Below are 59,072 nucleotides of genomic sequence, written 5' to 3' on the forward strand. Positions count from 1 at the left end.
CGACATTAGTCACCCTCCCCTTAACTGTAGGACGGCAAGTTGTTTTGTATCGACACCTTTACGACTCTAGATGGGTCATGTGCAAGTTCTCCTCCCCCCAATTTATCAAGTAGTTTTTGAATGCCAAATACCATTTAATAATATTGGTATATTTGATGCATCAAGCGTTGTTTTGACATATATATTATATGTTAAGTGTACTATACCGTACCGTGGCAATGATCCAATTAAGTCCATGAACGGTTTAGTGTCGTATTTTCTACTGCTTACAAGATTAACTGATTGGGTGATGATTATAAGCAACCACCCTTGATCTTATTGGTAGTAGTATATTTACGGATGACGGATATCATGGGAACGTATATTGGTATATCATATGGTACATCAAATGTATTGATGCTTAAGTAATATATTTATCATTTTTTTTAGTTATGTTTTTATGTTATTACTGTTTCTATTATTATTATCATCATCATCAATAGCGTGATTGTTGTATTCATCTGAACTAATGACTTTATGGATTTGGAAGTACATAGATAACATTGTAAAGTAGTAGTGAAGTTTGTACAGTATCGATAATAAAAACCCGGGCTTAGCCTTCGGGTAGCCTTCGGACATCTGTATTAGCCTTCAAGCAGGTTACTCATATCCTTCAAAAGACCATATACATATTCATATCTAGGAATATATAAATAAAAAATATGTATTTATGTTGGTCCTAGATGGTGGTGATGCTATCAGAATTATTATTATGACCTTAGCTATTCAATTTAAAGTATTATTTTAACATGTTTACTTTAGTATAATTTATTTCATTTTAAGGCATCTTAAAATTTATTGTTTCTCAATGATACAAACTCATATCTATATATTTCCTAAATGCTGAGATGTGGGTTGTATGGTTTAAAGTTTGTGATTTAGGATGTCCTTATTTATTATCATCATTATTATTTATTATCTTTTTATTTATATTTAGGTGATGGTATATTTATGAATTGTTGTAAAATTGTGGAACTGTAGTAAGTGAGAGATGTCGGTGGCTATGAGTTTATAGAAGTATGTTTCTTGTGTTGAGCTAAAACTTAGGGAAAAGTCGAGGCCATCTGGAGGTTCACGTAAAAAACTTTGGGGGGTGTCTTGACAAATAAAAAAAAGTACTTATGATTTATTATGTATTATTTATATTTATATTTTTACACTATTATAGAAGTCCTATAAATTTGTGGAAACTTGTAGTAAGGAGGGAGGAATAAGGGAGGTATATACTTTTAGAGTCACTTTTCTATGCAGGGAATACTTGGGAAAGTCCAATTTACAAAGAGATGTTGTTGGATTTTTTATAGAATTTTTGGTGGGGTTTCTAGTAGTTAGGGCTATCCAAGGATTTTGATAGGTAACTTTGAGAGGGTCCTGACACAAACTTAATGTTATTATTCAACCATTACACATGCTCATAACCAAAAACAATTTTGAAATTAAAAATTTACTTACTGAGATGGTTCAAACTTGATCAGCAGCCATCAAGTTACCTTCGGTCTCACTTTAGGTGCCTAAAGTAATACCAAAATATATTATTAAATCAAGGAAAAACACATTAATTGTTGTGTGCATGCTCAGGACCCAAGTACTTCTCTTATAACTTCTAAATTCTAAATTTACATACTAATTTCTCCAAAATCTTACACAAACCCATTTTTCTCATTGGTTTAAATTAGGAATTTTTTGTATCTCCACAATTACTTGAAATTGAGCTATGGTTTTTTTCCATACATCACTAAGAACTTAAGTTATAGATAAAGTTTGAAAGAGTCAAATTTTTGATGATTCTATCATACATTATTAAGTTGTGAAAACTTCTAGATAGGTATCCTACATCTGAACTAAATTCTTTATAGTTAAAGAATCTCTTTTTAATTGCTTTGGAACACACGAGCCTCAAAATCTCATTCTAAAGAGCATGGAGGTTCGAATCCTCTTCAAGGCATAATATTGAATATTTAGAATGCTCAGTGAATTGGAATAAGTTCGAAAGTGGATCATCAACTATTGCTATAACATCATCTCATAGCCATCTAATTGTCCCAAAAATCAAAACATTATAACTCATAATTGGGTCTTCTATAAAACTCAACTAAAATCCACAAATCATTTATAAAAAGAAAGCCCAAGAAATTTAAAACACAAATTTACCTTTTTGTTGATACCAAATATGTTCATGATTACTAGGAAAATCAAAGAAAATTTCATCCCAAAACTAAATATTAGAATTTGGTAAAAATTGAGAGGCTTTTAGGCTTAAATAACATAGTGGAAAGGATCTTCCTTTGTCATCAAAACTTATCAGATTCTGATGATCAAAAAATGGGTCCTTCCTTGACATTTTGACTAGATTCCAACCAATTCAGGTCACTATCTAGTGAAAGCTTGGTGCCAATATGTTCCTTGCTTCATAAACTTTCCAACGATATCGATGGTGAAGTGAACATAGGTCTGCAACTTAAGATATGAAGGTTTGAAAATGATGAGTTGGAAAGAGAAAGAGTGGATGTCAGGAAAAAAAGATAAGGTAGACAAAACATAAAAAAATGGCATTTCGGACCAAAAATGTTTAAATTCGAAAGGCTCCTATAAAAATCTTGAAACTGGTTGTAAAATCCTGAAATAAGTTATGTTGGGTTAAGTTGGATCGAGTTTCATAGAGATGTCTCAAGTTATTCTTGAGATGCCTCAAGTTCCATATTTGTGAAAATGCCACCACTATTTTTGCTAGGCCTAGAAAAAAAGTCAACTTCTTACCCACTCATATGGATCCTACTTAGTGAAACTTGGTCAAACAACTCAAAAACTCAAATTTTAGGTTTCTACTTGGGACGGGTCATTATAAAAGTATCATCCTTATAATTTTCATACCTGAGTCAAAGGAAGAGATACAAATACTAAGCTTACATTTGCTTCATAGGTGCTTAGTTAACCTCTTTAATCACATGATTTCTCCACAATACCTTCACTAGTGGGGTTGTGTCATTACAAAGCACTTGATCTCTCTGGTCTAGTATCTTAAATAGTTGCTTTTTATATGTCAAGTCTTCTTTCAACTTAAAGGGTTAAGTTTCCAACACATGCAAAGGATTAAATGAGTACTTGTGAAGCATAGATGCATGGAAAACATCATGGATCCACAAAAGGTTTATAGACAAAGCAAGTTTATAATCCACTAGTCCAATCCTCTCGTAATATTATGAAGTCTAATATACCTAGGACTTAACTTCCCATGTTTTCTGAAATGTACCACACTTTTTCATAGTGACAACTTCAATAACACTTTTTCTCCATTTTCAAACTCAAGATCCTTTCTCCTCACATATACATAACTTGTCTATCTATCTTAAGCTGCCTTCAACTTCTGATAAATGATTTTGACCTCGTACATTGTCATCTAGACATAATCAGGGCCTATAAGTTTCCTTTACCAACTTCATTCCAATAAAAATGTGTTCGATACTATTTTCCATACAATGCTTCAAAAGGTGCCATTCGAATACATGAATGGTATCTATATAGTAGATGAACTCTACTAATGGTAACTTATAATAGGGGTTTAGGAGCAAGACAACCCTCATGTCCATTTGCTCACCATTCCCCGTAGCTCGGGAATTACCATTAAATCCTACGGACCCCTCTTAATTAATTCTCAAAGGTGGATATCCTTTGCTCACCCTTGAATCTACCATGTTAGTATGCATAACACAAAAAATAAAATAGGACCTCGCCAAATTCACTCCTTTATGTGTTTCACTAAATCAAGGTCTCAACACTCGTGTTTGCACACTAGTTTCGGCTTTGACCCTATTTTAAGCTCACACTCTCTTACCTTTTTCCTATCAAAGAATTATCTCAAAGTTCTAATTAGAACACCCACAAAATAGAAATTAGATTACAAGTATATTTTAATTAAACTTATCAACAAAACAATAGTAAAAAGCAAGCAATACCGAATGAATTTTTAAACACCTAATCTTCGGCTTGTCTAGACAAAATAAAGCAAATTGACAAGGAAAATTTTGGAATTAATAAGAACTGGACCAGATGGTATGAGATTAAGAATTCAAGAATAAAATTTGGAAAAAGAAATTCAAACACGAACAAGAATCAAATTGAACAAAAATTAGGAATAGTTGTTGGTTGTTCTTTGTAATTCAAGTTTTTGTATCAAATTCTTTAAATAATTTTAATCCAAATAATTTTAGCACTCACAAATACAAATTTCCAGCAGCAAATAAAGTTCCAGTAACTCCAAATAATAAATAAAAATGCAACAATTCAGCAACTCCAACAATTTCAGCAAATAAATCAAACTCCAAATTCAAATTGTATTTTTTTTTCTTATATGTTCGGCTTTTTTTCTTCTTTTTTATTTTTTTGGTTTACTCACAGAATGTAAAACAAATCTATTAGCAAAGATCAACACCAAAAATAGCAATTCCAACACCAAAAACTACCAAACCCATGACCTCCAACAACAAAAATACAAATTTGCAATTTGTTTTTTTTGGTAAATCTATATATGTTGCCGCAAACACACTTTTTTTTTTTTTGAATATATGAATGCAAATATTTAAGATCAAAATAGCAAATAAAAATCAAATATAAACTAAATTACTAAGAACAAAGATGAAAAACAATCAACAAACTTGGAAACAAAAAATATGGTAAAACAAGGAAATCCTAATTTAACTAGGTATGAATTTTTTTTTTTAAAGATGCTGAATGTCTATGAGATGGATGCAACCTTAACCTAATGTTAAAATTGCAGATTAACATAAAAACAAATAAAGCAAATAAAGATAGATCAAACTTGAACAAAATTTGGGTCTGATATCAAATGATACGTACCTAAGTCGACACGCGTCTAAACCCGTATTATATTAGGCCGGATCTAATTATGTTAAAGTTCTAATGGTCACCTTAACCCCTAAACAACCTATGATTAAAAATCTTGGTATAATGAAGGCACCACAATAGGTGATGGATATTCTATTGATAAGTCAAACTAAAACACCCATTCATTAATGGTGTTTTAAGTGTTCAAAGAGAACAAAGAGAATTCAATCTCACAAATAATTTTCTATATGAATAATATAACAAATATTATTGAGAAAACAAGCCCTTAAATAGGTTAAAAATTTACAAAATAAAATCATAATTATCTAGGTAAAACCAGCCACTGAAAGAAAAGGAAACCTAGTTTGGCTAAAACTCACCTCCTTTTATAATCTAATTTGGATTAATTAATTCCTTTGTTTTAAATTAGGAATTAATTAATTTACAAAGAAAATAATAAAATAATAACTTTACTAAGTTGATTTTTTCAGCAAATAATTAAATAGAAACAAAATAAAAGACTAATTTCCTAAAATAAAAAGTTAAAATCAAATTAGGAAACTAGTAGACTAGTTTGAATACTAAGGTATCTTTGACCAATCTCTAGGTTGTTTGGGCTCCAATCAGCTTCTATATGCCATGTAGGATTCCAAATATGATTAATAATTATTTCAACATGTTGCCTTTTGATTGGAATAAGTCAAACAAGAAGAAAAATCAAAGTCAGCGGCTAAACAGCACATTTTCGGCCAAATTGAGGTGTTGTCCATACAAGTCCTTTTTAGGTGCTTTTGGTTCTACCTTGGGTGGATTCCATGTCCTCTTAATGATATTCATTGAGTTCATGAAGTGTTAGAACCATTCCTTGTTGCTCGAAGTCCATATTTGCACAAAAACAGCTATCCAGGTCTGTATCGGCCTCCACCACTTGGATGCTTAAAATGGGTCTTGTATCTTTAAGTATTGACAAGCCCCTTTGAGAATTAATTAATCCCTGGATAAAAGCAGCAAGGTTGTCCTTAAATCTCTTAGCTTGAGTCCTAGTGATCGGCTCAATCTTCATCCGTATCGGGTCAGCACCCTAGCGGCTTCTCAGTTGTGCAGGCTCGGGCTGATTCTCATCATAAAGTATTGATGAGAATCTGTCCGAGCTAGCACAACCGATAACTCATTGGGGTACCGACCCGATACGGATGAAGACCGGGCCGATCACTAGAGCTCAAGCCAAGAGGTTTAGGGACAACCTTGCTGCCTTTATCCAGGGAGTAATTCATTCTCAAGAAGGCTTGTCCATACTCGAAAATCCAAGATCTGTTTTGAGCTTACAAGTGGTGGAAGCTGATATGGGCCCGGATAGCTATTTTTGTGCAAATATGGACTTCGAGTAGTAAGGAATGGTTTCAACACTTCATGAACTCAATGAATATCATTAAGAGGACATGGAATCCATCCAAGGAAGAAGCAAAACCAACTTGTACGGACTTGTATGGAAAACCTCAAAATTTGGCCGAAAATTGCTGTATTGCTTGATGACTTTACTATATTTAGCTGAGTTGGCTTTTTCTCTTTCCTCCAAGCAAGGGAACATGTGGGACTCCATAATAAGCTTATTTGGCATCCTATAAAGCATATTGAAGCTGATTTGGAGCTCAAATGGGTCAAAGATTGGTCAAATTCAAGTTAGTCAAAAAGTTAGTATTTTAGTTTCCTAATTTGATTCTACTTTTTGTTTTAAAACTATCATTACTTTTTTATTTTTATTTATTTATTTTCTGGAAAAATAAGTTTAGGAAAGTTATTATTTTATTATTTTCATTGTAAATTAATTAATTCCTAATTCAAAATAAAAAAATTAATTAATCCAAATTAGATTAGGAAAGGAGGAGACTTTAGGCCATATTAGGATTCTTCATTGCATGGCCGGTTTTTCCTTTTTGTTTTAGGGTTTTATTTTGTTTTTTCTTAGTCTATAAAAAGGGCTTGTTTTTTAGGAAGAACACATCATTAATAATATTCAGAATTTATTTTTTGAGATTGAATTTTTCTTTGTTCTTTTGAACACCTAAAACACCATTAGAGAATGAGTGTTTTAGTTTGACTTAGCAATATGACTTTCATCACCTATTGTGGCATCTTTATTATATACCAAGGTTTCTAATCATAGGTTGGTTATGGGTCAAGGTGACCATTAGAACTTGAACATAATTAGATCCGGGCTAATATAATACGGGTTTAGGAACAGGTCGTCCTAGGTTCGTATCAAGTATGATACATTTTAGTATGACCGAGAAGTATAGCATAGACCAAACTGTATTCTTCATTAAGAATCTCTTTCTGAGTTCTTTATTGGCAGGAACACAATGTCTAATCTCTATAACCAAAGCTCCATCGTCTCTAATTTTGTAGTTTGTCCTTAATCCTTTTTTAACCCTATCTTTCAACCTTAGCATTTAAGAATCATGCAATTAAGCATCACAAATCTTATCGATAAGTACTAGTTGAACATGAAACTAGCTAGGAGAAATCTTGTTGAATCCATACTCAACTCAACTCCTAATTTCCTCAACTCCACCATTAAAGGTAGCTATATTGATTGTATGTTAGGCAAAGAACTTATAGCTTTCTACTAATAGGGTGGGTTATTGCATTATCCTTACTAAGATGGTACTCAAAAGTGCAGTTATAGTCTTTAAGTAACTCCATCTGTCTTCTCTATCTCACGTCCAACTCATTTTGTGTGAAAGGATACTTAAGGCTTTTATGATCAGTGAAAATGTTACAAGTAGCTCAACAAAGATAGTATCTCTATATCTTCATTGTAAACCCCACAACAGTAAGTTCCAAATTGTGTGTAGGGTAGTTCAACTCATGTTTTATAAGCTTTCTAAACCTTATCGTGAGACATCACTATATACTTCAAAATATTCATTACCTTTAGGAAGCGTTGGTAAAAGTGCTGAAGTTTACCTCTTTTAAGCTCCTAGAAACTTTGCTTACATTTATCATTCCATTCATAATTGAATATTTTCCAGGTTAAATAATGAAGAGGTATAGCTATTGTGGAGAAACCTTCCATAAAGCAATAGTAATAACTTGCCAAACTAAGGAAACTTCATGGTTTAGCCACATTAATAGGTCGTTCCCAACTCTACTTCAACCTTTTGTGGGTCCATGTATATGCCTTTTGTTGAAATAATATGTCCAAGGAAACCCCCTTTGTTCAACCAAAATTCATATTTGTTGAACTTGGCAAATAATTGATGTCACCTCAAGGTTTACAAAATCTACCTCAAATGCTTTTCCTTCTTTTCCTTGTTACATGAATATGCCAAAATATCATCAATGAAAAAAATGGCAAATTGATTGAAGAATAGATGAAACATTCTATATATGAGGTCCATAAAAGTTGTGGGTGCATTAATCAAACGAAAGGATACTAGGAACTCATAGTGCCCATATCGACTCCTAAAAGTTAGTTTAGGAATATTCGATTTCCAAATTCTCAACTGATAATATCTTGATCTTAAGTCAATATTGGAAAACACCTTAACACCTTGGAGTTGGTTAAACTAGTTATTAATGAATGATAAAGGATACCGATTCTTTTTGACCTTGTTCAATTGCCGATAATCAAAACATAATCTCATTGAATCATCCTTCTTCTTCACATATAAAACTGGTGCACCCTAAATTGAGATACTAGGTCTAACAAAACCTTTATCTACTAACTTTTATAACTAAACTTTCAACTCTTTCAAATAGTTGAGGCCATTTTAGAGAGCCATAATGAGAAGGACCTATATTAGGGACCAAATCACTAGCAAAATCTATCTTTCCTTTTGGAGACAAACCTGGAAAATTGTTGGGAAACACATATGGAAAGTCTACATAGAAATATCCTTAAGTCTAACCTTATTAGCTAGAGTATCCAAGATATAGGCTTGGTAACCTTTACACCATTTTCGAAGTAATCTTGTGATCAGAGATAGCAAAAATCAACTCAGAAGGAAGAACTCTATGCTTTCCATGGAATACAACCTCAGGTAATCCTATCACCCAAAGGTAACTTCCTTTGTATAGCAGTTCACTAAAACATGATTGGCAACAAGCCAATCCATCTCCAAAATAATGTCCAAATCCTTGTAATTACACATCCTTTCCATGCTTATGTTGGCCACAAAAACTCACTCGTGGGGGTGGAAACCTTTAAAATACCCTATAAAGGCATAAGATTTTTGCCCATTCGTGCTACTAGACTATATGATACATATAAAAAATGTGTATCTCCAAAATCAATAAGAAAACATGCAACAACATCAAGAATAGATACCATACCTGTAACACATCTGGAGTAGCCTGAACATCTTGCTATGTCATGGTAAAAACTCTTCCTCAGCTTGATAATTGTCCTTTCTCAACACTGCATTTGGCCACAATTGTCGACTCCACTCCATTGCTAGATACAATACCATCAGTCTGCCTTATCTGAGTACCTTGTCTTTCAATACCACTAGCTCGCTGAGTTTCAGAACTAAATTCTGAAGTTTTAATACCACCATGTATCAAGTAGGGGCAATCTCTCCTACAATGACCATTCCATCCACAATGGTAGCATCCTTCACTCTTTCAACAAGTCCCAAGGTGGAACTTACCATAAGAGATACAAAGAACATGGAAACTATTCCAAATCATCCATCCTATTCACCATTAAATGTCAAGATTGATGCGAACTACTGCCATTACCCATTGACTGCTAGCTAGTACAATAACTGCTTGTACCTACTTGAACTTTACTACTCCTTACACCACGACTGCCTTTTCAAAAACCATAACTATTAGGTGGTCATAAAATGTAACAGACCTTTTTGAATGACACCTGTTTAGGAGTGCTTGAAGATATAATCTTAAAATGTCGACATCAAGGCCTAAGCATGATAGTCTTTCCCTCGAATTATAAAGTTACCTCTTGAAGGGATTGATAGGTAGAGTGATTAGATCCTAAGATACTCAATGTTATATTCTCATTTAAGCCATTTAAGAATCTATTTTTCTTTATGGAGTCATTAGGAATCATAAAAAGACCAAATTATGATAGTTCTATAAATTTCTTCTCATACTTAGTGATAGACATGCTTCCTTTAGTCAAGTTCTTAAAATATAATTTTTTTGCTTTTCCAAAAGCGAGAGGACAAAACTCTGCATTGAAATCATCCTTAAACTGTTCGTAAGTATGATCTTGTAATGCTCTTTATTAAAACACCAATTTTGAGCATCACCTTCTAGTAAGAACCTGTAATCCTATCCTTGTTCTCATTGGGACATTGCATACCTTCATCTAGACTCTTTTGAATCTCAACCAACCAAGACAAGGCTGATATAGTCAATAGCACCATTAAAAGTTGATGTCCTTAACTCCCTAGCTTGCTTAACAGAAGGGCTAAGATGGATGCCTCTAGCTAAAGCCTTAGCTAGGTGTTCCATTGAACCAACTCTATGTGCAATCTTATTTGTACCCTTATCTGGTACTTTTTGACCTCTAAATCCACCATTTCCATGTGTGAGAAGCATTTTTAGATCTATAAGAAAGATAATAAATTTGAAATATCACATTTAAAAGTATAGGAATTCGGAATAATAATGATCAGCTTCAAAAGAATGACATGACATTAAAGGAAGAGGATAATATGACTAGAATGTGATTCCTCCATCAAAAAAACTTCAAAAACTAGATAATATTAGGAATAACCAATGAGATACCAAATAAAAAGGATGCACTTGAAAGTTCAATCCTATAGGAATGTGGAATCTAGTGCTTTGATACCAAGCTAGCAAGACTACCCATGGGTCCTTTTTGGACATCTAAAATGATCTCAGCTAGAGACAGTTTTACTAGACTTTCAGAAGAAAGTCTAGCAGAAACCCCTTATAATTTAAACATAACTCTGATTGTAATTATAGATAAGAATACTTCTAATATTGTTCAATAAAAACAATAATCGTATTGGCTATTTCAACTCCAAATATATATGTATTTCTTAATGTCATAAGCAATGGGTTTTAAACCAGATCATTATGAAGAGAGAAAAAAAAAAAAAAAGATAAGTAATATAGGGTTATACACATCAAAGTTAGTCCACCAGAATAGTTTTAGAAGTACAAGTATTTGATATAAGAGAGGAGAAGATATGTATATATATATATATATATATATATATGTATATATTTAAGTTTGAGTCTGTCAGCTTAGTAGAAGAAATATGAACATATAAATTAAAAGTGGAAGATGGATGTGATGACGATAACCTCATTGGCCATTACGACTCCAGATATATATATGTACTTTTTAGTGCCATAAGCAATGGGTCTCAGACTTAATCATTATGAAGGAAAAAAAAGATCAATAATATGGGGTTATACACATCAATGCTAGTGCACCAGGGTAGTTTTAGGAGTACAAGTATTTGATATAAGAGAGGAGATTGTATATATTTAAGTTTGAGTCCATCAGAGTAGCAAGAGAAATATGAATATATAAATTGAAAGCGAAAGATTGATGTGATGACGTTGCTTGGACGTGTGGTATGGTACATGTCAGCTATAGCATAGGGGGACAATTGAAAACATATAAAATATAAGACAAGTTTAGTGAGTGAATATTAGTATATAGGTATATATATATATACACAAAAGTCCATTTATCTCAAAGCCTTATTTCCTACATTTTTAAGGCTCCTTTGTTTTAGAAAATACTTTTACAAAACCAATCGAGTATGTCCTCAGAAGTAAAATAGATATTTTGAAACCTAAGGAAAACCATTGAATTCCATAAAAAGTTCTAAATGTCATAATACATTATCAAAATTCGTGAAGACATTTTAGAATAGATAGAATATCATTGAAATCTATAGCATATCAAATTCATAATCATATCAGTCCCATGTATGAAACTGTGATCCATTAGTCTCATATAAATACCTATAATCCATCAATCTCATGTGTATACATATGTTCCATCCATCTTCATTATAAACATATAATCATCTTTCTTATGAAACCTGTATACTATTTATATATCTAGTGCTGTTAAGTGACCTTTGGCCTCCCAAGGTTTCACGTGACAGTAGGAGAGAGGGGAAACATTATCATGCCTTTTAGTATCCTAAACAGAATCATGGCAGGATTCTCACATTACTTGCGGTAGTCAAGGATGACATATATGTATCATAGCCATAATTAATACACAACCTAGCCAAATCCAATGTTATCAGTTAACCGTTATCCATTATATTTTATAAAATCATATATTCATATACATATATAAACTAATGTTTCTGAAAAGATAAACATAATGATGTAAAACATGTTCCTAACCTAAAACATTTTTGAAAGTAAATATTCAGTCATTGAGATAGATTAAACTTGATAAGCTTCATTCCCACTTTGGGTGCCTAAAATAATATCAAAATATTCTATTAATTAAGGAAAAACAGAGTATTTGTTGTGTGCATGCTCCAGACCATTATTGCTCTCACAACCTGTCAATTCTAAATTTACATACTAATTCTTCCAAAATCTTGCCCATACTTATTTTTCTCATAAACCCAAATTAGGAATTTTTTGTATCTTTACAAGTGCTTGAAATTAAGCTACAGGTGTTCTTCTATATATCGCTAGAAATTGAATTAACTGACCATTGTTATAAATACATCCCATAACCAACTAATTGTTCCAAAATATAAGCACTCTAATCTATAATTAGGTCTTCCTCAAAACTCAACTAAAATGCACAAATCATCTATCAAAATAAACTCAAAAAGGTGTAGAATATGAATTTACCTTCTATAGATACCAAAGATATTGATGGGTCATTGGAAAAATTAAAGAAATTTTGACCCAAAAACTAAATCTCGAGATATGGTAAAATATTTTTAGTCTTAAATAGCATAAAATTTAGGTTAAGCATGTTGAAAACTATTGGAAAGGACTTCTTTTATCATTGAAACTTACTGAATTCTGGTGGTTAGAAAATGAGTCCCACCATGAATTTCAAACCAGATTCCAGCAAACTCCAACCACTATCTAGTGAGAGCTTAGTACCAATATGTTCCTTGCTTCACAAGCTTTCCAGTGGTACAAATGATGATGAGAATCCACCCATACCCTTACAACCGACTTCCCTCTAGGATGCTAATCTTTTACAAATGAAGATGGGATTAATCACGAGGGCACAAGCTAAGAGATTCAAGGACAACTTGGTTAGCTTCATACAAGTGTGATTCAAACTCAAGAGGGCATACCAATACCTAAAGATCCAAAGCCCATCTTATGTATCCAAGTTATGTAGGTGGAAATGGACCCTTTTGGTGCATCTATGGATCCCGGGAAGCAAGGAATGGATTTGTTAGCTTATGAACTTGATTGAGCACTCCAAGGGGCCAAAAAATCATGCCAAGATAGACGCAAAGCTAGTCATTCATCACATTTGTACATGAAGCTTCATGTTGGCTGAAGATACTCATTTTGGTGCTAACTTTGACTTCTTATATTGATCAAGCAAGTTTGACTTATTCCAATCAAGGGGAAACGTATGGAAACCAATATTAATCCTATTTGGCATCCTACATGGCATATTGGAGCTGATTTGGAGCCTAAACTAGCCGGTGAATGGATAAAGACAACTTAATTGTCAACTAGTCAACTAGTTTCCTAATTTGAGTTTGACTTTTTATTTTAGGAAACTATCTTTTATTTTGGTTTTTATCAGCTTAATTGTCAACTAGTCAACTAGTTTCCTAATTTGAGTTTGACTTTTTGTTTTAGGAAACTATCTTTATTTTGGTTTCTATTTGATTATTTACTGGGCAAATTAACTTAGAAAAATTGATATTTTATTATTTCAACTATAAATTAATTAATTCCTAATTCAAAATAAAAAAATTAATTAATCCAAATTAAATTAGGAAAGGAAGTTGAAATTCTGCTACACTAGGAATTGTCTATGCTTGGCTGGTTTTGATCTAATTCTTAAGGGGTTTTATTTTGTTTTGGAAACCTATTTAAAGGTTTATTTTCTCAATAAAATTCAGTATATTATTCTTTCAGAAAAATACTTGTGAGAAAGAATTCTCTTTGTTCTCTCTGAACACCTAAAACATTTAATAGAAATCAAGTGTTTTAATTTGACTTATTGATAGGACATCCATCACATATTATGGCATCTTCATCATATACCAAGGTTTCTAATCGCAAGTTGATTAAGGGTTAAGGTTTTCATTAGAATCTAAACATAATTAAGATCCTGGCTAATATAATATAAGTTTAGGAGCAAGTCGACCTAAGTTCGTATCATATTGTATTAGAGCTGAATTTTGCTCAAGTTTGATCTATCTTATTCACTTTATTTTGTTCTGTGTTAATCTGCAATTTTAGCATTAGGTTAAGGTTGCTTCTATCTTCTTCACATTCCGCATAAAAAAAAAAAAACATATTTTTTCTACATAGTCGAATTTGTTTCCTTATTAGACAATTTTTTTGGTTTTTCTAGTTTGTTGGTTGATTTGCATCTAAGTTCCTAGTAATTTGGTTTATTGTTTATTTTTCCTTGTTGTTTTAATCTTAATTAGTTGCATTCATATATTCAAAAAAAAAAAAAAAGGAGTTTGAAAACATATTGCATAAAACCTACAATTTTTGCACATAGACCGATTTGTGGAAGGTTGAAAAATAAAGTTTGTTTTGGCGTGGAATTTCAATTGTGATTATTTAGAGTTGCTATTATTCATTCTATATAGCTGCTGGAGATTTGAATTTTGAGGACTAAAATCGTTTGGATTAAAATTGGTAAAGAATTTGGAACAAAAACTTAAAATTACAAGAAATACAACCAATAACTTTTCCATATTTTGTTCGAATTGTTTCTCATTCGTTGTTTAAATCTCTTTTCTAGATTTTATCCTTGAATTATTGGCCTTTAATATTATTATATCCAATTTACCTTGCTATTTTTAGTGTTTTTTAATAGAACTTTGAAATATTCTTATGAGTGGGAAAAAGCAAGAGAGTGTGAGCTTAAAAGAGGGTTAAAAGCCGAAACTAGTGTGCAAACATGAGTGCCGATACCTTATTTGAGTAAAACACGTGAGGGAGTGATTTTGGTGACAATTTTTGTGTTGTTTATAATAACATGGTAGATTCAAGAATAAGAAGAGGAGATGGCTCATTAAAAATTAATGAAGAGGAATCCGTAGGGTTTAAGGCTGAATCTCGAGCAACGAGAAATGGAGGTGAACCTACCGATATGATGGCAATCTTGGAACAACTCCAAAGGATGAATGTTTGCTTTGATCACCTAAATCAAAGAACGGATAGATTTGAGAACTCATGATGCGAACCCGCCCGAGCTTACACCACCGACAACGCGTTGGGGTACTGATCCGATACAGATGAAGACTGGACCGATCACTAGGGCTCAAGCTAAGAGGTTTAAGGAAAATCTTGCTGTCTTTATCCAGAAAGTAATTCATTCTCAAAAGGGCTTGTCCATACCTGAGGATAAAAGATCTGTTTTAAGTATCCAAGCGGTGGAGGCTGATACATCGGATACCCATACATCGGACATTTTATATCGGACACCCTTGTCTCGGACATCGGAGCCTTGCCTTGGACATTTGATCTCGGACTTCATACATCGGATGTAACTTAGCTCGGCTAGACACAACTTAGCTCGGACAGACATCAGTTAGCTCGGCCAGACACAACTTAGCTCGGACAGACATCAGTTAGCTTGGCCAGACATAACTTAGCTCAGACAGACATCAGTTAGCTGATAAATAACATCCCCATTAAATATAGACATCCCATTCCTAGATTAGATGATATGCTTGATGAGTTGCATGGTGCTTGCATGTTTACAAAAATTGATCTTAGGAGTGGTTATCATCAAATTAAGATAAAAGAAGGTGATGAATGGAAAACTGCATTCAAAACTAAATATGGGCTGTATGAATGGTTAGTTATGCCTTTTGGGTTATGCAATGCACGTAGTACTTTTATGAGGTTTATGAATCATGTAATGCGTCCATTTATTAGTAAATTTGTGGTTGTTTATTTTGATGACATTCTAATATATAGCCGAAACTTGGATGACCATGTGGATCAACTTAGGCAAGTTTTGCAAGTTCTTAGAAAGGAAAGATTGTTTGCTAACATTAAAAAATGTGAATTTTGCAAAGAAAAGCTTGTGTTTCTAGGTTTTGTAGTAAGTGCTGCAAGAATCAAAGTTGACCAAGCTAAGGTGAAAGCAATTCAAGAGTGACCAGTTCCTACTTCTATCACCCAAGTGAGGAGCTTTCATTGGCAAGCTTTTATAGAAGATTTGTCAAGGATTTTAGTACCATAGCAGCACCATTGAATGAAGTTGTCAAGAAGAATGTCGGCTTCAAATGGGGGGAAGTACAAAAAAATCTTTTAATTTGTTGAAAGAAAAATTGTGTAATGCACCTTTGTTAGTTTTGCCAAATTTTTCTAAGACTTTTGAAATTGAGTGTGATGCTTCGGGTGTAGGTATTGGAGCTGTCTTAATGCAAGAAGGAAGACCCATAGCCTACTTTAGTGAAAAATTAAATGGAGCTGCCCTAAACTACCCGACTTATGACAAGGAGATGTATACTTTGGTGAGGGCTTTGGAGACGTGGCAGCATTATCTCATGCCAAAGGATTTTGTGATTCATACGGATCATGAGTCTTTGAAGCATATCAAGGGTCAAGGAAAGCTCAACTGAAGGCATGCCAAGTGGATTGAATTTATTGAAACCTTTCCCTATGTGATCCGCTACAAAAAAAGGTAAAGAAAATGTGGTTGCCGATGCATTATCTTGAAGGTATGTACTCTTTTCTACCTTAGATGCTAGATTGCTTAGATTTGAACAATTGAAAGAACTTTATGAGCATGATAGTGACTTTGGAGAAATTTTTAAAACCTGTTTGAAACATGGATTTAATAAATTTTACATATTTGAGGATATTTATTTAAGGAAAACAAACTTTGTGTGCCTAATTGTAGTATTAGGGAATTATTGGTTTGGGAAGGACATGGGGGTGGTTTAATGGGTCATTTTGGTGTTTTAAAAACTTTATCCTTGCTGCAAGAACATTTTTATTGGCCTAACATGAGGAGAGATGTTGAGAGAATTTGTGAAAGATGTTTAAAGTGTCGAAAAACAAAATCAACATTGAAGCCGCATGGATTGTATAAGCCTTTGCCGATTCCTACCTATCCTTGGGTGGATTTGTCTATGGATTTTATTCTTGGTTTGCCTAGGTCAAGGACAGGTAAGGATTCAATTTTTGTTGTAGTAGATAGGTTTTCTAAGATGGCACATTTTATTGCATGTAACAAAACTGATGATGCATCCAATATTACTAATTTATTTTTCAAGGAAATTGTGAGATTGCATGGAATGCCAAAAACTATTGTTTTGGATAGGGATGCTAAGTTCTTAAGCTATTTTTGGAAAACTTTGTGGGCTAAATTAGGTACTAAGCTTTTATTCTCAACTACTTGTCATTCACAAACTGATGGACAAACCGAAGTAGTAAATAGAACCTTGTCTGCATTGTTGAGAGCATTAATTAATAGAAATTTAAGAACTTAGGAAGAATGTTTGCCACATGTTGAATTTGCATATAATAGGTCTTTACATTCAGCAACTAAATTTACTCCGTTTGAAATTGTTTATGGTTTTAATCCTTTGACTCTATTAGATTTAACACCTTTACCTATAAGTGAGCATGCTAATCTAGATGGACAACAAAAAGCTGAATTTGTAAAGCAGATTCATGAGAAGACACGAGCAAATATTGAGAGGAGGACCGAGCAATATGCAAAGGTGGCTAATCAAGGTCGAAAATCAATGGTGTTTGAACCTGGAGATTGGGTGTGGCTGCATTTAAGGAAAGAAAGGTTTCCTGAACAAAGGAAATCCAAACTCATGCCGAGGGGCGATGGACCTTTTCAAGTTTCGGAGAGGATAAACGACAATGCCTACAAACTTGATTTACCAGGTGAGTATAGTGTTAGTGCCACATTTAATGTTGCTGATCTATCTCCGTTTACTGCAGGTGATGACTTCGATTTGAGAACAAATCCTTTTCAAGAGGAGGGGAATGATGCGAACCCGCCCGAGCTTACACCACCAACAACGAGCTGGGGTACTGATCCGATCACTAGGGCTTAAGCTAAGAGGTTTAAGGAAAATCTTGCTACCTTTATCCAGAAAGTAATTCATTCTCAAAAGGGCTTGTCCATACCTGAAGATAAAAAACCTGTTTTAAGTATCCAAGTGGTGGAGGTTGATACATCGGATACCCATACATTGGACATTTTATATCGGACACCGTTGTCTCGGACATCGGAGCCTTGCCTCGGACATTTGATCTCAGACTTCGGACATCGGATGTAACTTAGCTCGGACAGACATCAGTTAGCTCGGCCAGACACAAGTTAGCTCGGATAGACATCAGTTAGCTTGGATAGGCCATAAGTTAGCTCGGACATCAGGCAGATATAAGTTAGCTTGGTTGAAGACATAATTCAGCCTAGATGTCAAAGTCAACTCGTTACCTAATTTGCGATTGACTTTATTTCTTTTTGGGTTTTTATTTATTTATTGTCTGGACAAATAACTTTAGGAAGGTTTTTATTTTATTGTAAATTAATTAATTCCTAATTTAATATAAAGGAATTAATTAATCAAACTTAGATTAGGAAAGGAAGTATAGTTGTGGCCAACTAGGTTTCTTTATGTGTGTGGCCGGGTTTTACCTAGGGTTTTTTTTTTAGGGTTTATTTTGTTTCTTTCAAAGCCTATTTAAAGGCTTATTTTTCAATAAGAATACAACTTTGATTTGATAAAGAAAATACTTGTGAGATTAATTATCTCTTTGTTCTTTGAGAACACCTAAAACACCATTAGAGAATTGGTTATTTTAGCTTGACTTATCAATAGGTTTTCCATCCCCTATTGTGGCGTCTACATTATACCAAGGTTTCTAACCACCGGTTGGTTAGGGGTTGAGGTCAATTCCATTAGAACCTGAACTTAATTAAGATTCGAGCTAATATAATACGGGTTTAGGAGCAGGTCGTCCTAGGTTCGTATCAACTCACAAGGTGGGCTGAATGCTACGGTGGATTTCAATGGAGGCCGAGGACAAGGTCGAGGAGACAGGGACGTCCTAGGGTAGGATTTGAGGAAGGTAATTTTGGAGACACTCTAGAGGAGAAGTTTGATGATATTTTTGCATTCCAAGGAAGGAAAAACCATGGAAGACAAGTCAGAGATGAGGATGATGACCTTGGGAATGTTAAAGTGAATATCCCACCATTTTTGGGAAAAAATGATCCGGAGCATACTTAGAATGGGAGGAGCGTATGGAGATTCCCATAATTATTGCGAGGCAAAGAAAGTGAAATTGACCTCTTTGGAATTTGGACATTATGCACTCCAATGGTAGACTAATGAGCAAAGTACTTGAAGAAGTATTGGAGATGAACCTGTTACTTCTTGGGAACAAATGAAAGGAGCCATGAGAAAGAGATTTGTACCAAGTCATTACCATAGGTTGCTACATCAAAAGCTTCAATCATTGACACAAGGAAATAGGACCGTGGAGGATTACTATAAAAAGTTGGAGATGCTCATGATGAGGTTGAGCATGAATGAGGATTGTGAGACAACCATGGCATAGTTTTTGGGTGGTTTGAATCGTAAGATAGCCAACCATGTGGGGTTACAACAATATGTAAAGTTGGAGAAGATGCTTCATGTGGCCATCAAGATTGAAAACCAATTCAAGAGGAGGGTGCAATCTCATAGTTTGGGGGTGTTTCAAAGAGCGGAAGGATTAAATCAAGTGTTTGGAGTGGCAATCCCACCTATGAAGCAAGGACAAAACCGAAGCAAGGGGATGAGAGTACCAATCGGCCAAAGAGGGATGTTAAGGCTGAACATGCACAAGCAACAAAGTTTGAAGGTAAATATGATCCTAAACCTTTTTAGAACCTATGACATTGTTTGTCTTAAGTGTTAGGGACAAGGACACATTGCCAATCAATATCCGAATCAAAGAATAATGTACTGAAAGGCAATGGAAAGTTAGAGTCTGAAAGTGAAGAGTCCGAAGGAGTAGTCGAACTTGATGAGGAAGAAATTGATGAGGAAGATCATGGAGAATCAAAGACTCTAAAGGCTTCAAGGGCTAAATTGAGCATAGCAAGGAGGGATCTAACTGTGTATAAAGATGAGAATCAAATCCAAAGAGAAAGCATCTTCCATACCCAATGTGAAATTTAAGGTAAAATTTGTAGTATGATAATTGATAGTGGAAGTTGTGCTAATGTAATTAGTAATGTGGTAGTTGAGAAATTAGGGTTAAACAACCCTTAAACATCCTGAACCATATAGATTACAATGGCTTAATGATAGCGCTAAGATGAAAGTGAACAAACAAGCCAAGGTAAAATTCAGCATTGATAAATATGTGGATATTGTTTTATGCGATGTTGTTTCCATGCATGCTGGTCATATTTTATTGAGTAGGCCATGGCAATTTGACAAAGACACAATACACTATGGAAAAGAGAATGCTATTGTTTTTAAATTTAAGGGAAAGAAGATAAAGCTGGAGCTATTAACTTCAAAGAAGGTGTTTAGAGACCAACTTCAAATACAACAAAGGAGGGAGGTTGAAAAGCTTAAAGAAAGGACTAGTGTAGCACCTATGGCTTCGTCACCTAGCCAAGAAGGCAAGGCTGAACATCTACATCCAGGTAAGTCTGCTAAACTCAATGGTGAGGCGAAAAATAGTGAGAAAGTCGAGAGTGAGAGAAAAATAATGGTGGCCGAGAGTGGTAAGGAAAAAGGGAGGAAAGAAAAGAAATTATTATTTTTATTATTATTTTAGTCTAGGTGATATTAAAAAGGAAATTTTGAATAATAAACCATTGCTGGTCATGATTTATAAACATGATTATCTAAATGATCAAGCTAACCCTGAAGAGCTTGTATTGCCAAGTTCTATTTCTTCTCTTTTACAGGATTTTGAAGATATCTTTCTGGAAGAAATCCCAAATGATTTACCACCTATCCGAGGCATTGAACATCAAATTGATTTTGTTTTGGAAGCTGCAATTCCTATAGGCTTGAATATAGGAGTAATCCCGATGAGATAAAGAGACTACATGTGCTGTCCATTTTTTATTAATACCTAAGAAATATGGATCATCGCGCATGTGTGTGGATTGTAGAGCCATAAATAATATAACCATTAAGTCTAGGCATCCTACTCCTAGATTAGATGATATGCTTGATGAATTATATGGTGCATGTATGTTTTCTAAAATTGATCTTAGGAGTGAGTATTATCAAATTAGGATGACAGAAGGAGATGAATAGAAAACTGCATTTAAAACTAAATATGGATTGTATGAGTGGTTAGTAATGCCTTTTGGTTTAACTAATGCACCTAGTACTTTAATGAGGTTAATGAATCATGTCAGGCGTCCATTCATTGGAAAATTTGTGATTATTTACTTTAATTATTTTCTTGTATATAGTAGAAATTTAGATGATCATGTAGGACATCTTAGGTTAGTTTTAAGAGTACTTAGAAAGGAAAGATTGTTTGCTCATATTAAAAAGTGTGATTTTTATCGAGAAGAGCTTGTATTTCTAGGACTTGTTGTGATAGTGTTTGATCTAGGAGAGTGGGTTTGGTTGCCTTTAAGAAAGGAGAGGTTTTCGGAACAACGAAAGTCAAAGCTTATGCCTCGAGGAGATGGACCTTTTCAATTCTTAGAGCAGCTCAATGAAAATGCTTACAAACTTGACTTACCAGGTGAGTATAATGTGAGTGCTACCTTTAATGTTGCTGATTTATTTCCATTTGTGCAGGTGATGATTTTGATTTGAGGGCAAATCCTTTTCAAAAAGAGGGTTATGATGAGAATCCGTTCGCATCCGTATAACCGACTACCCGCTGATCTTTTACAAATGAAGACATGACCAATCATGAGGGCACAAGCTACGAGATTCAAAGACAACCTGGTTAGCTTCATACAAAGTTGATTCAAACTCAAGAAGGCATGACAATACCCAAAGATCCAAAGCCCATCTTATGTATCCAAGTTATAAAGGTGAAAATGGACCCAGCAAGCTGTTTTGGCGCATCTATGGATCCTAGGCAGTAAGGAATGAATTTATTAGCTTATGAACTTGATTCAGCACTCCAAGGGGCCAAAATATCATACCAAGATAGAAGCAAGGCTGGTCATTCATCACATTTGCGCATGAAGCTTCATGTTGGCCAAAAATACTCATTTTGGTGTTGACCTTGACTTCTTTTGTGTATCAAGCAAGTTAGACTTATTCCAATCAAAGCGCAATGTATGAGAATCAATATTAATCCTATTTGGCATCCTACATGGCATATTGGAGCTGATTTGAAGCCTAAACTAGCTAGTGATTGGATAAAAATAGCTTAGTTGTCAACTAGTCAACTAGTTTTTTAATTTGAGTTTGACTTTTTGTTTTAGGAAACTATCTTTTATTTTGGTTTTTATTTGATTATTAGCTGAACAAATTAAATTAGAAAAGTTGATATTTTATTATTTCAATTGCAAATTAATTAATTCCTAATTCAAAATAAATGAATTAATTAGTCCAAATTAAATTAGGAAATGAAGTTGAAATTCGGCTACACTAGGAATTGTCTATGCTTGGCTTGTTTTGATCCTTTAGGGTTTTTATTTTGTTTTTGAAACCTATTTAAAGGTTTATTTTCTCAATAAAATTCAGTACATTATTCATACAGAAAAATACTTGTGAGAAAGAATTCTCTTTGTTCTTTTTGAACACCTAAAATATTTAATAGAAATCAAGTGTTTTAGTTTGACTTATAAATAGGACATTCATTACCTATTATAGCGTTTTCATCATATACCAAGGTTTCTAATCACAAGTTGATTAGGGGTTAAGGTTTCCATTAGAATCTGAACATAATTAAGATCCGGACTAATATAATACGAATTTATGAGCAAGTCAACCTAGGTTCGTATCAAATGGTGAAATAAATAGAGATCTACAAATCAAGATATGAAGGTTGAAAAATGATAAGTTATATAGAGAAAGTGTGGAGGTAGAGAAAACATTAAAAATAATTGAATATCAAGTTAAAATCACTTAAATTCAAAGGGCTCTTGTAGAAATCTTAAAACCAGTAAAAAAAATCCCGAAATAGGTTAAGTTGGATCAAGTTTTATAAAGATGTCCCAAGTTATTCTCAAAATGTCACAAGTTTTGTAAGTACAAAAATGCTATTGCACTGTTTTAGCTATAACTTTTAAACCATAGCTCCATTCTTGATAAGTTACATGTCTCCAAACTTGTATAAACAAGCTCTATGCAATGGTATGAAGTTCAAAAGCGATAAATACAAATCTTTCTTCCATATATTGTATCAAATTTTATAAAATAGAAAAAAAAATATTTTGTATTTAATTTTTAAAAACTACTATATTGTTTATGTTTCTTGTGATATTTTATTTTATGTGATTTTTATTGGTTTATAAACCTTAATTTTCTTCTGCTGATCGAAATTTAATAAGAATAAAATATAATCAAGTAGAATCATCATCTAATGAAACAAAATGAAAAAATTAATTCAAAGTTAAATATATAAGTCTAGTAGAATGAAATAGATACAGAATCAATAAGGAAGCATGAGTAGAAAACTTATTATAGACTATTCACACTGGTATTGAATAAGTTCTACCTACTATCAGATTTGAACCAATGACTCTCGCCGTATGAAATCAATACTCTAACCACTGAGTTAAATAGGTCTTTTGTTATCACAAAGGGAAAAAAATGTGACCTATCACATCTTTAGCTTGTATGAATAGATATTAGTTTGATACCAATAATGGCAGTCATCTCAGTATGCTAATGATACATATGTATCCACGATTCAAAATTCATTAGTTGATGATAGATTTTTTTTTTCCTATATTTCTTGTACTATGACCTATGAAAACAAAGAAATGCACACATGCATTGTCTTACATTACATTTTGATACATGATTCATTGACGTACCAATTAGATCTATAAATGATCACCAAAATATTTTTTTCCTAATTGTTTTCAAGCAACTAGAAAGAGATTCTTTAACAAGAAAGAATTTAATTTAGATGTAGGATACATATCCAGAAGTTTTTGTAACTCAATCATGTATGATGGAATCATCAAAGATTTGACCCTTTCAAACTCTGTCTGTAACTCACTATAGGCTTGAGAAAGAAAGAAAATGTGTGTCTAAACAAGATTTCTAGCGACAAGAAGAAGGAAAAGGATTGAATAAAGGAACTCCCAAAAATTTGGTGATCTCAGATGTGTCGATATCAATAGTGACTCATTATTTTGATGAATCATTTTTTTGAACAAAATGAGATTATGTAAACACTCATTCAAAATCTAAGATGTCAATAATTTTTGCAAAAATTATTGAAAAAAAAAAGTGTTCGATAGTAAGTTAAGTTAATCAATTAATTCAATATTTCAATAAGAAATAAAAAATGGGAGCTGAAGCTGTCCAAACGAATACAATCCAATTGTTTACATATTTAATTTCAATGAGTGAATTTCCAAGTTTAACCAAAAATCCATTTTCAAAATATCATGTAGATGAATAAAAATCTTGAGAAAATCTTTCATTTGCCTATCATTATAGACAATACTACTCATATTGTCTATTAAATTTGAACCCGAAATTTATTCTATTTATGATTCCTTTTTTCTATCTAGGCTTAACAAAAAAGCTCAACTTTTTGTTCCCTTCTATGGGTTCCATTCACACAAATTGGGCCAAAATGCTCAAAAATCAAATTTTTGGTTTCTACTTGGAAGTCATTACATTTAAGAGAAATTTTAGCTATTGCCTCTTCCGATAAAAGATCCTTATAAATCGTACTACAAATATACCTTGATTCCAACTTTTAAGGTTTTGTATAAATTGTACTACAAATATGTCTTGATTCCAACTTTTAAGGATATGTTTAACTTTCTTTCATTTGCCAATAACTCGAGACATTAGATTGTATGGAATTTGTTCCTTCCAAAGCCTAACAACAAAATGTTTAAAACCTTTATGAGTAGTCCGTAAAGTTTGGAACTTGAAAAGCCTTAAACCAGCTCCACTAGCTTTGGAATGATGTAAAAGTAAAGGGTGATGATCTGAATGATGTTTTACCAAAGTTCAAAAAGTGACTAAATTCCAATCCAAACAAAGATCATTGTTAAAAGCCCTATCAAGTTTGCAATGAACATAACCACAAACTCCTCTACAACCTTAAGTGTAATAAACACCTTAAGTCTTAATAGACAATAAATTAGAAGTTGAAATAGCTTCCTAAAAATTAAACAAAAAGGATAAAATAGGAGCGAAACCACCTAATTTCTCATGTGAACCAAAAATAGCATTAAAGTCATCCAAAACAATTCACAGTTGATTTACCTTTAAAGCCAAATAAACTAAAGTAACCCAAAAAAACTTAGGTTGACAGATAAGCACACTTCCACAGATGATAGAAACTACTTGTCTAACCTCACCAACCAGCAAAACAATAGATACCAACTAATCTTCACAATTTAAGACAAAAACATCCTCTAAAAAATTAGATGCCAAAATCCACATAGACGCAGAATTAATTTTGATGACAGCAAGCAACCTCACGTTTAGAGAATTCCAAAAAGAACAAGGAAATAAATCAAAATAAATAAGAGACACCACCAAATAAAGAAGAGCTGGTTTATGAAAAGGACAAAAAGAAAGAAGAACCTAATGGGTATTTGAATTACCAAATCCCTTAAACTTCCAACATAATAGATTCATTGAGTGCTGTTTGAAATATTCCTTGCAAAATGCTGCATCTAGTCCACAGTATCCTGAGCTTTCACTTTTTAATCCTTTTTTACTTTTGGCAATCTACCCTTCTTCCCTTTTTCTTATTGTTAGCCGAGCTCCTATATCTAAAGTTTCTAAAACTGAAGGTTGTAAAGCCATAATAGCTAGTTTATTTGGAGCTACTACCTGAAGAGAAGTAAAATTTAAAGAGTTTGAAATCTCAACATCCAATGGAACCAAAGTATCAATCTTTGAAGAACATTAAGGAATAGAAACAACTGGCTCTTAGTTGACATCATCAACGCATGGATTAGCTACAATGTCATCATTGCCATATCCATGTCCAAATCAATCCTAGTTCCCCTTGCAAGATTAAAAAAAAAAAAAAAAAACCGTTTGTGTTAGGACCCACCCAAGATTCTAATCTTAGGCTAGTCCCGATTAGGGAAAATCCTACTGGACTTTCTTATGGAAAATCTGTGATGTGTAAAATCAACTCGCAAGTGCACGAATCGTTTTCAAGTAATAAAGTGGAAAAATAGGGTTGTCGTACCCAAGGGATTAAGTATTAAGTACCAAAGATAATTAGATTTTGATAATATTTGAACTAAAATTTAAGATGGCAATTGAAAACTAAATAAACTAAATTAAACAAAAGCAATCAATTAAAATTAGATCAATTTCAAGTAAGAGAATTGAATAATTATGAATACTAGGGCATTTGATTTCACCACTAACTATTCCAATTTAATTACTTAAATATGTGAATTTAATTAACTAGTAATTTTGTTAGCCACATTTAATCACAAAATTAATCAAAAGTAGTTTCCACTCACAATTGATAATATTCACATAACCTAATTTATTCCTTCCGGCCTATAAATTAAATCATGCAAATTCATCAAGCATAGATTAAGCAAATAATATGGCATGAGACATAACTATTTTCCAATCAATTATGCATTCATGTAAATCATTGGAGATCCATAATATTATCCTTTTCCAAGCTCAAATATTATTAAAATCATTCATTCCTTCCGGCCTATGAAAGCATTAAGTATACTAATGATTTATTAACAAAATATATTACTAATTAAATAAAACTCAACATATATTAAAATAATTAAACCTTCATAGTTAGGGCTACATCATAGCCCTAGCTATGAAAATTAGTTCATGGTAAAAATAATTTCAACATCCATAATTATTAAAAATAATAAGATTCACAATTAAAGAGAAAGGAAAAGAGAATAAAAACTATTGAAGAAATTCTTCTCCAAGAGCTCTCAAAGTCGTAGCCTTCTTCTCCAAGCAAGCCCACGTCTCTCTGCCTCCTCCAAGCTCTCCAATTGATCTTCTAAAACTCTAAAACTTTAAAACCCTAGAACCCTTAAGAGAATCTTAGAAACTCCCAAAATTTGGTTTGTTTCTATTTAAGCCTCCTAAAAGCTCTTAAATAACTCTCTAAACTTGTATATCTTCCTTCAATGTGGTGGGGGCTATATATATAGGACCTTGGAAATCTTTTTCTCTCTTTATTTTCAATGTGGGAATCTTGGAAGATACCTTTTTTAGGCCATGAAAAGGGTTGGACGAATTTCATTTGTAAAAAGGAAACTGGATATTACTTGCTGTCTACTACTTTCCTTTTATCTAATTCCTCCTAAAAAAATAGTTAATTAGTCTAATCTACCCTTAATGAAGCATGTGACATGACATGTGCCTCATTAATGATAAATTAACCAATTATTGCCACTTGTTTTTATCTTGGCCCTCAAATTGCCTTGATTCCCTCTTTTGATCAATGGTAGAGATTTAACTAGAATATTCCTTTTTATAAATTCCAAACTTTAAATGATGATAACTCTTTGCTCGCACGTCGAAATCCAAAAATAACGAGACATTTGAAATCCTCAGATTGTGATGATTCATATGACATCCACTTCCACCATGAAATTCTCGATAGAATCTTTATGGAATCTTCAAAGTATCTTTTTGGAATCTTTTTAATGCTTAGTCTGTTCGAGCTCAAATCTTGCTTCCCACCATAATTCGACCCAAGGAATCCATTTTTATGGTTGTTTTCTTAAAATTCTTCCTCTTTCACCTAGATTAAGAAAAATACATAATTAAGTATCTTTCCATAACAAATTAACACAAACTAACAAATATTAAGCTATAAATATGGCATAAAATCATCAATATTTTAGACCTAACAATCTGGTAGCATCTCTGGTTGGATTTGCCTTAAAGTTCCCTGCACATAAACACACTTTGAAAATATGCATCCACCTTATTCCTCTTATTTTACTACAAGTTCTCATAAATTTGCAAGACTTTAGTAACAATAGAATAGAAATATAAATACAAGAAATAATTAATAACACAAATACCATATCAGGTCTTGGGACCCCTTCTAGAGTTTACTACTTGGACACCAATTAGTCCAAACTTTTTCTAAGTCTCTACTTAGTATGGGGAATACATAATTTTACAACTCATAATCACCCACACCACCTACTTATTACAGTCTTATATTTCTATAATACTTCACGAACACACCAAACACATAAATTAGATCAAAAGATAATAAAAACAATAACAATAATAGTAATAATAATAATAGTACAACCTCTCAAAAAATTTGGATAACTTGCTTGAAAACTACTGTAGTTGTTCGAAAGCTACAATACTTACTTGAAGGCTACAATATCTCCAAATTCATTAACTCATCCATTTGGACAAATATGATAGTTGTGCAGTTGACAATAATAACAATAACAATAATAACAATAATAATAACAATAACAATAATAATAATAATAACAATAATAACAATAATAATAATAACAACAGCAGCAGCAGCAGTTGTAGTAATAATAATAATAATAAAAACAATTAATAACAAAAACAACAACAAATAATAATAACAATAACATAACAATAATAAATAATGATAAATAATAATACCAAATAATAATAATAATAACAAAAAACAATTAATAATAATAACAATAATAAATAATAATAGTAATAACAACATATAATAATAACAATAACAATAACAATAATAACAACAACAATAATAATAATAACACATAATAATAGTGAATAGAGACAATAGAACTAAAATTGATAAGTATATTAGATAACATGCACACTCATAATGAAGATACATCCGATGTACTATATAATATGCTAATGCAAGGTCCCATGTAATTAGTTGTCATAGGTAAACTACTACCAATATGGCCAAGGGTGGTTGTCTATAATGGTCGTCGAACCCGCTACTTTCGTAGGTAGTAGAAATATGATACTAGGCTATTCATGAGACAAATTCGATCGTTACCCTTGTACTGTGTGGTACAAACTAACATAGTATAATGTATATATGTTTATACCAATGCTGTTAAGTGACATTTGGGATCCCAAACACTACTTGACAGATAAAGTTGGGAGAAGAGAACATGCACTCAACTCTATTAGTATCCCAATGGTTGCCATGCTAAATTAGCTGTCATCCTACAACTGAGGGGCAATTGATGCCCATTGTGCAAAATACTTACCAACCTTCTCACTCTTAGCTCCCAACGGAATGACTAAATCTGTTGTCTTTCGATTGTGAGGAGGGTGGCTGATGCTATCACCATAAAATATTTGCCTTACCTCTCTCACCACAGCTCACAATTTGATGACTATATATAATCTTCGTGCTAATGAATAATATAACAGTACACAACACCAATACTATATAGTGTATATACAGACTAACTAGTCATATAAAATATATATTTTCAAAAACGTCCATTCCTCATAATTATATTTTAAAATCATAATTTAATTGTTTTAAACCAATAAACAAATTAAATAAATAAATAGATAAGTAAATAAATAAACATTTATGAAATCCAAAATACAAATTTAAAGGAAATATACTACGGTAACATCATTTTAATATCAAGTACTTTTACAACCTTTAATTTTCTTATATCGCCATAAATAAATAAATAGATAAATAAATAAATAGATCAAAAGTATTTCTCATAAAATAATCCACCAACAAAATATATATATAAATACATATATCCAGAGTATAAATCATTATTTGAATTAAATGCGTAAGATTAGCTATGATCAAATACAACATTTTAAACACATTAGCATAATTTAATAATATAAATGTAAATAACATGTTAAATCTCAATTAATCAAATGATCACAATTAAACATAAAAAATATTCCCATAAAACCCATAAAAATATATTTACACATTCAATCATAAATATACGCATATATATGTGCACATATATAAAACTCGGAAACAATACGTAACTCATAAATTTAAAGTGGATAACGAATATTTAATAACAAAAATATTAAGTGGTATGCCCAAATTTAGACAATCATCATTAAATAAATAAATCACTAAATAGATAAATAAATAAACTAACTAAATAAATAATTAAGTAAGCAAATAAAAAAACAAAATCTTATCATTCCTTCTGTTTTATTATAGCTCAAGATTGGATCTTAGTAAACAACTGGCTTATTATAACTTGACAAAAGTAAACCTATGATCAGTCACGATTTGCAAACCACTTTCATTATATGTGTATATATATATATGTGTGTGTGTATGCATATGAACGCAATGCTCTCTAACAACAGATATACATGTGTGTGTCTATATATGTACGTGCACACACACACACACACACACACACATACGGGCATATATATATATAATATCTATATATACATATATTTTTACCTAAACACAAGCACATATATACACATATACATAAAGTCATACATATACAATTCAAGGATTGAAACACACTAAGAGAACTCAGTACATATATATTTATCTATATATACATATATGTTTATCTAAACATAAGCACATACATACACATATACACACATACATACATATACACTTCAAGGATTGACACAAACCAAAAGAAATCAATACACAAACAAAACAATTAAATTTAAAGAAATGGTAATTTTCCAAATACATCACCATAATTTATAAATAAGGTACTAATGGAAAGCCCAAAAGATGAGGAATATGAAACTAGCCTTCATTAGGCTTAACGCGCTAATGGTGGCCAGATTTCCCATTGAAAGCTACCTTTTCTTCTTCATACGCATCAAATGAGAACAAATTAAGGTGAACGGAGACCACCATTAGCATCGAGAGGCTCGAACTAAGAGGAGAGGATAGAAATGGCCAGAATCCGATGAGTAGACAAGGAGCACGCCGTCGGCTTCCATGGTTATTTTTCAGTGGATGCTTGATCATTCCGATGAATGAAGAGCATCGTGGTGCTGCTGGTGTGATGGGTTATCGGTTAGAGGTAGTGGTGAGCCTTGGGCAGGCCAGCGCTGTCACGATTCTTCTTAGAAAGTTGCAGTGTCGCAAGGAGGAGGGAGAGAAAGAATGGTGTTGTGCCTGCTGGGGAAGGAGGGGGGAGAGAGAGAGAGAGAGAGAGAAAGCTTTTTCATGTGGGAGAGAACGGGAGAAGAGAAAGAGAGAAAAACAAAAGGCACCCATTGATTGGTGACACATGGCATCTATCAGTTTGTGACATATTGCACCTACAAATTGGTGTCACCTGGTACTTATTAGGGTCCCCACTAAATATTCCACTACCCGATAAAGTTAGTCCTATGACTTTATATATCCATAACTTGTCAATTGTAGGTCCAAATTGAGCATGCCGCTAGTCTACAAACTTGTATCGATGAGCACTATCATATGATACACAAGTTAAAGTCAAAATTCATATGAGTATAAATTCAATCTCATGGTCACCCGATTAGTTTATACGGTACCTTATTATGACTATAACTTTCTAATCTCAGCTCTGATTTTGATGTACTACAAGTTTACGAACTCAGATCGATGAATACTTTGTTACAATGCCTTAATCAAGGCAAAATTCCTTTAGCATAAAAAATTCAACCAAGCAACCTATTTGGTCAACTAGATCAACTTCAGTCAAACTTAATCAAAAATTCAAATTCGGAGCGTTTTCTTGGGTCGAGGTGTTGAAGTTTGCCATAGCATCATTATCTGGAGAAGCTTTTGAAGCATCCTCACTGTCATTGTCATCCACAGCATCCGCATAAGATTGAAAAGCTTTGGAACGTCAAACTACATCCTGTTCTTACATAGAAATGATCTTGAAACTTGAAAAATGTCCACAAATGAAATATCAACCTTTTGATTATCTTCCAATGGTTTTTATGTTACAAAAATTGATCTTTTATGGCTTTTTAGCAGGTCAAAAGAATTACGTAGTCCTAAAGAAGCAATAGGAGAAATAGTATCGCAACATTTAACTCTATATTTCTTAATTATAGGTTTTAATTATCATCCTTCCATTCTGTAGCTGAAGATTGACGTTATTGTAGGCAAATGGTTCATACTATTGTAATATGTATAAAAATCAAGAAAGTCTCATATAGTAAAGATCAATTTCAATGTAGTCATCCTCTATTTCTAATATCAACTTTTCCAGGACAAACACCTCAAGGTCAACATCAATTAACATACGAGCAAAATGTCAAAAGTTGACAAAGATAGTGTTTTTATTGAACTGAAAAGGGATGTCAATGCTCTTTGCAAGGTCAGAATGGATTCTAGAATGCCGAAATTCCCATCTAAGGTTAATAAACCTTACCCATATCTATTCGTTTGTTGATTTTTGGTGTGCATGACCAATTATAGGTTTAAGCTTGCAAGTCGACAATTATAGGTTTAAGCTTTAAAGAACCAATAGCCCAAGTTCTCTAATAATATTTTTCTCAGTGCAAGAGAACATTATAAAACTCTCTACCTAATGATATTAATTACCAATTGTCAATTTTCCAAAAAGATTGAAGTTTCTCCTGTAAATCATCCAAAAGCCATGGTGTGTCGCCTGTAAATAAAATTACATGAACAACTAAAGTATAATTACAAACAGACAAGCATCCTAGTATGCCTTTTTATTTACCTGAATAGAAACTTGGTTATCTTTTCTAATTAGGACCGCCTATTGGTCATCAAGTTTACTTGCAAATAAAATAGTATCCAAGCCAAGCATCTCAGCAAAGGAATTAGCTAGAGGTGGCTTGTTGGAATCATATTGAAGTTTCTTAAACACCTAATTCATAAGAGCTTCAAATTTCACGTAAGTTGGCTGTAGTTTTTTAGATACATGTAAATCCAAACCTAGGGTTTTCAAAACTTCGGAGAAAAGATACCATTAGAAGTTTGGTAGATATTGCAAAGAGAGAACAATGTATTAGAATGGTGAGACACAAAGCTGATAAATTTGAATCAATGCTATGAAAACTGATGATAGCCAATATCGTCAAAACCCTAGCCATTGTTAATATTATAACAACAACAACATCTTTTATTTTTAACTGTATAGTGCATTTATAGTGCACTATTTCGTAAATACCAAAAATAAGAAAGACATTAAAATTTTATTATGGTCATTAATTGGAAAAAAAAAAAACCAATTCTTTACAATAAAAAATTTATTGTACAACAAGATAAACATTTTCTTATTAAATTTTTAAAAAGTTATTAACAAATTTAAGCCAGAAAACGTGTCAAATAGATAAAATTACATTGTAGTTTATTGAATGTATTTTATAAATATATTTGATTTACCAATTTGAATAATATTATATTGTTAATTTATATTGATTCTTTTTAACCAATATAGATAATTATTAGTTTTATCAAACAAAACCCGTTTTCAAAAATTATATTATTTTTTCTTCCATATATATAATATAACTATGGATGGTTTCAATTGTACGTTCAAAAAACTACAAAGAACAACCAATAAAAATAAAAGCGTTGCATAAGGAGTGCAAAATATAAAAACAAAAGCACAAATTGAGAAGGCTTAAAGTAATTCATCAGTAATGGCAAAAAATGGTCATTAGAATCAATTCAATTTATGAACAAAATATCCTAAATATTAAATAGACAACTAAAACACATAAATTGAACACATTCCAATTTTAGATCTAATGTTAGTATTTAAACATGTTATGAATAAGTTTTGTTTCCATGCTTAACAAATAAAGAAAAGTTGACAATATATAAACAAATGTTTCAACGATTTAATTCACATGTTAAAAGCTAAATAATAAAATAGGAAATATTATTATCTGTTAATGAATCTAATTAAAATAATAATAATAAAAGAAATTATAATGGTTTGTATATAAGAAAGTTTATATATACTTTAATATTAACAAACAAACATTTCTTCTTTCCCAAAAAAAAAAAAAAAAAAAAATTTCTGCCCATAATTTCTGCAGAAAAATAAAAAAAGAATGAGCTAACATGTTATAAACTTAAACTTGTTTAAATAAAATTATCAATATATTTGAAAAACTATCTCGTTGTCTATACCGCATGATGTCCAAAACCATTTATATTCTTCTACTTTTGATCGGTGAAGCAAAAAAGTTTCCCTGACCAAAACATAAAGTAAATATTAATAATCTTTTCAATATAGGAAACATAATAATAATAAAAAAAAAAAAGAATTATAAAATCAATTTCATTACCATTGGTCACCAGACTGGATCATCTTTAATGCACAATCAGATTGTTTCTTTCCTCATATAGATAAAAATCAACGATATTTTCATTGTTAATTTTATCTCTTCTAGACTTGTAGATTTTATCTGCAAAAGGTAACCCCTATCACTAGTTTTCTCCAAAGGACAATAATTACTTTCTCCCATATTATTGTCCAGGACAATCCTTTTTTATCACTCAATGGGTTTCTATGATAAACACTTTTGGGATAGTCTATAATGTAATAAAAATAATTGTTAATAATGTTGCAAAATAATTATGAACAAATTTCGACAATTACATAGTATAACTATGTATTATATATAAATTCTAAAAGTTACCATAGAATGACTACAAATGGGAATAGCTGAACTTCAATTTGGAAGATGGAGTATTGTCGGAATTTGGTGAGATTTGAATTTCTCCTTCTTCAACCTCATGCTGTCTTTTTTCATCTTCGCTCTCTACTTCTTGGTTATTATTTTCTTATTCTTCATCATCAGAAATCAAATATACAATCATCATTTAATAAAAAATATAAACAAAAAGTTTAAACTTTTTAAAGGTAAAATATAATACATAATTGACTTCAATATAACTGAATACAATGAAATAAATATCTAGAATCAATAATGTAAAATATTGACACAAAAAAACGTTAACCTTGTTTTGAGCCTATTTATTTTCTACATAGGAACAAATTTGCATAAGGTTTGAGCTAAACACTATCACATTGAATTTAAACTCCTTTATCTCCTTAAACTACAAAAACCAATTATTTTGGAAACCATGCACTGCACCAAACTCAATCCATCCTTTTTTAAAAACTGGGCGATTTCCTTCCATTTTCACTCTAACTTAGAATGAACCAAGGCGTGTTCTCAAATTTGCTCTTTTTTTTTTAAAAAAAAAAAAATCATTTTGTTTTTATGTAGAAACCATCTTGGTAGAGTTTGAGAAAAAAATTTCATACGGAAAAATAAAAATAACAGTAAACGAAAAATTTGCAAAAACTAGTGCACATACTTTATTGGTTTTCTTCAGTTTAAATATCTTCTTGATTGAAATGAATCTCCTTCAAGAGAAGTGAAAAAAAAAAAAAAATGGCAGAGAAAAATAAGCATGCGTCCTTAAAAAAATATTTACCACGAAAAAGAAAAAAAAAAAAAAAGTAATCCACACTAATAGATACAAAGAAAAAAAAAATCAAAAGAAAAAAAATATCTTTATCATTATTCATGATACTTCTAGAAATAAATTTTCAATGCACAAAATCATACACAATTGAGACCAGTTTTACTCTAAAATTGAGTAGATCACATAGATTTCATACGTAGGTATCACTCAAGTTTTTGTGAGTAAGGACCAATGTGGTCCCACATTCATCATATTTTTGCTCGATTTTCAATTTGTTAAAACTTTAGAAACTCTCGATTCTGAGTGGTATATATATACATAAAATATGATATGATAATTCGTGAGTTTAAAAAAGAAATAATATATATATATATATATAGATTATAGATTATTAGGCTGTATAATAAATTAATAAGGAAAAAGAAATCATTTTATTATTTATCAATTTTACCCTTCAAATGCCAAGAAATTGCAACCAAACAACTTTATTTAAAAATTGAAAAAAAAATTCATCAAAAAATTAGATTTTTGACATTACTATAAACATAAAATTGATTGTTGTTGTAATTTGATTTCTTATAATGATAACTATTATGGGTACGATTTCTATATAATCCTGCCATTATCATCAGTTTTTTTTTTTTTTGAATATATATATATTTATATTATCAAGCATTATATTTCATTCATACATTTTTTTTTAATTGATGATTTTTTGGTGTTTATACTTATAATTTTCTTTATTTTAAAGTTAAATATATATTTATAGATTAAATTCTAATTTAAGGATAGAACAAAGTTAAAGATTTTGTTGCTATTTTATTAGAATGAAAAATTTTCACTGTGTACAATTTGGTACACATTATTACATGTTATTGATACCGTGGAGCATCATCAAGAAATCAACAAAATGGTTAGTATTTTTATTGCCCAATAAACCAGATGTAATTTTACATTGACACTTGATGACTCTTGCTTTCTTAATCCTGATAACTTTTTAGACAAAAATTTAACAAACATTCAATCGAATGTCTCTCATCTTTTGAATCAAGATGGATACATGGATAAGATTATCAAATAACTTCAAATCATCAAAATGAAGAAAAACACAAAAGCAAAAAAAACATACAAAATATTGTCCACATAATAAAACATAAATATAAACCTAATTAATTAGCTTTTAAGATAGCAATGTTATCTTTAGATATAACTGCTAAAGATATAATACCAGAAAAAGAAAAATAAAACTTATGGCACATCGTATCAAAAAGTTTATATGTAATTTACATGTTAAAAAAACATTCTTCTGTTCATCATCGTTGCTGCCAAATAATATAAAAAAATAAAATAAAGAATCTATTGATCATTGATTATAAAAATCTTTGGAAATCTAATTGAAATAAGTCATATAATAATATAATAATTTAAAATATAATAGTCTAGAGGGAAAAAAAAATTGCAAAACATTGACTATAAATATCTTTAAATAATCCAATGAGAACAAAATCAATTTAACGAAACAAATAAACAAAATAGTCACTGGTTTAAATCATTTTAAAAAAAAATATATATATATATATATATATATATATAGTTTTGAAAAAAAGGGAAAGTAAAATGCTAACAAAAATTATAAGACCCATTAGTATAAAATACTAGCATATAATATAAATAGAGGTAATATATGAAAGCTAGAAAATGATGTTCCGGATTCCAATTTGAAAAAAATAAAGTTTCAATACCTTTTAAATTTGCATAAATGACTAATAAAGAACATTATATAAAAATTGGAAAATAAGTTGCTAATATATAGTTTTTTTTTTTTTTATAAATAATTATGAAATGTAATATAGCATTAATATTAGAAGTGGTATTGTCTCTTCTAAGATATTATAGAGCAAAGCGTCTAAATTGTTCATAAAAAAGAAAAGAAAAAAAGAAAAGTAAAATAAAATACAATTAAATAAAAAGGATTGTTCTGGATTGCAAAACAACTGGAAGCTTGACATTATTCTATATATAATATATAAGCTTGACATTATTCTATATATAATATATATACATTATTATATATATATATATATATATATTTAATACTCAATACTTCCAACTTGACATTACTAATTTAGCTGGTTCTTAATGGTGCTTTCTGTTTATTGACAAGGTTTATTGTTTCAAAATAAGCTGATCATTTATACTTTTCACCGTTGGAAATGTTGGCCGGACTTGGAAATAATATTATATTTAAAATGCCTATCTTATAGTGTCACTTTGTAATCGCTGGCTGTGTCATGAAATTTCATTTACTAATTTATTTAATGCGGTTCTTCCTTAAGCTGGTCTCTCTCTGCGTCGGCAAGCATTCCTCTCAATCAAATTATTTCTTCTTCTCCCCTTGCAGACCAAATCTATCAGCTCCATTTCCATATACCATTCTCTACCTTTCCCCACTTTTTTATACGCCATATTTTTAAAATTTACTTGAGAAAAACTTATTATTTGGGCATAGAAAACCATGAAGAAGTACTATATTTTCTGGTTTCTTATCTTGGTCTGCATAAAATCAAGCTCTGCTCAGCAATATTATGACCCATCAGATTGTGTATCAAATACAAACAATTCAGGTTCAAAATATACTTGTAGTTCATCATCCCAAAGTTCATGCAAAACCTTCTTAGTCTACAGAGCCAGTCAACATTTCCAGACTATTTCTAATGTCTCAGACTTGTTCAATGTGAAATTTGATGTGCTACTTCAATTGAACAATCTAACAAACAAGTCTGAGGCATTAACAGCAGGTAGAGAAATTCTTGTACCCATTACATGTTCTTGCTCAGGACAATTTTTTAAGGCAAATTTTAGGTACACAGTGTCTGGAATCACATCCTTCTCAGAGATTGCTTGTGGGGTTTTTGAAGGGCTATTGAAACTTTCCACTTTCACTGAGGAAAACCCATTTGGAGGAGAAAACAATCTCAAAACTGGTTATAAGCTTCAAGTGCCTCTGAAATGTGCTTGCCCTGAAAATTCCACCATTAGTAAGGGAATAAAGTACCTTGTTACATACCCAATTGCAAAAGGAGATGAAATAAATTCTCTGAGCAAGAAATTTGACATCCCTGCAGAAGAATTATGGGAAATGAATCATTTAGAACCTTGGCCAACGGTTTTTCCTGGGACTACTTTCCTAGTTCCACTTAGAAATCCGAAGGTCGTAAACTTTAATATCCCAAATTCTCCACCTCCAAGTCCTGATTTTCTTCCAACAATTCCTGTTCAAAAACCAGCAAATAACACAAAGCTGAAAAGGAATAAATACATAGCAGGTTTTGCTGTTGGGTTTTCTCTTCTACTTGTAGCACTACTTTCATGTGGGTTGTTCATAAAAGCTTTGAAGAAATGGAAGGTGGAAAAGTACCAGCATTTCACTGCTAGAAGCTCTCCGATCTCTTGTTCACCTGCCAGAAGCTCTCCTAGATTCCAAACAGGCGGATTGAGCCCCACAAACTCGTCTTTATCTCCGGATCTTCTTGCTGGGATAAAATTCTCTTTGTTTAACTACAGCATAGAAGAGATCAAGAAAGCAACAGGGGATTTCAGTTGGCCGAACAAGATCGGCAATGAAGTATATGAGGGATTGATGATGGATAACGATAAAGTAATTATCAAACGGATGAGATTCGAAGACACTCGCCAGGTGATCGATATACACTCCAAGATCAACCACATCAATATAGTGAAACTACGTGGTGTTTGTTACGGAGAAAAGGACTTTTCCTGGTCTTACTTAGTGTTTGAGTTCCCTGGAAAATGCTTGAGGGATAGCCTATCTGATCCGTCCGATTGTCATCTAAGTTGGGATCAGAGGTCACAGATTGCTTTTGACATTGCAACTGGTCTTCACTACTTGCACTGCTATACTTTCCCTTCATATGCTCACATGAGGGTGAATACAAGAAACATCTTTGTGACATCAAATTGCAGAGCAAAACTTGGAAATATTGGAGCAACCCCGGCCGTTGGATTTTCATCAAAAGAAAATTATAGAAATAATAGAAGTTTTAGAGGATGGGTTGCACCTGAGTACATTATACATAGCTCAGTTTCTGAAAAGGTAGACATTTTTGCATTTGGAGTTGTGCTGCTTGAGCTTATATCAGGAAAGGAAGACAGTGATGGAAAGCTATTCAAAGAATCAATCAGATTCTTAGGAGGTAGAGCAAGTGAAGGAGGTTGTTTCGAGCAGCTGAAAAGTTTCATGGACCCAAATTTGAAAGAGGATTATTCTCTTGCAGAAGCTTTATGTTTAGCCGTTCTAGCAAAGGCTTGTGTGGAAGATGAACCTCTGCATAGACCATCTATGGATGACATTATCAAAGTGCTTGCCAGAATGGTATGAATATGAATTAGATGATGAAGAAACATCATCAGATTTGGTTTTCTAATTGTAATGAACCAGTACTGGACTGATTACAATTTCTCTGAGATAAAGGAACCATGTTTGTTTTTATTTATTTTATTTTATTTTTTTAGTTTTGCCATAAGTCGTTGAAAAGTAATCAAATTTATGAAATTTCATGCATTCACAAATGTTAGAATTTGGTTGTTATGTAATATTTAGAAACAATTTAACTTCTGTTAGGCACGGTTTCTGAAATAATACGTTTTAGTTTGTAGAGGTCAAAAAAGGATTATGAAAATGTTCCGGCTCTTTTGTGTAAGAGGTTTGGATCTTCAAAGGAGCTTAAAATCAAAGTTTTCTCACCAAAGTCTTCCAACAAAAAAGAAGTTAAAATGAGCAGAATCAAAAGTTATCGTTTACAGGATCTAAAACTATAAAAAATGACAAAGTATAAGTTTTCCAGCTGAAGTAAAATTAATTATTCGATGAAAGTTTTAAAGAAGGCATATAGTTTGGAAAGATGTGGGAAGGTTTTAGATTCCATTTGTAATCTTCACTGTATCTGGCAAATAATGTAATCCAATGAGAGATGTATGAGGTCATTGCTTACTTTTGTTGTCTGGAGAAGATTCTTTATTATTTCATACGCTTTCAGTTTCTAGTGGCTCCATTTATACGTAGCCTTTTTTTTTTTTTTTTTTCATTTTTAATTTTTAATTATTTAATTTTTCTTTTAAATTTTTTTCAATTGAAGTTCCTTTTGGCTGTCCTGGATCCGCCTTTATTTGTTTTTTTAAGTTGATATTGACAAAATGCTATTTTGTAATTTGTGTCCATAGACTATGAAAAAAAAAAAAAAAAAAAACCAAAAAAGTGAGGAAAACTTTGGGGAAAAATAAACATAAAAAAGTGGATTCTTTTATGCCATATCGTTTTACAAAATGATTTATCATTTTACAAATTTAAAAATGATGAAAAATGCATTTGATAGCTTTATTTGAAATTTAGAACTTAAAAAAAAAAGTTGAAAACATTATCTAAAATATGAGTAAATTTATAAAACATTCAAAAAAAAGTTTACAAGAATTTGAAAAATTTTGAAATCAAATATATAAAAGGATATAGATAATATATATTATTTTAAATGTAATAATACTTATTTTATAGAGATATATACATAAATATGAAAAATGATTAGCATTTTCAAGAATAAATATTTTCTTTACCATATATATATATATATATATATCATTTTATATTCACCAAACATATTTTTATCACATTCTCAAAAAATATTTTTAAATATGTTACCAAACATATTTTTAAATTCTAGAAATAGACAATCAAATTTATCATTTTCATTTTACAAAATTGATTTATAAAATTTGTTTTTGAAAACGTTAACAACATACCTTTATTTTCCTTTCAAATTAGAAGGAAAACTAAAAGTCTCTGTGGTAAAGTTATTAAATTCCTGTCTCCTGATCACTCCCTATCTCTCTTTATTGCTCACTTCTCAAATTCCTCTCCCTTTATCGCTCACTTTGTCTCATGTCTCTCCTTCATCTCTCAATCTTAGGTCCCTAAATAACTTAGTCGACTTTAACTATACGCCAATGGCATATTGGTGACTAAGGGTGTGTTTTTGAGTGCCTTTACATTTTTTTTTTTTAATCAACTCAATCATTCTTTTAGCATTTATTTCCGTAATAATTTTGTTAAAAAGTGCCTCATAAAATAAGTGGTGAATGTTTGGTTATATATGATTGAATAACACCTTTAACGTTATTTATGATGTTTATATAGTTTAATTAATGTACTTTGTACTATTTTATTTTCATTATGAAATACCAACCATAAAGAAGCACCTAAAATGCTGATTTATTTGTTTATTTTTAATTAAAAAGGCAGCTTATATTTTCTTCCCAAAACATGGGCAATTGCTTTTTTTTTTTTTTTTTCTCTCTCTCTTTCTTGGTTGCACTTATTAGATTCCCCGAAGCATTGACAAACACACTCTAAGACTTTTTCAAGACATGGTTCTTCTTCACTTATGGGTTTAGACTTTAGACAAGAGGGCTTCTGATGAAAATCCGTTTGTACCCGTACAACCGACTACACGCTGGGGTACTAATCCTGTGCAACTGAAGATAGGATCAATTACTAAGGTGCAAGCTAAGTGATTTAAGGACAAGCTGGTTAGTTTTATATAAGGTATTATTAAATCTTAATAAGGCATGACAATACATGAAGATTCAAAACTCGTATTGTGCATCCAAGCTACAAAGGCTGAAATGGACCCAGGACACTGTTTTTGTGCATTTATGGACTCCGTGCAATAAGGGATGAATTTGTTGGCTTGTGAATGTTATTGAGCACACCAAAAGACCATGAAATTATATCAAGGCATAAGCAAAGGCATCCAAGCTAATCATTTGCGCATACGCTTTCAATTTGGCCGAATTGCATTGTTTTGGTGTTGGAAGGTGGTGTCTTATAATCTAAGCAAGCTTTATCAATCCAATCAAGGGCAATATATGGGAACCTGTTGTAATCCTATTTGGCATCCTACATAGCATATTAGAGTTGATTTGGAGCCTAAAATAGCTGGTGATTGGACAAAGCTAGCTTAGTTGGAAAATTAGTCAACTAGTTTCCTAATTTAAAATTTAACTTTTGTTTTAGAAAATAGTTTCTTATTTTGATTTTTATTTAATTATTTGCTGGACAAATTAATTTAGGATTTTCAATATTTTATTATTTTAATTGTAAATTAATTAATTCCTATTCTAAAATTAAGGAATTAATTAATCCAAACTATATTAGAAAAGTAAGAGAATTCGGCCACATCATCATTCATTGGCCAGTTTTATCTAGTAGATTTAGGGTTTTATTTTGTAACTCTAGCCTATCTAAAGACTTATTTTTCAATGGAATGGTAGTTTAGATTATCATTTAAAAATTATTTGTAAGAAGAATTATCTTTATTCTTTTTGAACACCTAAAACATTGAATAGAAATTGAGTGTTTTAGTTTGACTTATCAATGGGATATTCATCACCTATTGTGGCGTCTTCATCATATACCAAGGTTTTTAATCACAAGTTAATTAGGGATCAAGGTGACCATTAGAAAATGAACTTAATTTCAATCCGGGCTAGTATAATATAGGTTTAGGAGTAAGTTGATCTAGGTTCGTATCATTTGGTATCAGAGATGAATTTTATTCAGGTTTGATCTATCTTATTTGTTTTGTTTTATTTTGTATTATTCTACAATTTTAACATTGGGTTAAGGTTGTTTCTCTCTCATGCATTTTTTGCATTAAAAAAAAAATTCATCCATAACTGAATTCGGGTTTGTCTTTGTGTTAGCCGAATTTTATAAATCTAGCTTGTTGGTTGGTTTTCCATATTAATTCTTAGTAATTTGGTTTATTGTTGATTTTTTCCTTGCTGTTTAATGTTAATTAGTTGCATTCATCTATTAAAAAAAAAAGTAATTTTGAGAAAATATTGCATAAATCTAAAACTTGCAATTTGTTTTCGGTTTTGTTGATAAGTTGTTGCCGTTGGAATTATAATTTTTGAGTTGTGATTGTTCCACTGGATATTATGTTAGTAATAACCTGTTAGTGATCACAAAAAAAAAAAAAAAAAAGAAGCAAAAGTCAAAGTATATATAAAAAAAAAAAAAGTGCAAGAGATAGGTTTTGAGAATTTGAATTTGATTTGGATTTGGAGATTCAATTTTGTTTGTTGAAGCTACTGTTTGTTCATTCTATACTGGTTGCTGCATATTTGAATTTTGAGTGCTCAATTGATTGGATTAAGATTGGTTAAAGGATTTGAGACAAAAACCTAAATTATGAGAGCTACAACCAACAACTATCTCATACTTTATTCAAATTGTGTTCTTGTTGATTGTTTAAATTCTTTTCTAAATTTATCCTTGAATTTTGGTCTCTTAATATTTTGCTTTATCTCCTTGCTAAATCCAAAAAAATTCTTATTAATTTTCCTTGTTTTTGGTTAGTAAAGCCGAGAGTAGGTTTTATTAATTCACTCGAAAATTGCTTACTACTTGTTTTTGTTTTATTGGTAGGTTTAATTAGGACATACTTGTGATCTAATTGTTGTTTTGAGTGTATTTTAATAGAACTGTGAGATAATTCTTTGAGTGGAAAAAGGCAAGAGAATGTGAGCTTAAAAGAGTGTTAAAAGCCGAAACTAGCGTGCAACACTAGTGCCGAGACTTTATTTGAGCGATATACATGAGGGAGTGAATTTAGTGAGGTTTCTTGCATTATTTTTACTAACATGATACATTCAAGAATAAGAAAAGGAGGTGACTCTCTAAGAAATCTTGAAGACAAATCTGTGGGATTCAAAGGGGAATCTAGAGCAACGGGAATTGGAGGAGAACCTACTGACATGTTGGCGGTTTTGGAACAACTGCAAAGGATGAATGCTCACTTTGATCAACTTGGTCAAAGGATGGATAGGTTTGAACATTCCCAAGGAGGACCGAACCCAAGGCATGAATTTCATGGAGACCATGGTCAAGGTAAAGGAGGCCGCAGACGCTTTAGGGAAGAATTTGGAGGAGGGACTTTGGAGATAATCTTGAGGAGGAGTTTGAAGATATATTTGCATTCCAAGGAAGGCAAAACCATGGCAGGCAAGCTTGAGATGAAGATGATGACCTTGGCAACATTAAGGTTCACATACCACCATTTTTACTTAGAATGGGAAGAGCGCATGAAAATGATTTTTGATTGCCATAACTATTCTGAGGTAAAAAAAGGTTAAGTTGGATGCTTTGGAATTTGGGCATTATGCACTACAGTGGTGGCATAATGAGTAAGGTACCTGAAGGAAAGTTGGTGATGAATGAATAACCACTTGGCGACAAATGAAAAGAGCCATGCAGAAAAGGTTTGTACTAAGCCATTACCATAGGATGTTGCACCAAAGATTACAATCTTTATCACAAGGAAGTAGGACTGGGGAGGACTACTACAAGGAGATGGAGATGCCCATGATGAGGTTAAGCATGAATGACGACCGCAAGGCAACCATGGCATGGTTTTTGAGAGGTTTAAACTGAGAGATAGGCAACCAAGTGGAATTACAACAATACGTCGATTTGGAAGAGATGTTACATATGGCCATCAAAAGTTGAGAACCAATTTAAGAGGAGGGGTATTAGCTCACGGTTTGTAAGGGTTTCAAACAGTAGGAGGTCAAGTTTAAGTGGTTGGAGAAGCAATCCCGCATTCAAACCAAGGTTAAAATTGAAATAAGATGAAGAAAGTTCCAATCGACCAAGGAGGGACATAAGGACCAGCTCCATTCAAGCACCAAAACTCAAAAGTAAATCTAACCATAAACCATATAGAACTTGAGATATTGTTTGTTTTAAATGTCAGGGTCGAGGACATGTTGCAATCAATGTCCAAACTAAAGAACAATGATGTTGAAGGACAACGGAGAGTTGGAGTTCGATAGTGATGAAGCTGAAATTGAAATCGAACATAAAGAGGAAGGAATTGAAGATGAAGAATAAGATGAAACCGTGATTTTAAAAGCTTCAAGGGCCGAACTTACTGATACGAACCTAGGTCGATTTACTTTTAAACCTGTATTATATTAGCTCGGATAAAAAAGTAAGTTCAGAGTTTAATAGTCACCTTAACCCCTAATCAACTTGTGATTGGAAACCTTGGTATATGATGAAGATGCTACAGTAGCTGATGGATATCTTATTGATAAATCAAACTAAAATACTTGATTTCTGTTAAGTGTTTTAGGTGTTCAAAGATAACAAAGAGAATTCTTTCTCACAAATAAATTTTGTATAATATCTAACCTGCTTTCTCATTGAAAAATTATCCTTTAAATAGGAGAGTACAAAACAAAAACCTTAAATAATTAGGTCAAAAACCAGCCACCATAGTGGTTTCCTTAATGTGGTCGAATTCCACATCCTTTTCTATTCTAATTTGGAATAATCAAGTTTTTTTATTTTGAATTTGAAATTAATTAATTTACAATTGAAATCATAAATTATATACATTTCTAAAGTGATTTTTCCAGCAAATAAATAAATAAAAATAAAAATGAAAGACTAATTTCCTAAAATAAAAGTTAAATTACAAATTAGGAAACTAGTTGACTAGTTTCAAACTAAGTTATCTTTGATTAATCACCAGCTAGTTTAGGCTCCAAATAAGCTCCATTATGACATGCAGGATTCCAAATAGAATTAACATTAATCCCCATACATTTCCTTTTGATTGGAATAAGTCAAAATTGCTTGATCAACAAAAGAAGTCAAAGTCAGTCCCAAAACAAGCATTTTCGACCAACATGAAGCCTCATGCACAAATGTCCTATTTGAATGCTTTTGCTTCTATCTTGGCATGATTTCATAGTCCCTTGGAGTGGTCAATCATGTTCATGAACCAAAAAATTCACTTCTTGCTATCTAGAGTCCATTGAAGCACCAAAACAGCTTGTCGGGTCCATTTCAGCCCTTTATAACTTGGATGCATAAGACGAGTTTCGGATCTTCTGGTGTTATCATGCCATCATGAGATTGAATCACTCCTTGGATGAAGCTAACCAGATTATCTTTGAATTTCCTAGCTTATGTCCTAGTGATTGGTCCCGTTTTCATTTGTACAAGGTCTACACCCTGGCGGGTAGTTGGTTGTACGGTTGCAGATGGATTCTCATCATTTTCCTCCTCTTGAAAATGATTTGCCCTCAAATTAAAGTCATCATCTGTAAAAAATGGAGATAAATCAGCAACATTAAATGTAGAACTCACATTATACTCACCTGGCAAGTCAAGCTTATAAGCGTTTTCATTAACCCTCTTCAAAACTTAAAAAGGTCCATCCCATCGCGGTATAAGCATTGAATTTCATTGTTCCGGAAACCTTTTCTTTCTTAAGTGAAACCAAACCCAATCTCCTGGGTCAAACACTATCACAACATATCCTAAAAATACAAGCTCATTTCGGCAAAAATCACACTTTTTAATATTATCAAATAACCTTTCCTTCTTAAGCACTTCTAAAACTAACCTAAAATGTTCTACATGATTATCTAAATTTTTACTATATATAAGAATATCATCAAAATAAACAACCACAAATTTTCCAATGAATGGATGCATGACATGATTCATTAAACTCATAAAAGCGCTAGGTGTATTAGTTAAACCAAAAGACATTACTGACCATTCATATAATCCATATTTAGCCTTAAATGCGGTTTTCCATTCATCCCCATATTTCATCCTAATTTGATGCTACCCACTACTACAATCAATTTTAGAGAACATGCAAACATTAAACAATTCATCAAGCATATTATCTAATCTAGGATTAGGATGCCTATACTTAATGGTTATGTTATTAATAGCCCGAAAATCCACACACATACGCCATGAACCATCTTTCTTAGGTACTAATAAAACAACAATAACACATGGACTCATGCTTTCACGAATATGATATTTTTCAAGCAATTCACTTACCTGCCTTTGTATTTCCTTTGTCTCCTCAAGATAACTTCTATATGCAGGCCTATTAGGAATCGTTACTCCCCAAACAAAATCAATTTGATGTTTAATCCCTCGAATAGGTGGTAAATCAGTAGGAATTTCCTTTAGAAAGACGTCATTAAATTCCTGCAAAAGAGAAAGAGATAGAACTTGGCAATTCAAGCTATTCAATATTAGCTTGATCATTTAGATAAACATCTTTATAAATCATGAGCAGCAATGGTTTATTACTCAAAATTTCCTTTTTAACCTCACCTAGGCTAAGATAAAAAATTTTATTTTTCTTCTCTTTCCTCTCTTTTTCTTTACCACTCTCGGCCACCACTATTTTTCCCTCACTCTCGGCTTTCTCACCATTTTTCTCTCTCTCAGGTTCATCTCTCCTTCACATTCAATTTTTCAAGACTTACCTTGGATAGATGAGTCGGCCTTACTTTCCTTCACAAATGGTAAAGCCGTGGGTGCTATACCTGCTTTCTCCTTGAGCCATTCGGCCTCCCTTCTTTGTTGCATTTGAAGTTAGCTCTAAATACTTCATTTGGAGTTAATAGCTTCAACTTAATCTTCTTTCCCTTAAATTTAAATATAATGGAATCCTAACTATCCTTAAATTTAAATATAATGAAATTCTAACTACCATAGTGTATAGTATCTTTATCAAATGGCCATGGCCTACCTAATAAAATATGGCCAGCATGCATGGGAATAACATCACATAAAACAAAATCCACATATTTATCAATGCTGAATTTTAGCTTGGCTTGTTTGTTAACTTTCATCTCACCACTATTATTAAGCCATTGTAATCTATATGGTTCTGGATGTTTAATGGTTGTTAATTCTAATTTCTCAACTACCACATTACTAATTACATTAGCTTAACTTCCATTATCAATTATCATACTACAAATATTACCTAGAATTTCACATCGAGTGTGGAAGATATTTTTTCTTTGGACTTGATCCTCATCTTTGTACACGGTCAAGACCCTCCTTGCCACCAAACTCAATTCGGCATTTGAAGCTTTGGGAGTCTTTACTTCTTATTATTCTTCATCCTCAATTGCTTCATCTACAAATTCAGTTTCAGCTTCAGATTCGTCACTTTTGGACATTGATTGGCAATATGCCCTCGTCCCTGGCACTGAAAATAAACAATATTTCTAGTTCTTGAGGGTTTAGTATTAGATTTACCTTTGGACTTTGTTGCTTATGCAGGTTCGGCCTTAACATTCCTTTTTGGCTAATTGGTGCTCTCATCTCCTTGCTTCAATTTTGTCCTTGCGTCATAGGTGGGATTGCTTCTCCAAACACTTGAATTAGTCCTCCCACTGTTTGAAACACCTCTAAACTGTGAGCTTGTACCCCACCTCTTGAATTAGTTTTCAATCTTGATGGCCACATGAAGCATCTCCTCAAGTTCTACATATTGTTGTAACTTCACTTGGTTGGCTATCTCACAATTCAAACCACCAAAAAATCGTGCCATGGTTGCCTCATGATCCTCATTCATGCTTAATCTCATCATAAGCATCTCCATCCCCTAGTAGTAATCATCCATGGTCCTCCTTCCTTGTGATAATGATTGGAGTCTTAATACAACAACCTATGATAGTGAGTTAGCATAAATCTCTTCCTCATGGGTCCCTTCATTTGTCATCAAGTAGTAATCAATTCATCACCAACTCTTCTTCAGGTATTTTGCTTATTTGTCCACCATTAGAGTGCATAATGTCCAAATTCTAAAGCAGCTAATTTAACCTTCTTTGCCTCAGAATAATTGTGGCAATCAAATATCATCTCCATATGCTCCTCCCATTCTAGGTAAGCCTCCGGATCGCTCTTTCCTATGAAAAGTGGTATATTGACCTTAATGTTTCCAAGGTTATTATCCTCCTCATAGGCTTGCCTCCCTTGGTTGTGTCTTTCTTGGAGTGCAAAAATATCTTCGAACTCCTCCTCAAGGTTATCTCTAAAATTACCTTCTTCGAATTCCACCCTATAACATCTACGGCTTCCTCGACCTCGACCTCCTTAAGGTTCATGTCTTGGATTCAGCCCACCTTGGGAATTCTAAATTCAAACCATTCTTTGATCTAGGTGATCAAAACGAGCATTCATCCTTGGAAGTTGTTCCAAAACCCCTAGCATGTCGGTAGGTTCACCTCCACTTCCCGTAGCTCTAGAATCCCCTTTAAATGCCACATATTCCTCTTCAAGATTTTTTAATGAATCACCTCCTCTTCTTAACCTTGAATCTATCATGTTAGGAAAAATAATGCAACAATCCTCACCAAAATAACCCCCTTAAGTGTTTCACTCAAATAAGGTCTCAGCACTCATGTTTGCACACTAGTTTCAGCTTTTAACCCTCTTTTAAGCTTACATGCTCTTGACTTTTTTCACTCACAGAATTATCTCAAAGTTCTATTAAAACACACTTAAAACATTAATTAGATCACAAGTATGCTTTAGTTAAACTTATCAATAAAACAGCAACTAAAACAAGCAAATACCAAGTAAATTGATAAAAACTAGTAACGACCTAACTAGCCAAAAACAAGTTAAATCAACAAGCAATTTTTGGAATCAATAAGGAACAGAATAGAATATTAAGAAACCAATAATTGAAGGATAAAATTTAGAAAAGCGATTCAATCAACGAACAAGAAATAATCCGAGCAAAATATGGAAAAGTTGTTGGTTGTAGTTCTTGTAATTTAAGTCTTTGTCTTAAATTCTTTAACCAAATTTTAATCCAAACAATCTTAGCACTCAAAATTCAAATATCCAGCAACTAAATATTGAATAAATAATCAGCAACCCAGCAATTACAATTGTGTTTCTCTAAAACAAACAATCCGCAATAATAACTTACCAAAATCGACCTTTGTGCAGATTTTTTTTTTTTAATCTTTGGATTTTCTTTCTTTTTTTTTTTTTAATCACTCACAGAATATAAACACAAACTCCAATAGAAAGAAAAAAACACCAAAATTGCAATTCCAATGCCAAAAATTCAACAAACCCGATCAAAACAAATTGCAAAAATTTGTAGGTTTTATATAATATGTTATCAAATCTCTCTCTCTCTCTCTCTCTCTCTCTCTCTCTCTTTTGAATATATGAATGCAACTAACTAAGATTAAAATAGAAACAAAAAAAAAATCAACAATATACCAAATTTTATGAAGAGAGCTTAACTTTGAATTGATATGAATGTATGCTTTTTAATATGTAAAAAGTAAGAAGATAAATTAACTTTGCGGCTATTGTCAAGATCATCCCAAGATTCACTATTAGAACTTTAAGTTAGCCCCAACTAAGGGAAACCCCACTAGAAACTCTTTAGACAATCTGACAACATCTCCCTTTGGATTGGACTTCGCTAAATTTCCCCTGCGGAGAAAACACACTCCAAAATATGCATCCATCTTATTTCTTTTCTTCTTACTACAAAATTTTTGCAAGATTACAGCACTCCAAAAATAAAGGAGCATCGCACAAAAATAATTTTATACAAATCACCAAGTCACAATTATGTATTAGAGCATCCTAAGATTATGTAAAAAAACATAAATAATATAGAAGCAGAAGAAATAATAATATCAATGTACAAATATAGAAAGAAAAATTTCTACTTGATACAGTAATGGGAGGGTGCAAACTAGCTGTCGATTTGCCAACTACCTATATGTAAGGGAACAGATTTGAAAAACAAAGGAAATTAGTGAGATGCTAATCATCCCAATAAGTGGTATCTATCTAATAATAACAATAACATTAAGAAGAAATATAATGATAATAATATTAACAAATAAATAATTAATAAAAATTAAAGAATTCATGATAAATATTGTTTAAATAAATATCACCAAAAATATACCTTTATAATAAATAAGTAAAATTAAAAATGAAAGATAATATTATCCAGAACCATTATATTTAAATTAATTAAATTAATTAATTAATAATTTATTAAGCAATTAAAATCATAAATAATTTAAATCCATTAAAATATTTAAAAATATCACACATGAAATATCATGTGAATAGCTGATGTATCATACTACATATTAAGTGATGTCAGGTGGCGCTTGGCATTCCCAACACTACCTGACAAAAAGAGATGGAAAGAGATACCTGCAATCGCACACATTGGCATCCCAAAGCGTCAATGCTAATAACCTGTCATCCTACGATTATGGGAGAAGTGGCTAATGCTCACAGTATAAAATACCTACTAACCCTCTCACTTAACTCTCGCAGGATGGCTAAATAATATGTACGTGCTAATCAACAATAATAATAATATAAAATACTAGTACTCCATGGTGCATCTAAAAACAATACAAATGTATAGATTTTACCACAATTCCATTTTTTATAAATTTTACCAGGATGTCACAACATATCAAACTCATATAAATTATTTAATTGATTAAATCGTACTTATAAAAATCAAAACTTTACAAAAATATAATTTTCTATAAAAAACAAAAATCTATCTTATAATACTCACCAACAAATTTCACAAAAACATTCATAAAAATGTGACCATAAAACATACCTAAAACAACAATATCTTTTGATTATATAACACAATATTTATCAAAATCCATAGAGGATATTAAAATATCAAAAGTATAAAAAGAAATACAACATCCACTCGATTCACATGGATGCCAAAAGTATCGAAAGAAATACAACATCCATTAAAATATTATTTTTTATTAAGTATTTTATGCACAATTCACCCGGGATTTAAACACAAACCTTAACCAAAATTGACAACCTATATACAAAAACAAACCTTAAAGTACGAAGGCCACAAATTTGGTTTTACTATCAAAAATTTGGTTGGGAAGCCTAAAATCTCCCGAAAAGACTTCACCAACTTTATGCACTTAGATCTCATAATCTATCTTGAATTGAGCTAAAAAAAACATCAGATTTGGGTTTAGGAGACCGAAAAAGGTGAAAAAGGTTGGTGGATTGACCTAAAACTCACTGAAATTGGGGAATCAGCGAGTTGCCATTGTCATCGAAAAAGGTTTCTGGTCCTAGCGCATCGGTGATCAGAGGTTAAAATTTGGTGGCTGGCTAGTTTTTAGTTGGTAAGACAGTGATTGGGGCAATGAGATAAAACAGTGGTGAAAGAATGGTGAATTTGGCTAGGAAACAAAACGACCACCATCATAGGAAATCGCTTGATCTTGATGCGTCGCCAACGATATCACCGTGTTTTTTAGCTAGTGGGCCAAGTTTGGGATGGGCTACATAGTGGTGGCAACAGTGACAGAAGAATATGGCTAGAGATGGGGTTTTTGGGGATGGCCGATTCTCTCTCTCTATCTCTTTCCTCTCTCTTGGTTCTAAATGGCCCAGTAAAGACTCACCATGGTGCCACTATGCACCCACGAAAGTCATTCCCATGCTAATAGGTGGCACATGTTAACTAGATTTAATCCCACATTATTTATTTATTTTTTTTCAAAAAATCATACTTGGTAAAGTCAGTTCTAGAAAAAAATAATTGTAACTTAATAAATCCATAATTTTTCATTCATAGGTCGAAATTTAGTATGCTGCTAGCCTACAAACTCGTATCAACAAACACTATACTAGGTTACATAATTTAAAGCCATAACTTATATAAATAAAAAGTCAACCTTGATCTTGCCCGATCAATTCAAACTTTACTTTAATCTAGCCATAACTTTAGGATTTTAACTTTGATATGGCATGCTACTAATCTACAAGCCTATGATGATGTGTACATTGCAATGGTATCCTGGTCAAAGACAAATTTCAGGTATATCAAAAAGTCAATTGTAGGACCACTCGATCGGCACTAGTCAACTGCTATCAAACTTTATCAAAATGTAAGAAAATTCCAGTACAATTTAGTATTAGGTGTTACAAGTATGGTCTTTGCATGGTTATGGCTTTGATATATATATATATATATATATATTCTTTTATGCATTTGAAAATTAGAATGCTTTTGTGGTAAAAGTTTGATGTACAAGTTGATATGATCCTCAAAATTCATCATTGGAAAAAAAAAAGAATAAAAAAAAGCATTGAAAAAAAATGAGAAAAAAAAAAAGAAAAGAAACAAAGTATAGAAAAAGCCTAAAAACAAGAAAAAGGCAACTCCAAGGGAAAAAAAAAAAAAGGAGAGAGAGAGAGAGAAAATAACAAAAGAAATAAAATTAAATTAAATGAAACAAAAATCAAGGATGATAATTATTCAATATTCAATAAATGATTATCAATGAAATAAGTATTTTTTATTTCGTTATTCTTGTTTCAAATAAAGGACTGAGCTACATTGAAGGTGGTAGAAAGTTGAATTTTGTGGAATAAAAAGTGTTATAAGGTGTGGAAATGTGTGAAAACAGAAAGGAGGAAAATAGGTTTGAAGTAAGAATACAACGTTCTTTTTAAGCATATCTTCATTGAGATTTAGTTTAAGTTTTCTTTCTTATTATGTATTTTCCTATCCTTTCCTTTCCTCTAGCCTGTTTCTCCTTGTCCTTCACATTACAAGTTTAGTAAAAACCTATTGTTTCAAGATGATGTATTATTCTACATTAATGGAGAGTTATTGATTATGTCGAGCGAATGAAGTTAATTAGTGTAGAATTATTCAAGTGTATGACATTGATTGTCTAACATTCATCTTATAAACACACTTTGAAAGTAATATATGTGTTGAATAATAGATAGGGTGTTGAATTGCATGATTATTTGGAAACTATTGATGTGATTCCGCCCGAACCTGATCAATAGACAACCCGCTGGGGTGCCGACCTGATACAGATGAAGACTGGGCCGATCACTAGGGCTCAATTTAAGAGGTTTAAGAACAATATTGCTGCTTTTATCCAGGGAATAATTTATACTCAAAAGGGCTTCTCCATATCCGAAGAGCCAAGACCTATCCTAACCATACAAGTGGTGGAAGCCGATACGGACCCAGATAGCAATTTTGGTGCAAATACGGACAATGGGCAGCATGAAATGGTTCCAACTCTTTATGGATTCAATACATATGTCTAATAGGATATGGAATCAAGTCAAGGAAGCTTCAAAGGCATTCAACAAGGGGTTGTAAGGACAGCTTCAAATTTGGCCTGTTTTTTACTGTATTTTGTGCTGGCTTTACTGTATTTTACTGAATTGGCTTTTTCTTCCTCTTCCAAGCATGGTCAACGTGTGGGACTTCATATCCATCTTACTTTTCATCCTAAAAATCATATTGAAGCTGATTTGGAGCTCAATTTGGTCAAAATCAACTTAGTCAAAAAGCTAGTATTATAGTTTCCTAATTTGATTTTACTTTTTGTTTTAGGAAATTACCATTACCTTTTAGTTTTTATTTATTTATTTTCTGAAAAATAAGTTTAGGAAAGTTATTATTTTATTATTTTCATTGTAAATTAATTAATTCCTAATTCAAAATAAAGGAATTAATTAATCCAAATTAGATTAGGGAAGGAGTGAGAATTTCGGCCACCATAGAACTCTTTATTGTGTGGCCAGTTTTTCCTAGTGTTTTTAGGGTTTATTTTTTTTCTTTCAAAGCCTATTTAAAGGCTTATTTTCAATCAGAAATAAAGCTTGAATTTTATATAGAAATTATTTGTGAGATTGAATCTCTTGTTGTTCTTTTGAACACCTAAAACACCATTAGTGAATGAGTGTTTTAGTTTTGACTTATCAATAGGACATCTATCACCTATTGTGGCGTCTTAATTATATACCAAGGTTTCTAATTATAGGTTGGTTAGGGGTTGAGGTGACCATTAGAACTTGAACATAATTAGATCTGGGCTAATATAATACGGGTTTAGGAGCAGGTCGTCCTAGGTTCGTATCAACTATCAAATTAATTTCTTATACATTCTTTGAGATAACCTTTTAAAAGTACTACATTGTATTTTGAAGAGTTTTAAATGTTTATTTCTTTTCTCTTTCTTTGCTAAGGGCTAACAAAATTTAAGTTGGGGGTTTTTACTAGGCAAAGAATATTCATGATTTTTTTAAGCAAAAAAAAAAGTAGGTATATTCATGATCTTATACCATCTTTGTAAACTTATTATTTGCTAAATTGTAATTAATATTATGAAAAGTCAATAATTAAGAACATTTTAGAAAGATTCTTTCAAAATTCCAAGAAGATTTTTCAAAGATTCCATAAAATTTTGTTGAAAATTTTATAATGGAACTAGGTTTCATATGAATATTTATGATCTTATGATTCCAAATACTACATTATTTTCCAAAACAAAGATGCGAGCAAAAAAATATCATCGATTAAAATTTGAAATATGTAAAAGGAAAATTCCAAAAAGAATAGAGATTCTAATTTCATCCTCATCATTAATCAAGTCAAGGGCTATAATTAATCCATGTGACAGCGTATTATTTGTTCTAACTCATCAAGCATGTTCAAGATTCCAGGATCAAAATAGAGGTCAAGATTTTAAGGTTAAAATCTAAGGGTAAAGATTTAAAGATCAATTTCAAGCACATAAAGAAATAGGAGAAAGTGATCAAATTTCTCTTCTTGAAGACCATACCCATGGCAATATAATGAAGAATCCAGCCAAGGCTCTCTTAAATTCCCAGGATTTCCTTTGGTCCCCACTTGCCACATGTCATAGTTCCAACCTTCCTTTTTACAAATTTGACTATTTACCTATAACAACAAGTCAGTTCTTGACTAGCTTTCTATTTTTATTCTTGGTGACCTAAAATAGTGAGTTTAGGAAACCTTGGTGACTTGTTAGAGTAGGTAAAAATGTGTGGGCAATGATAAAACAAAAGCTTATATAAACCCCCCATATTGGACGGAATGAGTAACAACAATCAGAGAGAGATTAACTTCGTGTACTCAAGGAATTTGGGAGAGAGTAAGGTGCGGCCAAAAGGGTTAAGTGACATAACTTTTATTCAATTGGTTTTTTTGACTTTTCTTACTCTTGGAGGCTTGAATTGAAGCTTGGACAAAGGATGAGAAGCTTGAAATCATGGACAACTTGCTGCAGCAGCAAAAATCATGGCTTTCACTATAGTTTTAATTCTTTTTCTTCATTGCTTTATGTTTAAATTCTTGTCTTTTCTTATTTTGATGATAGATTTTGTTTTTATTAAGAGTTAATTTTATTTTTTATGGTTCGGATGCAGCCCATGCTATGGCTTTTTAATTTATTTATGTGTAGACTGCTTGGATTAATAATTTATTATGTGTTTAATGCTTTCATAGAATTCATCTCCATAAGTAATTAGTATTTGATTTATGTCTACGAATTGAATAAATTATGAGAAAGAACAATAAATTACATGCTGAATAGAAATATTAGCTTACTGAATAATGTCGTACCTTTGATACCATAACAATGCTTGATCATAATTGTTATTATAGTTTGCATGTCTTAGGACTTAATTAGATAATCCTAGATTAGGAATAATTAGCTAATCTTGTGTTAGCTTTACCAATTGATTAAGGATTTAACAATTTTCATATTTTATGATTAAGAGTCAGGTAACAGTTATTATCAATTGATTTTGTTTCATGCATAATTATTTAAATTGAATTAGTATGTGATGAATTTCATGCCTTAGTCTCATCATTATTATATTATTATCTTACTTAATCTCAATTTAATTTATTGTTATCTTTTTACTTTTTTTAGTTTAATTATTTGGTTTGATTCCATATTTTTAATAAGTCTGGATTTTAATTAATATTAGAATTTAATTAGAATTGATAGTCTAGTATTCCCTTGGGTTTAACAACTTGGTTTGGTCAAAACCATTTTATTATTTGATTTATGTCACAAGTATTTGCATAACAAAGAAACTCACAAATATCAAATATAAATATAATCAAAATAAAAAACTTCACCAATAAAAATATACCATCAATGAATAAGTAATTAGAAAATCAAAACTTCATATGAAATGCCAAAAGTTCTAGAAAATAATAAATAAAATAAACATTAATTATTAAATTTAAGAAAAAGAATACTCACTTCGTGCATAATTATATCTATATATTAATTAAACTAATTAAGTTTATCATTTAGAAATACGTTAAAAAAAATAACATAACAGATACAAAAGATAAATATTTTAGTTTGGGGGGCCATTATCTACTTATAGAGTTATTTTAATAATTTTTCGGAAAAGCACTATATATACCTAAAAGAAATTTAAGTGCTTAGGGTGGCCATGGCCCCCTGCACTCAACATGCTTCACCACTAGTCGTTGCTCTCTCCTTTATGGAACTAAAAGATTGCTTTAGAAGCTTGTAACAGTCCAGACCACCCGTGTCCGATATTGTCCTCTTTGGGCCTGGAGAATCCTCTTACAACCTAACCCTCAAGGTTTTGTCAAAACGCGTTGTACGGGAAAGGTATCCACACCCACTTATATGGCATGCTTCGTTCCCCTTTCCAATTGATGTGGGACTTCACAATCCTCCTCCCTTGGGGCCCAGCGTCCTTGCTGCCACACCGATCCGGGTACTGGCTCTGATACCATCTGTAACAGCCCAAACCACCCGCATCCGATATTGTCCTTTTTGGGCCTGGGGAATCCTCTTACAACCCAGCCTTCAAGGTTTTGTCAAAACATGTCGTACAGGAAAGGTATTCACACCCACTTATATAGCATGCTTCGTTCCCCTTTCTAACCGATGTGGGACTTCACAATATCTGTAATAGCCCAGTCCAGACCACCCGCATGGAGATATTGTCTTCTTTGGGCTTGGGGAATCCTCTTACAACCCAGCCTCTCAAGGTTTTGTCAAAACGCATCTACAAGGGAAACGTATCCATATGCTTATAAGTCATGCTTTGTTTCTCTTTCCAACCGATGTGAGACTTGACAATCCTCCTCCCTTGGGGTCCAGCGTCCTCGCTGGCACACCAATCCGGGTACTGGCTCTGATATCATCTGTAATAGCCATGCCCAGACTACCTGCATGCAGATATTGTCCTCGTTGGGCCTGGGGAATCTTCTTACAACCCAGCCCTCAAGGTTTTGTCAAAACGCGTCTACAAGGGAAAGGTATCCACATGCTTATAAGCCATGCTTCGTTCCCCTTTCCAACCGATGTGGGACTTCAATTGGAAAGGAGAACGAAGTATGGCTTATAAGCGTGTGGATACCTTTCCCTTGTTGAAGCGTTTTGATAAAACCTTGAGGACTGGGTTGTAAGAGGATTCCCCAAGCCCAAAGAGGACAATATCTGCATGCGGGTGGTTTGGGCTGGGCTGTTACAAGCTCGATATGAATATCTCTATTGGAAACATTGTGAAGCTTTGATTTGTTGCTTCCCTTTTGAAGTTAGAAAAATATTTAATATATTTTGATTAAAATGCACTTTATTATCCTTTAGTTTCATACAATCTTCTATGGGAGGCTTCAAAGGTTTTTTGACAGACAATACCTAGTACTTCCAAGATGCTACAAATCCATCCAAATATGTTAAAAATT

The 59,072-nt window shown here is 32.1% G+C and overlaps 1 protein-coding gene across 1 annotated transcript; it reads left to right on the top strand.

Annotated features, from left to right (window-relative positions):
* The first annotated feature begins 37,780 nt into the window (after nt 1-37,780).
* LOC107411387 (lysM domain receptor-like kinase 4) lies at nt 37,781-40,152 on the top strand. The gene has a single exon (XM_016018965.4). It carries the CDS (start codon nt 38,096-38,098, stop codon nt 39,977-39,979), a length of 1,884 nt encoding a protein of 627 aa, XP_015874451.3. The 5' UTR covers nt 37,781-38,095; the 3' UTR covers nt 39,980-40,152.
* Nucleotides 40,153-59,072: the final 18,920 nt, after the last annotated feature.

Source organism: Ziziphus jujuba, chromosome 10, assembly GCF_031755915.1.
Source record: "Ziziphus jujuba cultivar Dongzao chromosome 10, ASM3175591v1".
Taxonomy (NCBI): Eukaryota; Viridiplantae; Streptophyta; class Magnoliopsida; order Rosales; family Rhamnaceae; genus Ziziphus; species Ziziphus jujuba.

Bases quoted from the DNA above. Each gene is read 5' to 3' on its own strand.
- LOC107411387 (XM_016018965.4), top strand. From the start codon at position 38,096: ATGAAGAAGTACTATATTTTCTGGTTTCTTATCTTGGTCTGCATAAAA.